Genomic DNA, 72,089 nt, shown 5'->3' on the forward strand with positions numbered 1-72,089 from the left:
TGTTTTCAGGCTGTTTATACTCCCAACTGTGTCATAAAGTATCTAATCTTGATTAAGTGACATTTTTCACATAATTTGTTTTGTTGTTTCTAGTATGCTTTTTATATACTTTGAAACAGTCATGTTTATAAATTTAATTGAGGAATTTTGGAGTTGTGCACACATAAAAGTCCACATTTCCTTAAGACCAGTTCAGACCAAGATTTCTGAATGCGTCTGTGCAGTCTCATTCATATCCTCATCCTTGCTATGGCACTGGAAAACTGGTATATGGAAATGTCTTAAACTTTGTTTTTATGGGTGCTGGTTGAAACTTTAATGGATGTGAAGCTTTCAAAATTATGTTAATATATGCCAAAATTTGGTCCCTGGGTTCTCTGGGCCTTTCCATAACAATTACTCAATCATGTTCAATACCCTCACAACTTATTTACGACCTTTGCATCCTTTTGTGGATCACAGGAATATCATGACAATATTGGTGATTTGGATGGACCAGAAGAGAAGGAGCGAGCCCAGGCAAAGATTCAGAAGTTCATTTCAGCCTTTTGATTTCTTTAGGCCATAGAAACTTTTGTAAACTGGGGTACTTCAAGTGGGGGGTTACGAGGGACCTGTTTATTTCATTGTAAAACGTCCCCCCTCTTAAAATCAAGGTTCTTTATAGGCTACCCTTCATTGGATCTACCCATGAAGTGCCTGGTAAAATAGGGAAAGCAACAATTTTTTGGTTAAGCGTATATTTTTAGTTGGTTGAGGCAAAAATCGTGGACCTTATATATGACTCTTGAATTGTCAGTGATAGGATAAAATTTAAAAGGCACTGCACATTCAATGGAAATGAAATTATAGTTGAATTGTAGAATGCAGGCAACGAAAGAAATGGTCTCAAGGTTGATATAAAGTATAATATTGGGTCAAACTTGGGTTATCTTTTTTCAGGTGTTACATAAACAGTTATATCGAGATCTAACATTCCTTAGGTTATACAAAATAGTTAAGATCGCTCCTGAGGCATTGCTAATTTTCTAGATGGGTGAAATAATTCTTCTTTGAAGCTTGTTTTGTTTTGGTTTTTTTTTTTTTTTTTTTAACAGAATTCTTCTTTGAAGTTGGTCAGAGTGGAAATCTCAAAAGGTTGTTTGTCTTCTGTTGTGAACTCTCAAAGTTTGTATATTTTACCTAGTAGGTATGTATAATGTATAATGTTTGGAAGTTCAAATTTTACCTAAATTATTTCAATTCTTAAAATTTTTATGTAGTAAATTGATCAACGGTCAATATCATAATGTATGATTTTCTTGTGCTTTATCATGATAGTTATGATCAAATGATGTATATGGTTCAAGAGTCCGAATTTGATAAAGATAGGGTGTAAAACTCATATTTCACAACATCCGATAAGGGATTCTGACATAAGATTAAATTCAATAAGGACGGGGTATAAATCCTTTGGTTTGTGCCAGCTAATACATGCCACATCAGACTTTTACTTAAATTCATTTTAAAGTCAATACATCCTAGCACACCTAATATAATAACATCTAAAAAAAAAAAAAAAAAAAAAAAAAAACTCTACTTCTTGGTTTTAGACCAAATGTGAAGAGTCCCTAAGATATCATCTCCCTCAGCTCCTTTGTCTCCTGCCACAAACCTTGGCGGACCTTCATTTGCCACCGCATTACCATGCCGGACCTCCGTTTGCTGCCACATTACCTTGCCGAACCTCCATCCTCTACCACATCAATTTGCCAAAGTCGTTGAAACATTGAAACCTTAATAAGTGACTTCAAGATTTGTTTACTAGGTGATTTGTTCTTTTTCTCCATATTGATGGGTTTTGCTATATTTTGATTGATTTGGTATGAGCTTTGCTATATTTTGATATCTTGATGGTATGGGTATTATTGCTATTTTGAAATATTGATAGATATGGGTTTTGCACAGTAACATAAAATTTTGCCATTCTGAATTTTTTTGTTGCTGTTAACATAGAAACGAATCTGAATTTTAGTTGCTGTTAACATAGAATTTTTTTTTTTAATTTAATTTTATTCTCTTTTTGTTATTTGTCTCTTTAAAGTAGAAAGTATCTGATGCAATAACAAATGCATCAGCAGCAATTAAGTGTCCAGTAGCATCAATTTGAAGTTCCAATGTGTAATTGAATAGGCTTAATGATGTAATTCAATTAGTATCAGTTTGTACCAAGAAATAAGAAACAGTTACAGTCACGTAAAATAACAAATGAATCAGGAACAATTAAGTGTCTAGTAGCATTAATCAATTTGTAAGGGACCAAGTCAGTTTTAATAGGTACATTGAATAAGAGTGCCTCCTATATGGTTTATTGTTTTTCCATTTGTGTCTCGTGTTTTTGAGTTTTATCCATTAATTGTTAGAGCAAGTATTCTACAGTATATCAGGTAAATTACTTTTCTTTTTTCTTTGATAATTTTATTATGAGCCTAAAAGTAAAAGTTTCTAATTACATTTTGGTTTTGTAATAAAACTGGTTTGAGAAATTGGGGAAGTTTATTATGTTTTAGATTTTGGTTTTGTAATTGAATAAATCTTGAACGTCTCTACAATTGTTCTTATGAATTTTTCTTCTCTTTTGTTTTTTCTACGTTCTATTGAAAATAAATATTTACTCAAATTGCAAATATGAGTGCGAACAATGAAGAACCTAAAATAATCTCTCTTTGTGATGATTTGGTAGAAGACATAGTGTATGTTGAGCCGGAAATAGTAGAAGATCAAGACAATGTAGGTTTGCCTAAGAATGATTTGAATCAATCTTTTGCATCTAAATGGCCTTCGGAACCATGTCTTGATATGGTATTCAATGACTCAAAAGATGCTCATGCATGTTATAATGCATATGCAAGGTGAAAGGGTTTTAGCATTTGAATAAATCATAAACGGTTGTTTAAAGAAGATAAATCATTGGTTGGAGTGGAATATGTTTGCTGGAGGGAAGGGTTTCGTCATAAAAGTTGTTAAGATAAAGAAAGAAAAGGTCCACAACATGCAAAAACTAGAGTGGGATGCAAAGCTATGATGAGTTTAAAGAAAAAAAAAAAGGAAACATGGATTGCAAGTAAGTTTGTGAACAATCATAATCATGAACTTCATCTTACTCCTAAAAGTACAAGTTTGCTTCGTGGACATAGAGTGATATCACGTGCCAAAAAAAATCTTATAGATATACTCAATGAGTTAGGTGAACCTACAGGAAAGATAATGTTAGTGTTGAGTAAAGAATCTAATGGTGACTATAATGTTGGTTGTGTTGCAATTGATGTTCAAAATTATTTGGGTAATAAAAGAAGAAATTTACTTCAAAATGGAGATGCACAAAGAATGTATAGCCATTTTACTGAGTGTCAATTAAAAAAATCCAAGTTTTTTATATGCAATTCAAGTTGATGAACATGGGCACATGAGAAATTCTTTTTTGGCAGATGCTAGGTCAAGAATTGCATACGAACATTTTGGACATATCGTTACTTTTGACGCTACTTACTTAACAAATTGCTATGGGATGCCTTTTGTTCCTTTTATTGGGGTTAACCACTATCACCAATCTATCATGTTTAGATGTTCATTCAAGTACAATGATAAGTGACTCTGTGCATCAATATGAGAAAGCCTTAAATGCGCATTATCTGAAAGAGAAATAGCAAGATGTATAAAGACAAAAAACTACAATGCCAATTTTGAAAACATGTTACAAGATGGAAGGAGAGGTACTAAAAATTTATACAAGAAAGATGTTTATGAAATTTCAAGAAGAAGTATTTTGTAAACAAAAAAACAAGGCATCCAAATATCGCGAAGGAGGAAAGAAAGTATATAAAGTGGTACCTCATGGGAAAAAAGTCCAATTTATGAAGTGTTGAAATTTCTAAGAAAAAAGGCTATTTGTACATGCCATATGTTTGAATTTGTTGGAATTCTTTGTAGTCACATACTTATTGTTTTTGTGAAAAACTCTCTTGTGGACTTTCTTCCCCCGAATTATATTTTAGAAAGATGGAAAATCAAGGCCAAGAATCATATTATACATGACATATCTAATAAAGAAATATGAACATCTTGACTTAGCTCTATAGAAGGTTCATGTGAAGCTTTTAGTCATGCGCGATGTTGATGATTTTGTAAGTTCTGATAATACTATACTAAACAGCAAGTATTATCAAAACTTCCAAGTGCCTTACAATACCCTTCATATGTTCTATCTAAGGGGGTACGTGTACATCGATATTTTCTAAGAAAAAAGGCTATTTGTACATGCCAAATGTTTGAATTTGTTGGAATTCTTTGTAGTCACATACTTACTGTTTTTGTGAAAAAATCTCTTGTGGACTTTCTTGCCCCGCATTATATTTTAGAAAGATGGAAAATCAAGGCCAAGAATCACATTATACATGACATATCTAGTAAAGAAATATGAACATCTTGACTTAGCTCTATAGAAGGTTCATGTGAAGCTTTTAGCCATGCGCAATGTTGATGATTTTGTAAGTTCTGATAATACTATACTAAACAGCAAGTATTATCAAAACTTCCAAGTGCCTTACAATACCCTTCATATGTTCTATCTAAGGGGGTACGTGTCCGTCTGTATTGGTTGATATAGCATGTCCTTATTGAATTTAATCTCAAACTAAATACATCTTACCGTACTAAATAACATCTCAATAAACTCTATGTTGAGTTAAATTTGCATATGGATATTAAAATTGATTGGATATAGTTGTGTCTATTCTTTAATATGTGCGATGATATTGTGGCATATTGAGATTGGAGTATTAAACTTGAGTTTTATATTACATCCTTATAGAATTTAATCAACATATATCTTAAAGTCAAAGATCAAAAGAATAAGAATTGTAAGTTAACCTTGTTTGTATCTTATGATGTAAATAAAAATAGTGTAACACAACACCCTAAGGATAGTTGTGGTAAATCATTGGTCTATGCCATTTTGATCAAGCAATTAATTTTGATAAACCAAATCTTTTTTAACAATAAAATAATATATAAAAATAAAAAATAAAAAATAAAAACGTGTCTCAGTGCGCTTAAAGTGTGCATCATTAAATGAGTTTTTTTTTTTTGGCCTAGCGAAGCGTTGAGAGGTTGGGGCTTTGAGCTTAGGTGCGCCTTAGGCACGCTTTTAACAACATTGAATAGGTCTCATACAAGCTACAATTCTTTCACTGGATTCAATAAAACATCAGGAAAAGGGACTATCACAAGAGCTGAAGGCCATAAGGGGAAAGAAATGCCCAGCAAAGTACTAAAATTGGTATTGGAAACCATTCATACAACCAGTCTAAGAAGTATGGGTATGACCATCTTCTGCAGCAGTTTCAAAGGTTTCACCAGCAACAAGCTCCGGGACTTCATCATCGTCTTCTTCTTGCGTTGCTTGTGCACCAGCAGGTGGTTGCTGCTTCTGAAACTGCTCCGCAAGCTTCCTTAGGTTGTCCAAGTTATCTGGCCCTAAAAATTGAAACCGTATATGTCAGTGCAAGTTAGTCAACTGGATTGAGATAACAAAACACAACAAATTCATTTCCAGAACGCCCATAGAATTAGTTTCTGTCAAGACTACTAGGAAAAAGTAATTTCCAGCTAAATAATGTCCCGCAGCCATATAATCTAATAAAATTAATATAACTCCTTGGGTTAAAATAGCCTGATTTCCATAATCAATCAATCAAAGATCAGCACTGGAATATTTATTTTATATTACTCTTACTTAAGCTGTTAATACTCTTCATTTGAATCACATAAGCATAGATTATGACATTTCCCATTTAGAAGCTCCAACAACATGAATTTGATATAGTTTTCTGTGTTCACACTGTTTGACATCAGCAGAGGTAGAGCTACTGAGGTCAACAAAGATCAAAGAGAGCTTGCAATCAATGACACTCAAAATAATATTTAAACTACTTTGCTCAATAATAACAGCCCACAAGTGGGCTATGAATCCTTCAGGCAGAATAGTTTGGGACCTTCTCAAGCAAAGATGTTGGGGGGGGGGGGGGGGTGATGGGGACACTACACGCATGAACTTTCCAAGGGTCATTTTCTTGGCTCATAAAAACATTGTATGTTAAGATAATTCACAATCAAAGGTATACATAAAATATTTCGCCCAAGGAAAAAAGCAAATCAATAATTAGGCCAACCAGATGTATATTTCATTTCCTCTCTCTCTCTCATTCATTAGGGCAAGGGAATTTCTTTCCCTTTTTCAAATGTTACTGGTTTGGGTTGCATGTTGTGCGCGTGCAAGCGTGTGTGTTTCTCAGGGGGGCTAGACAAACATACAAAGAAGAAAGAAATCTGCTCGCTCAGGAAAGAGAGTCAAATAGAAATAATGTCATTTGATCAGAGTCAAGTAGGAAAAAAAAAGACCACTTAAATATTTGCTTTTGTACAGCCTTAAGATTTGCATTTCATGTAGCATTCAAACAAGGAGATCAGAAATGGACCAAATTTAAACGAGGCTATAATTCTACATAATAAACCTTCTGAACTCTAGATAGCAGCATTTAGCCTTAAGAGCATACATACATAAATCTTGCATAAAAAGGTCAAATTCAGATTTGAGTAGCTTTTTACTGAAGCCAGGATTCAAACCTGATTCAAACCCACATGAAAGCCATTGCACACATTTGAACAAATCCTCCAGCAATTTCTTGTAGGATTTTGAAATGAAAACCATAAAATCTCATTGTTTAAAAATCGAGAGTCAAGCTGAAGATTTTATCATTTGGATTCACCATCTTTGATTTTTTAAATTCAGAAAGAAGATTATGAAATTGGATCTTGGGGATTTTGACTTCACTGGAAATGGATAACAGACAATAAAGTTCCTGCCCTGGCTTTTCATGCTTTTCTCTGTTGCAATTGTTCCTTCATGTAGTGGATGTCAATGCCCTGGTTTCATATTTTTCTCTATTGCAACTAGCATCTAATTACCAAATTGTCATGTCAAAACTTCCACCACAGGCAATGGGTGCATGCGTAGCTTACTAATCCAAATGAACAGAAAATTTGGATTGACTAGTCTACTATATACAAACCAATTAGATATTCAAGGCACATTTGAGAAATATTTAACATCAGTTAACTAGTAAGACAAAAAGCCTCAGGTTAGCAAGCCAAAGAAGCAATTTGTTTGTACTGGGGTCTCAAAATACAGGTAGCTGACAAATACTAATATGGAACTATTAGAACAAAAAAATTATGATTTAAATGTAAGGAAAATAAACATAATAGCATCATACCTAGTTGGTTGATGATCCCTGGGAGAATATCTTGCAATTCTGAAACACAAGTTCAAGTCTTAGCTCTTTTCCACTGAAAATTATTAAAGAAATAATGTGCAGCAGAGAAAAATCAGTGGCAAAAGTGCAATGCCCCTTTAAAAGATCTGATTTAAGGCTTACTATATGACACGAATGAAAATCTGGGAATGCTAAGCATAAAGTTAGAAGAACCTCAGCAATATTACAGCATTTAAATACTATTTCAGCAACTCATGTAGACCACATCTTGAAAGACATAAAGATACAGAAAAAGCCACCCAAAAAAATGCAGACAAGCATTCTAGCAGATATAAATGGTAGAAGAAGAGAATGAGAAAATACTTTTTATTTGAGGAGAACCGCTAACAACCCAAGTGTTGGCAGCAATGGAAGCTTGAACTGGGATACAAGATAATAAAAATTATTAGTCATTGGTTGCCAAATAGGAAATCAATTACAAAAACATCGGTGGTATAAAAAGCTTAGGCTACACAATCCTAAAGCCATATTTAGGTTAGGAAGTTAACCTTTGGGATTAATAAACTGGATGACTGCATCATCCTTGAAAATGTTAACTTCTTCAATAGCTGGGATAGCGTTCACCCCAATCCTCTTCAAGGTACTCTGAAGCCTTTTATCATCAGTGGTCGTGGCTCTGTGAATAGCCTTCTTTTTTCTAAGTACAAAAGCACACAAGACAGTGGCGCATCAAACTCAACTAAACTTTGACACGTTAAACAAAAGTAACAAACAAATACACTATGTAGTTTTTGTGAATAAAAGTACAACATGATTAATCTTTATGATATCAAATTTTGAATCAGAAGAATGAAGCTTGGAGAATCTCTTCTGAATGTTTATCAAATTAAATCCTAGTGGTTTACAATCTAAAAAAAATTATAGAATAGTTTTCATTCCAGAAAAAGTTAATGTTTAAATCATATATAATCATATCCCACATTTGTGCCAATGAGCTCTGACTTAATTAACACCATAACAAATAGTTGGTATTGAATCAAATAAAAAGGAAATAATAAATATTTGTTTTTATAAAATGAGCAGCTCTTTCTAGTAAGAAAGAAACTTTTTTTTAGTTGATTAAGCTACAAAATAAAATTTGACATATTTTATTAAACAAGAAAGACTGTCAAACCTTCTCATGCTTCCTTTTCCACCAGTACGAACGGCACCAGCCATTTTCATGAGCCTCTCCCTATCCATCTGAGCAGGGAAAAACACTGAATCAATGACAACCCTCTTTCATATAGGTTGTGTTTGGATAATTGAATTTAGATTTGGATTTGAATTTAAAAGTGAGGGATTTGAAATGCCTTAATTTCAAACTTATCAATATAGAGGTATGTATAATGGATTTCTAAAATTTTATGGGTTTAGAAGTTATTTCAAATTCTAGGATTTAAGGTTTAAAACCCTTGACAGATTTTTCAAATCCAAATCTTCGATCCTTTTTAAACTATCCAAACAAGGTATTTGGATTTCAATCTCCCAAATCCAAATCCATGTGGCCAATCCTGCCATCCCAACACACGTCTCAGATATGAATCCAAGTCCAACAAAATTGTGAATGAAAGTAAATGAAGGATAAGGGTTTTCAAATAAATGAAGCTTCTTTTCAACCCAATAAATTAAAGAAAAAAAAAATTTAACCAAAACCCTAGCACTTTCTAGATTCTGTACCCTGTTAGCCTGCTGAGAAATTTTCAAAGAGCCATTCTTTTTCTTATATTGCTGGAAAAGAAAAACATAGAAGAAGAAGAAGGAAAAAAGAAAAAAAAAGAGTAATAGCAATTTGGGCTAAAATTTCTGTATAAAATGAAACCACTTAACACGGTGAAGAGACAAAACAAAGAAATGTTAATAAAAGAATCAAACTAAGACAGAAATCTTAATACAGAAACAACATTAAAAAAAAAAAAAAAGTACCTTTGCTTTGGTAATAATATATGAAAGGTAGAATAGGAAACGAGTAGCAGCAGAACCCAGCGGCAGTACAGAGGCAAGAGAAAGAGAGCTCTATCGGCTTGACAGACGAAGATTTAGATAGGGGATAAATATGCCCTTCTCTTCTTGAATGCCCAATTCCTTTTTTACCCTTTCTCTCTCCAATAAACATTAGGACCCTAATTCGTTTTTGGCCAAAAGAGTCTAAGGCCCTGTTTGGATTAGCCCTGTTTTGAGTCATATGGCTCAGTTCTCATGATTCAAACTACTGAGAATTGTGTGAGACCCACTGAAAACTGAGTATTTGGCTTGATTTCCTCTCCCTGTTTTCATCACTCGAACTCAATTTGGATTGAGTGAGAGTGATGAAAACCGGAAAAAAGAAAATGTTGTTTTCTGTTTCTTAAACTCAAACTCAGTGGCAATTTCGTAAAATGGAAGACCTCGTGGAGCCCACAGCTTTTGTATTGTCCCATCACTACTTGATCTCTCTCCAACCTGTTCTTCTCTGTCACTTCTCCTTCTTCATTTTTTTTTTCTTTTACCCATAGCTCTCCTTCTCTTTTTTGTGTGGCATCAAAGAGAGAGCAAGACCAGAGATCGGAAACTTCGTCGGCAATAGGGGATTCAAGAAACAACGTCGAACTGAGCCCAGGCCAAATCGTGAGACACGCAGACCTTGAGATTGGAAGCTTCGCCGGCCTCGAGACACGCGGACCTCGAGATCGAACTGAGCCTAGACCAGATCTTTTACTTCTTTCTTTTTCTTTCCTTTTTTTTTTTCTTTCTCTTTTGTCTCTTTTCTTCTTCAAGGTGGGTTTTTGCTCTTAGTTTCTTCTCTCTTTTCTTTTTTCTTTTCTTTTCTTTCTTTGTTCTTCACTCTAGTTTCTTCTTTTAGCCACTTTTTTTTTTTTTTCTTCAAGCGATGATGGTAGAGATGGCTGAGTTTGGGTCTCCGATCTAAGGATTTGGGTTTGGGTTTTTTTGTTGTGGTTGTGGTGGTTTGAGACTTGGATTTTTTGGTGGAGGTTGTGGTTTTGGTTGAGGGCTGTTGGTAGGTTTGGATTTTTGATTCATTTAGATTTTTTGGTGGAGGTTGTGGTTGTGTTGAAGGCTGCTGGTAGTGGTGGTTGTGGTTGTGGATTTTTGGGTTCGCCGTTGGTGGTCATGGTGGAGCTGGGTTAATGGTGGTGGATGAAGGGTTTGTCGTTGATGGTGGTGGAGCTGGGTTTCGGTGAAGTTGGGTTTGAAGAGCAAAAAAGAAAAGGGACGTGGGTAGCAACCGTATTCTTCTGTGCAGTGTCAATGGGTGGGTCCATCATTTTGGCAAAAAGTAAAGTTAAAAACTGAGATACATGACTGAGTTTTGTGACCAAACAAAAGTGTTGGATTTTTTGAGTGACAGTGGAGTTTGAGATATGAGTTTATGGGTTTTGAGTTTGAGTTATGAAAACTGAGACACCTCTAAACCAAACGGGCCCTAAATCACCACAATAATATGGAAATGTTGGTACTGAATGTGTTGGATTGTTCATGAATTCCAAATCTGTTGGGTTTATTTGGTGGTGGAGTGAGGGTGGTTGGAGGGTGGTGGTTGGATATAACCCACGTATCAATTTCTTTAGCCAGAAACAAAACTTGAACAAAGGCCATAACTTTATTGTGTAACTAGGAAAAGGGGAAAACTAAGCTCAAGGGGAAAAAGTATTTAAAAAGAAAGCTATTGTACATCCGTAGCTTTATTGAGGAGAAAAAGGGATTTATAGGTGATGCGCAAATTGGAGTCTTCACTTCTTCTTCTTGTTTCTGTTTTGTGGGTTTGGTTTTCTTTGATTTGGATAGTTTTTTTATCGCACCTGCACTTTTGTTGTGTTCTTGGATTTATTTTTGGGTGGTAGCGTGACAGTGGTTTGGATTTGAAAATAGAGAGACGGTGGTTCAGACCAGGCAACGGTAGTTAGCTATGACCGGTGATGTTGATGGGGCCAGCGCCGGTGGTTGTAGTGGTGGCCTGGTGGGGATGGGCAGGGGTTTTATTTATTATTTATTTTAAGTAATTGAAATTAGGAAAGGTTTAATGGTATGAGACAATTAAATATGTTGTCATGTGGCATATTTTTATTAGTGGAGTATAAAGTAGAGTAGAAAAAATGAGACAAAAGATTTGGACTCTTGGCCAAAATGCCATTACTCCATATATTTTGGTCTCTATTAAAGCATTCACATAAAACCTCTCAAATGCTAAAAATCCTATTTTTTAGCATTTTTGAGATAAAAATACCACTCTATCAAACTGGCTAAATCTTAAAATTTTAAGATTCAAGGTATAGTGCAATCTCATATTTGAGACCGCACTGTAGCTACAATTGTAAAACAAAAATTATTTTTTATTCACCTCAGGCTCTTTCTCTTTCCTCTCTCCACTTCTTTCTTCTCTCTTCTCTCTCTGTGCTTCGCCGATGTGGTTCGCCGATGAATGTGCTCTGCCGATGGTCGTGGGTCGTGGTCTGATGTGCTCCGGCGATTTTGTGGGTCTGGGTTCATGGGTCTGGGTTCGTGGGTCTGCGTTCTGTGGAGCAAGTACTTCGAGGTTGGCGGCTACGATTGCAGGCTCCTCGTGTATCCGAAAGAAGACTTGCAAGCTTTGCCAGGGTACATCTCAATCTACCTCCAAATCATGGACCTGAGAGGCACTTCTTCATCGAAATGGGTTTGCTTCGCTAGCTATCGCCTCACAATCGCGAATGTTCACAACGATTCGAAGACTATTTACCATGATTCCTGGCACAGATTTGGGGTGGTGGGTTTTGGCTGGGGTTAAGATCGGGGTGGTGGGTTTTGGTTGGGGTTGAGAACGAGGTGGGTGGGTGGGTGGTGACTGAGGTGGGTTGCTGTGGCTGAGGTGTGGGTCTTGGGTTTGTGGGTTTTGTTCACCGCTCTATCCTCCGCCTCCCTCTCTTCCTCTCACGATGAAGCTTCTCTCTCTCAAGTTTAGTTTAGTTTTTGTTGTTGTTGTTGTTGTTGTTGTTTTTTTTTTTTTTTTTTTTTTTGGTTGGCTGTGGGGTTGATTTTTGGATGGACCAGTGAGTTGGCCATGGGTTTGGGTTTGCTGTTGAATGTTGATGGTTTATGGTGGTGGTGGCTGACAATGGCTAGTCATTGAGAAGAAAGTGGTGGAAAGAGAGAGAAAGTGGTAAAATAAAATAATATTATTTAAATGAAGCTGTAAAAAAAAATAGAATGTTTGATGGTAGGTGGATTGTAAAATGATATGTTAAAATTGATAAAGTAAGATTTTGGAGTGGTAAATGCTAAAATATTTAGCATTCTTGATGAGCATGCTCTTAGATCCCTACACTTTAGTAGCAATCAAATTAGTCTTTTTTACTTTTATTTTGCAGTCAAGTTGAACCATGTTATTTTTAATTTACATTCATTTTGGGTCCAAATCTAGGTTTGTTTTAGTTGCTAAGTTGATATTTGTGTTTACCAGAGTTGGAGATTAGCATATTTGATTTGTGTTTTGTGTTTGGTTGCCAAGAAAGTGCAAGAAAAGCTATGATTTGTTAGTATGGACTAAATTGACAGCAAGTTAAAAATAATAGGGACCAAAGTTGAATTTTCACCTACATTTTTGTAGGCTATAAGCATGCTTTTGGTTGTGATTGAGTAGCATAACTTTGATAGATTGTATACGCTTAGTCTCTTTAGAATGACATATGCTTGATTGGACATGTTGTAAATATGGCTTTGCCTTTGCTTGAGCAAGTTAGTAGATGTGTTGCTTGGTTGTCATTTCATTGTGGACAAGTTTTGGCTAAGCACGTGTCTTGCTGTCTGCACACCATTTTTTTTAGTGCTATATTGACAAACATTTTTGTCTCGCCGCTTAATAGTCGACTTATACTCAACATGTGTTAGGTCACTACATCATTAATTTCAAGAAGCTCCCATATATAAGTTGTGTTTTCGCACATTGCAAGTCATGGTGCACTTTTTTGTCATTGTTTCTTAGGGGCTGATTGTGTTCTCACAAATAGTGACTTAAATAAAGCTTGTTTGCCATAATCTTTTGAATAGATCACGTTTATGTTAGGATTAATGCCCTAAAATCCTATTGTATAATGTTGTGCATGACATTATGTTATCATATAATCCTTAAGATGCATTGTATATGATTTATGTGATTTAGTCACAGAAGATGTAAATCACAAGTTCTTTGTAAACTTAAAATCTTAGTTTTTAGTCAATGATGAAATTGAACATTTTATTTGCGAAGACTATAACATGTCAACTAAGATGATTTGTCTTGATCATGAAAGTGGAGATTTTTACTTGATATGTTAATATATTTTTAAGGGTCTGTTTGAGATCTGCTTATTTTGCTGAAACTGAAAACTTTTTACTAAAAGTATTGTAAATAAAAGTAAAAGTTAGTTAAAATAGTATAGTGGGACCCATGAATAGTGCCAAAAAGTGTAGTGGTGTCCATAAATAGTAGCAAAAATAAGTTAAATTGTAAAATAAGTTGGCTTTTTAATTTGGAGCCAAACGCAGATTAAATGTATAAGACATATTGAATTGGATCGCTATGAATTTATTATTCTATTAATGACTATCAAATAAATAATAAATTTCACGACTTTTATTTACATAAACTCTCAATCTTGATAGAATAATGAATCTGATCATGAAATGTAGGTTGCTTTGATATATCAGGAGTGAAATCTAATCTAACATCAAAACCTCGGTATGTTGGGCAACCACACGTAGTGTTGAAGGAACACATATTCTCAAGATGGAATTTATAATATCTTTTCAGAGTTATAAAATATTCACTTGCGATAAGTTTAATGGGTTTGGTTATTTAGAGTATTAGGCCTAACCACTTTAGTAAAGAGTTACTAAAGTTTATATTTTATGAAATTGGATTTCATATATATATATATATATATATTAATAACTTAATGATTAAACCGGGTACTCAAGGATCAAGAGGTAGTAATCTTCAAAGTGATAGTTATATATTATGACTTTGTATTACTACGAATATTTTTATGAAGGGGTTAAATGTTTAGATAATAAAATCTTGGAATATAATTTATTAATAAGACCTAGAGTACAATTATATTTTATATGGTGGTATTAAATATAATTAATGATTTTTCTAAAATATATATATAATTAATGGTAATTTTAAGCTTGTTAAAAGTTGACAGATAAGTCCAAAGTTCATTGGAATTAGAGTTTTATTTGTTCTTTTTGGTCCCAACCCAAACCACACACTAAAGCCCAATTGGGCTAGCCCAAAAGGCTAACCAAATTAGATAATCAGTTATTTATTTAATAAGAGTTATTAAATAAAATAACTGCAAGTGTAGTAAAATATATACGTATGATTAAAAAAAAGAAACATATAGATTTCTTAAGAGACTTTTCTCTTATTCTCTTGGACAAGTACGTATAGAACTAATTGAGAGACCACACATATTGGGCATATGTGGAATTGGGGTGAAGATTGAAAGTATTCCCAAGTTCAATTTTAGTTTGTTTTTTAATTTCACTACATCAAGGTACACCTTCCTATTCTTTGTTTCTAAAATATTGATATTCCATGTTATCTCACATGAATGAAGTAGATCCGTTTATTTCCGCTGCATGTTTTTGTATAAGATGCAAAACTGTGTTTTCCAATAGTTCATGCATACAACGACTCAAAGAATGCATAGGTTTACTATTTTCTTAAGGATAAGTTTTATCCTCGCGTATAGCGAATTACCATATGGCAATGAGTTAAGGGTTTGTTGGCTTCTTTGGCACTCTGGGAGGTTTATGCTCTGGCATTCCCATCTTTTTGAGGGTTGGCTATGTCTTCGCATGTAGTGGATCACCATGCTTAAATCATAAGATATTGTATTGATTTTCCTACCACTTTGTAATGCTTGCCATTAAAAAGACATTGGCTTTCCCTAGCTTGTTGAAGGCATTACACTCTCGCAAGTAGGGTATTGCCATATATGAATAATATGACGTCTCATCGGCTTCTTAGAAAACAAAAAGTTGTAGCCAAACTCACTTTAGTTGGCAATGAAGCTTCCATAAAATCGATATTTTTAAAGCCCTTTGGTCTGTTTAATTTAGTTTTATTGTTTCAATTGCCTTCAAGATTGATTATCCAATATTTTTTTGTCATAACCCAACGAAACCATTTCACCCCACTTACCAAGAGTCAAAACTAGACAAAATATCAATTTTATCCTTAGAATTTGACTTACTTTAAGAATAAATACTTTAGACTCTGCTCCTACACATGCATTAAGGTTACACTTTTGTACAACGTTTTCAGTCTTACACCACTTAGCAATCTATTGAGTGTTGTTTTTGTAAAATTTTAAGATTATGAAGGACGGAATTATCATCACTTAGGTTCTGACTAGGTCTGGTAATACATCATCTTACCTTGCTCTCTATCTTGCCTAGTAAGTCTTCCTTTTAGCTTCTTAACTTTGCCTATTGCAATTACATGACACCATATTTTTCCTCTTTTTTTTTTTTTTTTCTTTTTTTTTCTTTCTAATTTCAATTTTGTGAACCACCTATTATTCACACAGTCGATGGCTCCACTATGTCTATTCTTAGTATAGGCACCATCTCTACTTCCAATCTTTTGATTACTGAGGTGTTACATGTGCCCAATCTCTTATACAAATTAGTTTTGTGGGCAATAAGCTAAATTTGGTTATTGAATCACCTTTTATTTCTCTAGTTATGTTGTGCAAGATCTAGGGACATGGCAAGAGCTTGGGATTGACCGTAGAATTGGACACATCAAATTTTTAGCCTCTGACTTCTTTTTGTCGGTATTCATCTTCTCCAATCTTACTAGTACTTTGGCATTCTTGACTTAGGCATGCACCCTGCTCCTAGCATGGTTTTGAAACCTAGATTAATCAAAGAATTGAAAAATGGAGAGGTCAAGGTTTTTGAGGTGGACCAATGTCGAATCAAGGCTTACCACGATAACGTTATAATTAATTTAATAGTTATATTAGTTATCTTCTTGGGAGGGCTAACTATTATTGAAAAATATGGCTAAATAAACAAGTTTTGATTAAACAATATAAACCCTAAAAAAATTAGCAATGACAAAAATAAATTGATAGAGTTAGAAAGATCTCACAAACTATAGAATCACGCAAATTGCATTGTTCTTAAAAGTTGATTCATGTCATCTGGAGTAGAACTCAGTGCATTAGGCTTTCTTGACCAATCCCCTAGGATTAGACTATAGCAAATATTTTTGAGATGGATGCACACCCAATCAAGAAGAACTAAAGAACATCCTTCTTATTTTGCCTTTCCTTACACCCAAAACAAGTGTATAAAGTTTTGTGGGAGAAGAGAAGAAAACAGAGGAGTTGTGGAGTGCAGCTAGAAAAGGAAGATGAGAAAAAGAAATGAGGGCTAAAGGGTTTTATAAGCCAAAGGAAATGAGAGATTAGGGCTGGCCCCAACAGTTACTATGCATGCCCAACAGGCTAAGCTAAAAAGGTTAGAAGGAAAAGAAAGGAAAATGATACAATCCAATAAGGGTAGAATTAAGCATAAACCCAACCCAATCCCAACTCTAAAACCTAGCCCATTATCTTTGAAGTTACCACTTAAAGTGGATAGTGGCTTATAAACACATAACATGGTTCACTTCTAACCAATGTGGGACACTAAGCACAATGCTAAGTGTTTGAAACGCAACCCATCACTCCAACAACTATCACTCCGCATTTAATTCTCTAACCAACTATCATTCCTTCATTAAATGAAGTTGATAGCCCTCATATTGTAGAACATCGAAAAGGGATCCTAAACCATTCCTTAGCCGTTTAAGGAATGGTTTGCTGTCAGGTTCCCCATTCATAGAGAAGTGATCACCCCCCCCCCCCCTTCTTTCAAAAGCCTATAAATACCCCAAACCTATTAAATAGCCTCAAACCTAGCTTCAATATGTAAAATCTGTCATGATAATTATTGTTGGTGCTATTTTGATGAGAACATACTATCTATTAAAGCTTTAGGCTTTGGCCACGGGGAATGTCCTTTACTAGGGCAAGAGTGAATAAGGGGCGTATCCAATCTATCCAAACAAAGCTCACAATCTTAGTCTTTTTCCTAGGGTCTGCAATAGTGTTGCTTCTCAAAATTCTTTACTTCAACTTTGGCATAGCAGACTTGGTCATCCTAATCACCAAGTTCTTAGCTTAGCTTTATCTTCTTTACTTCCATTTGCAAATAAATGAACCAATATTTCACAGTCTTGCACTCATTGTTTACATGGTGAGATGCATAGATTACCATTTGGTACTTCTAAATTTGTTGCAAATTCTCCTTTTGAACTTGTTCATTCAGATTTGTGGGGGCCTGCTCCAGATTCTGTTAATCAATATAAATATTATGTGATTTTTGTAGATCATTTCACCAAATTTACTTGGTTGTATTTGCTTGCTAATAAATCTGAAGTCTTTACCAAGTTCCAGCATTTTAAATCCATGGTACGTAGAAACACAATTCTCCACCAAAATTAAAACCTTTAGGTCTGATAGAGGAGGAGAGTACACTTCACATCCTTTTAAACAATATCTTCTCTCTAATGGCATAAACCATCAAATTTCTTGTCCCTACACCCCATAACAAAATGGGCTTGTTGAAAGGAAACATAGACATACTATTGAAGCAGCTATTACTCACCTTTCATAGTCCCAAATTCCTAATTCTTACTGGTCTTTTGCTGCTCAAACTGTTGTCAACTTGATTAATTTTTTATCTACTCCTGTGTTACACTCTAATTCCCCTTGGTCTGTTCTTCATCATTCCTCACCAGACCTTTCACAATTGAAAGTGTTTGGTTGTGCTTGCTATCCTTTTCTCAGGCCTTATACAACTCATAAGCTTGATCAAAGAACCACTGAGTGTGTTTTCTTAGGATATTCTACTTGTTCTAAAGGCTATCTATGTCTTGATCATTCTATCAATAAACTCTATACCTCTAGACATGTTGTATTTAATGAGTCCAAATTCCCTTTTCTCTATTTGTCTGCTTTTCCTTCATCTGTTCCCACTCCTGCTAATTCTAATCAATCCTAGTTTTCTAACCTCCTTTATCTCTATTCTACTAATCAACCATCTCTTCTTGGTCCAACACCCACTACTACTGTTTCATCAACTTCTTTAACTTCGCCATCTCTAAAGTCTAATTCCCCATATGTCATTTCTAAGTCTGCCTTGGTTCCTCCTTCACAATCTCATTCTCTACCTGATTCAGCTTTAATTCCTCCACCTCAATTTGCTCCTATTCTTCCTACTACATCATCTTCCAATGTTCAGTCTATCTCTATTCTTAGTACACATTCTATGCAGACTAGGTCTAAGAGTGGCATTACTAAGCCCAAACTGTGCTATAAGGCTATTATTGACTACAATGCCACTGAACCTCCTAATTACAAGATTGCCTCTCAATACCCCAATTGGTGCAAAGCCATGGATGCTAAATTTTCTGCTCTACAAAAGAAAAACACATGGTCTCTTGTTCCATTGCCTCCTGGGGTCAATTTGGTTGGATGTAAGTGGGTATTCAAACTAAAAATGAATCGAGATGGTTCTATAGTCAGGTATAAGGCTAGGCTGGTTGTAAAAGACTTTCACCAACAACCTACAATTGATTACACAGAAACATTCAGTCCTGTGGTGAAACTAGCTACTATCAAGCTTGTTCTTTCCTTGGCTGTGAGTTTTCATTGGCCTCTTAGGCAGCTGGATGTCTCTAATGCTTTTTTACATGGATTTCTAAAGGAGGATGTCTATATGCAGTAGCCATAGGGTTATGTTGAGCTCTCAACATGTCTGCAAACTCCATAAATCTCTCTATGGACTTAAGCAGGCACCTCGGGCCTGGTTTGATCGATTCACCTATCATTTGTTCCATCTGGGCTTCACAACTTCCTATGCAGACCCTTCTTTATTTGTACTTCATACTTCCAAGGTCACTATTTTCCTCCTCTATGCGGATGACACCATTATCACTAGCAACATCCTCTTTCATATTTCTCATTTGGTGTCTCAACTTCAAGTTGGTTTCTCTTTCTGTGCTTTTCTATTATCTGATATAAAAGCTTTCAAAACCTACATTCTTAATCTAAAGAAAAGAATTTGCATCCACACAATCACTAGAACAAAAGGAGATATTTATTTGATTATTTGATTTAAGCTTCAAAGGTTCTCTTGTCAACCGCCATTCGGTTGAGGAGAAACCTAAAAAGTATGATTGTTTCTTGTTTTTCAAGAAAGCAATTGAGCCAATTGTTCATTCAACCACTAGTAATTGTACTCAGCTAGAGATTCTGAGAGTGAGTTCATATTACAATCTCCACGTATACCCATCTAGAGTAAGGAAATAGTGAATGAGTTTCATTATTACAGTTTCACAAGCCCATGTTCGACACACACACAAGATCCATAGTTGCTTAAGAATTTCAGATATCCATAGTTTAGCGACCTGAGATTTGAGAGATAGAGACAGTGGCTTTAGATATGGGGGTGGCAGTTGAAATTGACTTTTCTTCACCGACCTTCTTATCAGAATGAACGTAGGCTGGCTTAGTAGATGGGGTATGCTCCAGTGACCCCTTGCTTTTGAGCAAAACAACAACTTCAGACATTGAAGGCCTTAGAGAAGCTGATGACTGTGTGCACATTAGAGCGATCTCTACAGTTCTCTTCACTTCTTCTATTTTATAGTCTTCTGGGTCTAAGGTTTCGTCCACCAACTCCGAATGCTTATTATTCTCGTACAGTTTCCATGCCTATAATTGCACCATAAAATAGGGACCCATAAACATAAATCACATGTGAAATTAACTTTGGTTGTTTTCATACCACGTACTAAGAATTTCAGGATAAGTATATGTACTTAGTTGAATTTTTGTTCATATAAGGAGAATGTGCATAATGCAAGCAAAGGATTGCTAGGTAGTCTAACTAGTAAGAAGTGTTTCACACATCATATTATATTATATCATATTATATCATATCATATTATATCATATTATATATAATAAAAGTTGGGCTTAGATGTCGTGGTTGCGCCAAGTGGCGGCACCAAATTGTAGAAATTTTCTTAAATTTTTAGATTTTAATAATAGATATATGCATATTTTTTAGATAAATATGACAAATCAGGTAACGAAAGAAAGTAGTATTTAATTTACAACTATAACAGTTATGTCTATCTAAAATATTATCAACAAACCCTAAAATCAAAAAATAGATATATATCTTTTTGCCCTTATCTTTTTCTCCTATAATTTCTAAGTTGATAAAAATTTTAACTTTTATGAATTATCAATAATTTTTACTCTCCTTTCCGTCTCCAAGTTTATCAACAACTTTAGATTAGATCATAAAGAATTATTTGATGGAGGCTTATCAACCTGAAATGCTAAAATCATATTTATCTCCAAGAATAATTCAATGAAGGCTAATCAATTTGAAATGTTAAAATCATAAATATCTCCAAATATATCTAGAACTCTTCTATTGCTAGAATTATTCTGAAACTAGAAAACCAAGTTATCTATTTCTATTTAGAAAACTAACGGAGGTTTTTGCATTAGAAGTAGAAATCTATTTCGCCCAAGAGGAGCAAGAAGCACATTGCTTTTTCAAGCGGTCAAACCAACGAATCAATTGGGCCTCTTGGACACATGATACAGAACATCTTTCATGGCTTGCCATGGTTTCAATCTTAGAAAACAATAAGGTGGCACATGAACTTGCCTAGCTTCAGTCATCTATTATATGTATTTTATAATAAAAGTTGGGCTTAGATGTCGTGGTTGCGTCAAGTGGCACCAAATTGTCGAAATTTTCTTAAATTTTTAGATTTTAAGAATAGATATATGCATATTTTTTAGATAAATATGACAAATCAGGTAACGAAAGAAAGTAGTATTTAATTTACAACTATAACAGTTATGTCTATCTAAAATATTATCAACAAACCCTAAAATCAAAAAATAGATATATATTTTTTTGCCCTTATCTTTTTCTCCTATAATTTCTAAGTTGATAAAAATTTTAACTTTTATGAATTATCAATAATTTTTACTCTCCTTTCCGTCTCCAAGTTTATCAACAACTTTAGATTAGATCATAAAGAATTATTTGATGGAGGCTTATCAACCTGAAATGCTAAAATCATATTTATCTCCAAGAATAATTCAATGAAGTCTAATCAATCTGAAATGTTAAAATCATAAATATCTCCAAATATATCTAGAACTCTTCTATTGCTAGAATTATTCTGAAACTAGAAAACCAAGTTATCTATTTCTATTTAGAAAACTAACGGAGGTTTTTGCATTAGAAGTAGAAATCTATCTCGCCCAAGAGGAGCAAGAAGCACATTGCTTTTTCAAGCGGTCAAACCAACGAATCAATTGGGCCTCTTGGACACATGATACAAAACATCTTTCATGGCTTGCCATGGTTTCAATCTTAGAAAACAATCAGGTGGCACATGAACTTGCCTAGCTTCAGTCATCTATTATATGTATTTTGTTGCAGTTTTTTCAAAGCCTTTTGTACTCTACCTAATCTTTTGAAGTTTGTGCATATATTGTTGATTTTTTTCTCTTGGTCACTTCTTTTATACTCTTTATATGGATCCCATGCAAGCATGCATAAAATTAAAGTTTAATTTTGTGGTTAGAAGCTTTAGATTTATTTTCTTTATGTGGTGCTCATTACAAGGAATTTTTTTTTTTTTTTTTTAATTCCAGCTATTAAATCAATTCTAAAAGTTTACCCTAATGCTTTGACAATGTTTTAGATAGACACAAATTTTAATTGTTATTATCAACTTTTTTATATATGCACTGTGAGGTCCTATAAAACATATCACAGATGGGGCACATCAGTGAAGATGCAAAGATGGTTGTAACAAGTTTGATAGATTGGAGTCTTCAACACAGATTCTTGCACAGTATTCACAACACTTGGATTGTTTTAGAGCTTAATTAAAAGATATAATAGATTGTATTGCCCATAATGTTAACTAGGAAGCTACTACATTTATTTTAACGGTCTACTATTCTCTTTGTAGTTTAAGTTTTATTCTCTATTGTTTAGCATATTGTATCTCTTCGTAGTTAAAGCTTTATCATCCCTTTGAAAAAACTTATTTAGGTGAACTAGATAGCAAATATCATACTAAGCAGGTTTTTTTTTTTTTTTTTTTTTGGTGCTACTTATTTTGTTTTGTAAATAATTACACAAAGAGGTTGAGATCAAATAATAGAGATTATTGTTCACAGGCCAAAAATGGCCTACTATTGAAAGGTATAACTTATTTTCAATGCTATATTTTCAATTGTGGATGAAAACTTATTACCAATGTCTTAACTCTTAGTTTTTCTCAACCAAAAAAAAAAAAACTTGAAGTATATATCTATATATATATACACACACATCCTCTTTGTTTATTATAATTTTTTGCTAGGGTGAAAATCACTCAAGTTTTGGTGTCTTCTCCCATGCTTTCAAGGACAAAAATTAAATTCTCATGTAAGTCTCTTCTTCAAATTCTTAAATGTTTATTAATTTAAATTGTTCTTAATTATTGAATTAATGCTTCCACTTAAATATGCTTTCAATCATTTTTTGGATAGTTTTTAATTACTAAATTTAAGGTTTTTCCATTTAAATATTACTTGAGCCTTAAATTTTAGGTATCTCCTTTCATATTAGTTACAAGCTATCTACCATCTTCCATTCGATTATTATATATATATATATATATATGCCTTTTATAATACATTAGTCTTACACAATATACATTCATTATATAACTTAAAAGTAAAATAATCATTTATTTTTATTATCTATTTTATAGTTTACATATGAATTTTGATTAAACCATGCATCGCACGGGCATAATACTAGTTATTGAATTAAATTCAATAATCTATATCTTAATTTTTATTTATTTATTTATTTATTTATTTTTATAACGAGTAACAGGTACTGTATATTCCATGCAACGAGATTTCATCGTTTTACATGTCTAGAATTTCTTTTATCCATTCCATACAACTAGATCATTATTTTTACAAGCATATGCTGGGCTATTGAATGATGATGATGGGGTTATTTAGTTAATTGAAAATCTCCTTGAAAGCTCCCAAATGACAAAAAATTCCATCGAAACCTAGAAAGCAACCAAAATATTCTTAAACCTTCAAATTATTAAAATACTAAAATCTTCAAAATGACCAAAATTCTCCTAGAACTTCTAAGATGACTAAAATACTTTGAAAGCTACAAAATGATCAAAATACCCCTAAAATTTCAAAAATGACCAAATACCCTTAAAACCTTCAAAATGACTAAATTACAATTAAAACCTCAAATATAATCAAAATATCCCCTAAATATTTAAATGAAGAATATATCCACGAAGCTCTAAAACTACTTTTGAAACCTTTCAAATGACCAACATAACACTAAAACCTTCAAAATGACCAATATACTTTCAAAATATCAAAAGTGACCAAGATACCACCCTAAAACCTCAAAGAAAATAACAAGAATACCCTTTGAAATATCAAAATTGATCAAAATACCTAAAAACCTCTAAATATGACCAAAATATCCTAAAACATCCAAAATCATTAAAATTTCCTCCCAAAATTTCTAAAATGCTAAAATGTAATACTAACCCTCTAACTTTCTTCACATTTCATTTTAGTCCTTTAACTTTGCTATCATTCATTTTAGTCCCCTAAGTTTCAAATTTATTCAATTAAGGCCTTTCTGATAACCTTTGTTAAAATTTTTTGAAAAAAAAAATCTGAAAAATAATTTTTAATCATTAATAGATTTTTTTTTAATTCAAAAAATTTGAAAAAAATTTAAAAAATTGAAAAATTAACCACAACATATAACATGGAGAAGTCTTAATTGAATAAATTTGAAAGTTAGAGAATTGAAATGAACAAAAGTAAAGTTAGAGGACTAAAATGAAATCTAATGATATTTAGAGGGTTAGTTTTGCATTTTAGTCTTTCTAAAATGATCAAAATATCCAAAATAACAAAAATGCACCTTAAAGGTCACTAAATCCGGAACACCTATAGATAATTCTTAGTACACTAAAGAGCGTACTGCCTCTTCAAAAACCATAATTCCATAAATAATACAAAAATGTCTACAACGAAAAAGCTTAAATGAAAATCCAAGTGAAACATCTAACAATCTTTTGCATCTTTGAACGGAAATGACTTAATTTTATATCAAAATACTATATGATGTTTACAACAAGTGCAATTGAGAAATATTCACACAGAATCCAGGAAAAAAAGATAGTTGCATGATAGGAATTAAATATATCAAAGATAGTTTATATATTTATATATATATATATATATATGTATGTATATATGTACGTATGTATGAAAATAATACATTGCATTTTAAGCCAATTCAACCAGTCAAAACTCAATTTGGTAATAAAGGATTTTGTATAAAGACTTTTCTTCCATCTTTCAATTTGATTATGATTTTCAGATTTTCGGTCATTTTGGAGCTAGCTTTCAGGGTTATTTTGTTTATTTAAGAGATTTCAGGAGTAATTTGGTTATTTTGGAGGTCTAGGAGGATTTTTGTCATTTTCGATGATATTTTAGACGTTTATGTGGGGAGGGGTATTTTGATTATTTTGGAGGTTTTGAGGATATTTTTCTATTTTTTGAGGTTTTTGAGTATTTCAATCATTTTGGAGTTTCAAGGGTATTTTGTTATTTACAAGTTATGGTGAGATATTTTGGTCATTCTGGAGATTTCATAAAGATGGGGCGGGGGGAAGAAGATTTTGGTCATCTTGGAGGTTTTACGAGTTTATAGACTATTTGGGTCATTTTTGAAAATACAAATGGGGTCATTTGGTTAGTTGGGAGGTTTTACAATTTTTGTAATTACAAATGTGAATATAATAATTGGGTTATGAGTGGGTTGAGTGGTGTCTAAAATAAATTAGTTGTGTGAATAATAGGTATTAATTATTAGTTCAAATAAATAATAAATGGATAAATGAACAATTATTATATTATATGTCCATTCCGTTTATGACCCCATCTAAAAAATGTCCAACCCACCCCTTTGGCATCCATACAAGATCAATGGAAGAAAATAAAGAATCTAGTACTAATAAGTATTTTGAATATTCGGTAGATTGTATCAAAAAATATTCGGTAGATCAATAAAGGTATTTTCTTAACTTTGTTAGGGCCAATTTTTTTCATCGTTTATCGGAATGACATGTTGTAAGTGGTAGACAATTACTTATACTTTTTTTTTTTTTTTTTTGTGAAAGCATAATCACTTTTACTAAGACCAACTATTAACATTATTTCTATTTTTTATTATTCACAACTTGTCACTTTAGTATATTACCCCCAAAAAAAAGTAAAAAAATTGTGTAATTAGACTTATTCATATTTACTTGGTTTGTTGTTAAGATATTGGGCATAGTAGACCATTTTGATAAGAAAACTTACACGTTCAAGGAGGTATTCACCGTCAAGATCATTCCTGACATCGTTGCTTTTTCGGCCACAAATAATTTCAAGAATAACAATACCAAAGCTGTAAATATCTGCCTTCTCTGATAACTGACCATGGATTGCATACTCGGGTGCCGTGTATCCTCTGAAGAATTAATTAGATCAAATTATCTCTCATTTGTGTATCCTCTGAAGGATTAATTAGATCAAATTAGCTCTCATTTGCTTGAACATATCTTGCAATAAAGACATTCTGTTTTAACATCATCATCATTATTATTATTATTATTATTATTATTATTATTATTATTATTTAGATAGTTCAACCTATGGTATCTGTTCTTGATGATAGTTATTTATCATTAGATCAAGTTACTAATCAGTTTTTAGTGTAGGCGAGAATAAACTATCATTTATATTATTGATGACACATGTTTGTATTACTTGTGCAACGAAACCATTCCAATATATTTATATAAACACACCCGTCTAGATTTTATATTCAAATTAATACAGCTCAATTATTTGTATTTAATTTTTATTTTAATGTCTTCTAAAAAAAACTTATATTTTAATGGTGAATCCGGGATGCATATATATGAGCAAAAATAGAACACCTATTTTTATAGAAAAAAATTATTTTATATCCTTTGATCAATTGCTTGTAAAAGAACCTTAACCTAAAATTATCAAAAAATTGTAATCATAGTTGTCAGTATCGTACGATACGCGATACGTATCGTACGATACGTATTGTATCACATCGTGTATAAAAATTTCTGTATCGTATCAGCATATTATAAGTGCTCATGAATTGTACGATACAGTGTATGTATTATATAAATCGTATCATATCGTAAAATCGTAAATATCGTACAATACATAAACAAATGCTTTAAAATGAGATTTTTTTGTTAAAATTTGTACTTTTATTTGAATCTAACAAGTTGTTAGACTTGTTTTTAACAAAAAAAATTATTAGTTTACTTAGTTTACCCTACTAAAATAACATGTTCATAAGTTTTTTTTGCTCTCTTTCCTACAATTAGATTATATAGTACACACTTACCCTTCACTTTAATATTTACAAATTTATTTTATATACTATGAATAAAATATTAATTGAAAATATAAATTTTTATTTTTATCATTATTGTTATAAGTCCAAGAAACTAGAATGCCAAAAAAAAATTTATAAAAATATTATTAAAATAAAAAGCACAAGAAGAAATAGTAAATGTTAATGACAAATGGCGATGAAGAAAATTTTAATGAAGAAATAAGTTTGCAAAATTATAAACAGATGATAGCATTGACTTAGATGGGGTTGATTAGGCAATTTGATAAATATGATGAAAATAAATTATTATTTTTGGGTCATTTGTAATATATTATCACTTTTGAATTTAAGAAATTTGAATGCGTATGTTATAAACATATGCTAGTTTGATTTATTTAATTAGCTTGTTAAATATTATTACATAAGTGATGAATAAATTAGTCTTTAGTTGAATATATTCAAAATTTATAATGAATATACTTTTTATATATGTATATATATATATATATATATATATAATTTTTTATAAATTTTATAAAGTATTTGTATATCTTACGATATACGATACACGATACAGAAAAATTAAAAATCGATTCACGATACGATTCACATTTTAACAACTATGATTGTAATAATAAAAAAATGTCTCCTACATAGGTGAAAATGAGTAAAGCCTCGTCAAGATTGATATAAAGGGAATATTGTTATTCCTATATATATAGCGTATAAATTAGCTATTTTCATTTATTTATTCTTAATTAAATAGAATTTAAATATGTTATTTTGAAAAAAGAAAAAAGAAAACCATCATTTCTACATTTTTTTTTTTTTTTTGAGAAAAAGGTAAGGAATCATTTCTACATTACTTAAGTACTGATTCTCTACATTTTTTGCAATATGCACTCTCAAGCAAATTCACTCACTATCTTTTGCAAACTGTGTCAAGCCAGAGTTTCCTGTGCTTCTATTAATCATTAATATTGTTTCTTGTGCTCGGGCTGAAACCCAAGGGAAAAAAAAGAGAGGATCTCTTTTTCATTTGATATAGATATATTTTACGTCATTTATGGCTCAAACCAAATTTTACAAATGTAAAGATGTACCGACTAATAATATGTCGTTTAAGACAAATGACATATTAGTCATTTGGCATTTAAGACAAATTTATAGAGTATAGACTCACATGTGAAATTTCAAATCTATTACATTTAAATTTTAAGTGACGTAAATGTTTGTATATCTATTAGATTTATAAAGTTTAATCTAAACCATGAAATAAATCCATTTTAAATTATAAGAGAATTCTTGTCTTATGGATTGATAGGGGCCTAAACATGTTTAAGATTTTTCTAGATAAATAAAAAAAAAATAAGAAAAAAAAAAGAGAGAGAGAGATTATTAAGGAGGTCATTAAATTATATAAATCAGACTTTTGGGACCTAACACATGTAATATGACTTATTGACCTTGTGCTGGCAATATATTGAAATTTACTTTGAAAATTTTGAGTCAAGTAATTTTCATAAATGAGTAAAATGTGCCTCTTAATATTATGTGCCTGTGGTGGCAAGCCTCTTGGCTTCTGACAAAACTTAATGTATTTTGTAATAGAATTATTAACTCTTAATATTATGCAATTAACATGGTTAACCAAAAAAAAAAGTTTCTCTTTCAAGCTTGAAATGACAAGAATAAATTTTTTTTATCGGGAGAAGACAAGAATATGGTACCCCTAGGATTGCAAGGTTTTTTTTTTTTTTTTTTTTTTACAAATTTCCTTAACTACCTTGTTCTTTGAATCACCCTCTCATATGACATCTTTAGAAAGCTGACTAGATGACTAGCTAACTGTTTAAGAGATGAATGAGTTTTGAAATTCAAAAGAGCTGATGTTTTGAGAAGATCCTATAGCTTTTAGAATTGTTGATTTTTTGTTTTCTACCTAAGAAGGGCTAGGTATTTGCCTCTTTCTTGTAGAAGTTTCAACTTAGAACATGTTTGGTAAACTGTAATAAACGCTGTAATATAATAGTTATTCTTATGATTTAGTTATTTTTTAGTTTGGTTATATTTTTATTACAAAGAATAGTCATTTCTTATGAATAGTTATTCTTCAAAATGAGGAATAACTATTTCTCTTTAAAATGTTGTATTAGTTATTCCTTAGTAAGTACAATAATTTCAAAACTTAATATATTTCAAAATAAACAAACTTTCCATACACATCTAACAGTTATAAAAATAAAAAATCATAAAAAATAATACATATCTCTCTTAAATTTGAAAATAACAATTTTTAAAGAGATATAATTGTATGAGTAAGATATTTCCTAAAATAAATGTTAAGTTTCATTCTAATGTTATAACTCATAACCAAACTAATGAATATGTTTAATTATTACATTACAACACATTTTATTACTAATAATAAAGATTATAATTCCTGTCATAATCTTCATTCAGTGTACCAAATGTACGCTTAATATGTTAAATTGAATATATATATTTAAAAGTTTATGTTTTAATTAGTTGAGAGACAAAGATTTGAACCCTAGATTTTGTTGAAAATACTAAGATGTGTCAATTAAGTTATAAGGTTTTTTACAAATTAACCCCGCCTTTTGTATTTTTTAATTAAGCATCTTTTCTTTATCATAATGTTTAAGGAAATCTCACTCTTACGTGACACCTCCTTTCAAATTTTATGCAAGTAATGCACAAACCATGCAAAGTAGTCAAGTACAATGACAAACTCCAAAGAAGGATGATTTTTACTAGTTTGACATACAATGTTCCGGCAAATTTCTTGCTGAGATGACTTTGATCCTCAGGTAGAAGCCTTGCTAACCCAAAGTCTGCAATCTTGGGCTGGAGATCATCGTCAAGAAGAATGTTGCTGGTTTTGATATCTCTATGTATTATACACACATGGAATTCCTCGTGTAGGTAGGCAAGTCCCCTAGCTGTGCCCAAGATTATATCATTCCGTTGTTTCCAGTCAAGGGAGCCTTGTTTTTCACCTATATCCCAATAGTAAGTTTTAATTAAATAAGATCTAAGCCTACTTTTAAACTAAGTTAAATGCATGTATTTCAAAGTAGTTTTCAATTATAAGCGATTAAGCTTTATTAAGATTGAAGAGATGAGTGTAGGTTACCAAATAAGAACTTATCTAGGCTACTATTTGCCATGTATTCATAGACGAGAAGTCGTTCTGGTCCTTTGCTGCAACACCCAAGAAGACGGATCATATTCCGGTGATGAACATTACTTATAAGCTTCACTTCACTCTCGAAATCTGCCTTTACTTTGGGGGATTTTCCTATAGCTAGTTTCTTGACAGCAACTATCTTCCCATTATTTAGAGTACCCTAGTCATTGATACACAAAATAAAGGCATGGCAAATTAGTCCACCATACAACAAGAGGATTATAATGCTATAATAACTGTACATGGAAATTTGATAATATGACATTGGAAAAATGAGACATATACATGACACCAATGCCTGTTATATAACAATACCATAATTGATAATTTGATTGAAATTAGAAAACAAAATTGGGGCTATACTTGTTGAAATCATTGGAACAACGTGATGAAACATATGATGTTTTTTAAACTCTGATTACTTTATTTTTACCTTGTATACATCACCGAAACCTCCTTCTCCAAGTTTGTTTCCTTCACTGAAATTTCTTGTTGCAGATTTCACATCTTTGTACTTGTAATTCACTGGGCCCCGCAGTTCAGTTGCCCCTAATATGTCACCTTTATGGAGGAAAGCAATTATGGTCGTTTCATTTATGAAGAAAATTCATATATAAATATTGATGTATCTATATCGGATTAGACAAAAACATTATTTGAAAAAAAATAATAATAATGTCTTGAATTTTATAGTTTTTTTTTTTTTTTTTAATTTAAAAAAGAAGCAAACACAAGACATCATAATTCAAATATCATTGTAAAAAACCTAGGTGGTATTACCTCTAAGATCTTCCTTGGGCCTTCTTGATAGTTTAAGCAAGGCAAACAAAGTTATAATGAAAAGAGCACCTACACCTCCAACTACTCCTCCAATAATGGCTTTCTTCTTATTACTTGAACCTCCTGCGTATAATAAATTTAAATATTTAAAATTTGCAAATGCCATTTTGGTCCAACAACATGACAATTTTGATACAGCGTCTATTTATATAGCACTTAAGCTAGGCAAAGATTTCACACAAAACTCACCATTTTCGAAGAAGAGATCAATGTTCGTAGTTTGGTTATCAGCAAAGAAAGGCGTATCTGAGTACCTCATGAAACATCCAGCATCTATTGCCCTACCATATACACCAGGAAGACAAACTTTTATATTGTTGGATGCTGGTTTCAGGCAATCTTGACAACCACTCTCACTAGCAGTCTCAATACATTGTGCTACACCATACACTGTTACTTTTTCCCCACTATCACCAACTATTTCCTTCTTGCTTGCAGCAAAGAAACCATTAATCTTAGGGGTTGCTACTTGGAGATCTTGTAACAATTCTTCCACGGCTGTAATAAAGGTAGTAGGTTGCGATGCAGTCCGATTCTCACAAAGCCCTTGATTACCCGGCAAAGTGGTTTGATCATAGAAGTTATTGCTCTCATACCTAAATAACATAAAAATAAAGTTTGCAACATATGAAACCTCCATTAATACAACAAATATTTTAGTTACTACCCATAAGTGATGGAAGGTTATAAGTTGTGAGAGCCTCCCATTAAAATTTTGAATAGACTGATTTAATTACCAAGTATAAGAGGTCTAGGTTGTTGTACTTATTATATAAAATATCAAACAAAATACTTCTTTTTTTAATGAATATCGAACAAAATATTTAATAGTCCTATTGTAAAGCTTTTTCATTGGATTGAAAATGATGATACCGTAATATCACCAGTGAGCTATACGGTTCACGCTCGCTTAAGCTAACAACCTGCAAGAAGAAAGAAGTGATCTCGCCATGGGCACCAGTGTGGTGTCGACCAAATACCCTCCGACGGTCAAGTTAGAATTGTTCTCAACTCTAGAGTGCTAGAGAGGGTAAATTATGCGTACCTTGATTTGCGAGGGTATTGAGACTTTTATAGTAATAGGTTGACCTCTCCTCCTTGATGCGGAAGTCTTTTCTTTATAAGAATCCTCTTGAGTAATCCCAAACGTGATGGACAAGACATTTCCTTGTAAAGGGGATTAACGCGCGTATCTTCCGGAATGCTCTTTGCGCTAGGTTTCTGATTTCCTTGGAGACTCTACGTGTGCGACAAGGATACGGAACTGCTTTAGGCCCCTGGGCTCTACAGTTGTCGGCCCATGGGCTCGGATTCGTCAGGCCCAATATGGTGAAAGCCCATTGTGCTAGATTTTGTCCCTTCAGCTGCCCCCTTCACCCTACGGGTCCGTCACACCTCATATGGCCGGACCCTTAGGGTGACGGTTTGGCTTGATTTGGGGTTGACGGTCAAAGAACATTTTAGGACGGAGGTTTAGAATATCTGAAGTTAACGGTTCCTCAAGAGGAGACGGATTGCGACTATTCGATGACAGGTTGTCAATCATTTATGAGCATGCCATGTGTCACTTCTTGATTGGATTTTCTATCGGATCGAAGCGTCGCTTAGTCTTCCGTGCACTTCAGGTATATATATATCACTTCTCAATCCTCATTTCTTCATTTTACAGCCAAAACAACTTGTCAGAGTGCCACCGTCATCTTTGTAAGAGAAATCCGTCGACCATACAAACCCGCCGACCATACAACCGTCGACCTCCAGTTACTTCAAAGAACGGTGAGTATCGCTATTCTCATTTTCAAGTCTTGTATTTGACAATTATATTTAGTTAGATCTACACAACCGTCAATACTCTTAGACCCGTCAGTCTTAGGTTTTACCGTCGACTGTAGAAAATGTCTAGTGCGTCAAGTAATCAATCAATGGTTCGTGACGGGACGGAATATGAGGAAGTATACCCGTCTGGTTATAAAGACCAAGAGAGTCCTGGCGAAGAGAGGAGTCTGTCTGCCTCTTCCTCGTCCTCAATAAATGAGGATATGGAGATGATCGAAGTAGAAGAAACGTCTGATGACGGCGAGGATCAACCGTCGGGACCCGTCGTCTGTGCTGATGGACTTAGGGAGTTCATCATGCTACCAGAGTGGACGATTCATAAGTTCAAATTCGTCATTAAGGAGAAACACTTCAGCACCTTTAGAGTTAATTTTCAAATTCCAGACTACATTCCTATCCGTCTACCCTACGTATCAGAGAAATGCTATTACGATGGGGTAGAAGGTGTCGGAGTGTATGAACAGATGCTAAAGGCGGGACTTAGGTTTCCACTAAGTACCTTGCATAGAGAGCTTTTAAACTATCTGGGTTTGTCTGTCAACCAGATATCCCCTAATGCCTGGAGGGTCTTCATAGCCATGGAGATTCTCTACGGTGCAATGACAGACGGTGCATAGAGGCTGACGGTACATGAATTCCTTCATTGCTACCGTCCAGACGAGATTGATAAGTCAAGGGGAATTTATAGCTTTGCCAGTAGGAGCTCGTTGCTGAAGGTCATTTTTGAAACACCGGACTCAAATAGAGACTGGAAGAGTCAGTATTTCTTCCTAGAGGGTGACGGGTGGATGAACCGTCCAGGAGAGACGAAGTTTATGCCCGTCGACACAACTTGGGGGGTTTTACATTCATCTCGTATGCATCCGTCATATTTGCTTTAATATTTTACATTCATCATCTATAGTCGTTTTCTTTTAACCGTCTATTTCCTTTGCAGGTAGACGGCGCCCCCAGGTCAATGTTGAAGAGTTTAGCTTCCTAGAAAGAATTTTTCAAAAGACGAAGTCGGAAGAACAGACTTGGGTGAAGCTGGTAAATCTGAGAACAATCCATTGGTATTGTGACGGTCCCGAGCCTACCCGTGAGGCCATTAAATACGACGAAAGAGTTCACAGACGTAAGTCCGTCATCTTTTACTTCGTTTAAATATTTTTATCCTTATGTAGATAATTTCATCCGTCCTGTATTACAAAGATGGGCGACGCAAAGAGGAGGGCACTGATAAAATCACAAGCCGCTAGGCAAAAGGAGACAGGCGAGATTATGGTTCCTAAGGGGACGGTGTCGTCGACAAAGAGGAAACAGTCATCCAAGTCTGATCGTCCACCTAAGCAACAGAAAATCCCTTTGGAACCCATCGTAGGGTTGATGGCAGAGGGTGTGAAGACCGTCACCCCCTCAAAACACAGGTCTGGCAAGGGCTTAATGAAGGCCCCGTCCACTAGCCAGGAGAAGCCTCCTCCTTTTCTCCGCGACGACTCCAAATTCCCCTTGGAGAGACTTTCATCAATCATTTCCTCGGAGGACTACGAGGACCTTGGCAATCACTCGACGGAGGCAATGGGGGAGACGGGTCTTTTTGTCGTTGCACAGGTAACTTTTATCCGTCGACTTGAGTCCGTCTATCTTGCTTGGCCTTTTGTTTTAACCCATTTTAACTTGTTTATTTCAGTCCTTGGTTATGATGAAGGGCCTAATGGATCGGTGTCTGAACCGTGAGGCTGCTCTGGAACGTGTTCGAGCAAAGGCAGAGCAGACGGAGGATGAACTCGGTCAACTTCATAAGTGGAAGTCTACAATGGAGAAGAAGTTTGACCTGTTAGAGCAAGCGAGAAAAGAGCTGGAGCAGAGGACGGAGGAAGCTGGGAAGGCCTTGGAAGCCAAAGACAAGGAAGTCAAGGACTTGAAGGAAAAGCTCCGTCAAGCCAAGGAGGATGCGGTCCGTGAATACCGAGACTCCGACGCTTTGCTGAGAGAGCTGGGGGGTTCGTTCCTTCAAGGCTTTGATGATGCACTTCGTCAGCTTAAAAAAGCCTACCCTGAACTGGATTTATCAATGATAAACGTCAATGATCAAGATCAGACGTTTGCTTTGCCCATCGCTTCAGAGAATATAGACGACCTCTTTGGTGACGATGCGGTTCAGGGTGACGGAGAATCAGTCCCATCAAAGGATGTCCAAGATGCCGACCCAAAAAAATTAGATTGATATTACCTGTCTCTTTTGTATTTCATTTTGAGAACAATCCGTCCTTTTTTTGTATTAAACAATTGCCCCCTGGGCTTTTTATCCGTTATTAATGCTTTACTTTATTTTTATGCTTTCTATTACTGTTTGGAACTTTCTTAAATATCCGTCCTCCCTATGTAGTGGAGATTAATAAAATACTCGTCTATCCGAGAGTATTTCTAGCCAACGTTCAATCCGTCCACTTTGTGGAGTTTAATTAAATTTCAGTATTGATTGATCCGTCCACTCTGTGGACCTATAAAAAGTCTTCACCCTTGGGTGATCCGTCCTCCTTGAGGACTAGTATGTCATCCTTTGGGTGGTCCGTCCACTTTGTGGACTATGTTATTTTTCCATTATGCGGATCCGTCCGCTTTGTGGACGATTATTTCACCCTTTTGGTGATCCGTCTGTTTTGTGAACTCGTAATTTATTGCAACGTCTTGGTGATCTGTCCACTTTGTGGACTTTGTAGGTTAGATCACCGTTTAGGTGATCCATCCACCTTATGGACAATTATTTCACTATCTTAATGATCCGTCCACTTTGTGGGCAGTTATTTCACCCTTTGGGTGATCCGTCCACTTTGTGGACTTGTAAATTAATTCACCGTTTTGGTGATCCGTCCACTTTGTGGGTAGTTAGTTCACCCTTTGGGTGATCCGTCCACTTTATGGACTTGTAAATTAGTTCATCGTTTTGGTGATCCGTCCACTTTGTGGGCAGTTATTTCACGCTTTGGGTGATCCGTCCATTTTGTGGATTTGTTGCCTGTATAGGATATCCATTCGTAATAAACATCCATGTGGAAAATCAAATTTGTATCTGAATATTCTTCTTTAAAGAAAATGTGTTTGTAGAAAAAGTACCTGCCCCCTTGGGCTAAAAAAGGCACAAAAAGATTATAGCAAAAGTGAAAGAAACAACTAGTAAATTGTAGCTAAAAGAATATAATAAAATAAACTTGGAAATTGTCGGTTCCCCAAAATTTCTCTACTGGTAGTATTTCCGAAGATGCTCCGTGTTCCAAAGATGCTGCAACTTTTGTCCGTCCATCGTCTCGAGGTGGTAGGTGCCCTTCCTTTGCCATGACACGATCCTGTAGGGTCCTTCCCAGTTGGGGCCGAGTTTTCCTTGTGAAGGATCTCTAGTGGCACCCATTACTTTCCGTAGTACAAGGTCCCCGACCTGGAAGCCCCTGTGCCTCACTTTGTTGTTGTAGTGTTTCGCCATGAGATTCTAATAAAGCGCCAACCTCTATTCTGCTGCCACTTTAACTTCGTCCACTAGATCGAGCTGGAGGCGCATAGCTTCTTCGTTCTTATTTTCGTCGTAGCTCTCCACCCGGTAGCTCGTGAGACCCACTTCTGTGGGAATGACAGCTTCGGTTCCATATGCAAGTCGGAATGGTATTTCTCCAGTGGGAGTTTTTGCTGTGGTTCTGTATGCCCATAGGACGCTGGGTAGTTCGTCCGGCCAGATGCCTTTTGCCCCCTCAAGACGGGTCTTGATTATTTTGAGCAGGGACCAGTTTGTGACCTCAACTTGCTCGTTCGCCTGTGGGTGTGCGGGTGACGAGTAGTGATTCTTGATCCCTAGCTCTGAGCAGAAATCTCTGAATGCACTGTTGTCGAATTGCTTACCGTTGTCAGAAACCAGTACCCTGGGTATCCCGTATCTGCATACGATGTTTCTCTAGACAAAACTCCTTATGTTTTTCTCCGTGATTGTGGCTAAAGCTTCTGCCTCGACCCACTTAGTGAAGTAGTCTATGCCGACGACCAAGAATTTCAGTTGTCGGATAGCCATCGGGAATGGGCCCATGATATCAAGTCCCTATTGTGCAAACGGCCAGGGTGCCGTCATAGGTGTCAGTTTTTCGGAGGGCTGCTTGATGAGATTGCTGAACTTCTGGTATTTGTCGCAAGATTGGACATAGACTTGCGCATCCTTCATCATTGTAGGCTAGTAGTATCCTACTAGGATCAATTTGTGTACCAGTGATCGTGCGCCCGAGTGGTTCCCGCAGATATCCTTGTGTACTTCTCTCATCACGTAATCTGCTTCCTCTTGGCACAAACACCTCAGGTACGGTCGGGAGAAACTCCTTTTATATAGGACGTCCTTTATCAGCACGAACCGTGATGCCTGGACCTTCAGTTTTCTTGCGACGCCCTTTTCCTCTAGTAACACTCCAACCCTTAGGTAAGAGATTAATGGCGTGGTCCAGTTATATTCAGAGTTTACAACCTGCATATTTGTTCCGTCATCAATAAGTGAGGATATTTGGACAAACGATAATACCTGTTCGGGAACCAGCATGAATTCGGCTGATGCAGCTTTTGCTAGGTGGTCAGCCCTTCCGTTCTCTTCTCTTGGGATCTGAATGAATTCGACTTCGAGGTTGTTGGTTCGGTACTTCACTTCTTATAGATACCACTTCATTCTATCGTTCTTGCATTCGTAGTCGCCATTGATCTGACTTGTTACCACTTATGAATCGCAGTGGGTAATTATGTTTTTTGCTCCCGCGGCCTTTGCAAGGTCTAGACCTGCGACCAAGGCTTCATACTCTGCCTCGTTGTTGATTGTTGGGAAATCCAGTTAGATCATACATTGTATCGTGTCCCCCTGCGGAGTTTGAATCATTACTCCGGCTCCTCCGGCTCGTCTGTTTGAGGATCTGTTTGTGTAGATACTCCATTGTTCCTTCTCTTCTACCAACTGGTCCTCCCCGAGTGTGAACTTGGCGATGAAGTCAGCTACTGCCTGCCCTTTTATGGCCGTCCACGGGCAGTACTGGATGTCGAATTCGCTTAGCTCTATTGCCCACAAGGCCATTCTTCCTGCTGCTTCTGGGCTATTCATGGCTTTTCTCAGCGGCTTGTCCGTTAAGACAATGATTGTATGCGCCTGGAAGTATGGCTTAAGTCTCCGCGCAGCGATTACTAACGCGAAAGCCAACTTCTCCATCTGAGGGTACCTCTCTTCTGCTCCACGAAGTGCGCGGCTAGTAAAGTAGACGGGTTTCTGTATCTCGTCCTCCTCCCTCACCAAGGCTGCGCTTACTGCAGCACGTGAGACTGCCAAATAAAGGTAGAGTTGCTCACCTTGTACGGACGGACTGAGCAGTGGTGGAGATGAGAGATACGTCTTTAAGTCGTTGAAAGCCATTTGGCATTCATCCGTCCACTCAAATAACTTTCTCAGAGTGCGGAAGAATGGCAAACACCTGTTCATCACCCTTGAGACGAACCTGTTTAGAGTTGCGATCTTTCCATTTAGACTTTGGACCTCCTTGACAGTCCTTGGTAGTTCCAACTCCATTATCGCCCATACCTTCTCCAGGTTGACCTCTATTCCTCTTTGGGATACCATGTAACCCAAGAATTTTCCCGCCGTTACTCCGAATGCACACTTGTTTGGATTCAGCTTCATGTTGAACGATCAAAGTGTATCGAATGTTTCTCTGAGATCGTCTAGGTGATGTTCTTCGTGCATGCTTTTAACCAACATGTTGTCAACATAAACCTGAACGTTTCTGCCGATCTGATGTGCAAACATCTTGTTCATTAGCCTTTGGTATGTTGCTCCAGTATTTTTAAGTCCAAAAGGCATCACCTTGTAGCAGAATAATCCCTGGCTTGTGACGAAAGAGGTCTTCTCCTGATCAAATTCGCCCATCTAGATCTGGTTGTAGCTAGAGAAGGCGTCCATGAAGCTTAGGAGCTGGTGTCTTGCAATCGAATCCACAAGGGTATCTATCCGTGGGAGCGGGTAGCTGTCTTTGGGGCAAGCCTTGTTGAGGTCTGTGAAGTGTACGCACATCCTCCAGCTTCCATTGGCCTTTTTAACCATAACAACGTTCGCCAGCCAATCAGGGTAGTATACTTCTCGTATGAAACCTGCCTCCAGTAACTTCCGAACTTCCTCGGCTATGGCCTTATCCTACTCTTGGGCGAAGACTCGTTTCTTTTGCCGGACTGGAGGGAAGGAGGGCGACACATTCAACCTATGAACCATGACCGAGGGGTCGATTCCCAGTATATCTTCATGATTCCAGGCGAAGACGTTTTGGTTATTTCTTAGGAAAGTCGTGATCGTCTGGCGTACTGGCCAACTGGCTAGTGTGCTAATTTTAGTCATTCGTTTAGGCCGTGTGTCGTCAAGTCTTACTTCTTCTAGCTCTTCATCCGGCTTTGCTAATGCTCGCTGCTTCCCGATACACATCGTCTGCTGCTGATCCTCCATCTCTAACATGGCGATATAGCATTCTCGTGCTGCTACTTGGTTTCCCCGCAGTTCTCCTACCCCATATTCCGTCAGGAATTTGATCATTAGGTGGTATGTTGAAGTTACCGCCTTCCAGGAATTGAGAGTGGGTCGCCCGAGTATGGCGTTGTAGGCGGACGAGTAGTCGACTACGAGAAACGTTATCTCCTTAGTGATCTGCTGAGGATAGTCACCCACCGTCACAGCTAGCGTTATTGCGCCCAAAGGGAACACCTTTGTACCCCAAAATCCTATGAGTGGGGCGTTTGTTGGGGACAATCGTTCCCTGTCAATCCTTATCTGCTAGAATGCTGGATAGTACAAAATGTCTACTGAGCTGCCGTTTTCAACGAGGACCCGGTGCATGTTATAATCCCCAATCTGCAGGCTGACTATTAGCGCGTCGTCATAAGGATGGTGAAGTCTCCGAGCGTCATCCTCTGAAAAGTTTATGACGGGGTTATCTATTCGCGGCATCTTTGGTACGGATCCCGTGAGTTGGATGCTATGGACCATCCTGAGGTAGGTTTTGTGGGCTTTCTTGAAAGATCCGGCTGCAGCTGTGCCCCCTACGATCATTCGTATGTCTCCTATGGGTGGTTTAGGACGCTCATTCTCCTATGGGTGGTTTAGGACGCTCATTCTCCCGTCGTGGAGCCTGTTCCTCTGGAGTATCAGCTCTTTCCCTGCTGATGAACCTCTGTAGTTTCCCCTGCCTGATTAGGGCCTCAATCTGTTGCTTCAGGTCATAGCAGTTAGCTGTGTCGTGCCCATGGCCCCGGTGAAAGCGACAATACTTGTCTCTCGGTCTTTTGTTGGGGTCTCCTTTTAACTTTCCAGGGAAGGTCAATGCTCCTTCATCTTTGATTTGCATCAATACTTGGTCGATCGGGGCGGTTAACGGGGTGAAATTGGTGAATCTTCCAGTGGGTGGTCTGGAGCGCTTTTCATCATGTTGATCCCCGGTTTTAGCGACCTTTCGCCCCCTATCTTGTCTCGTGTCCTCCTGCCTTTCCCTCTTCTTAGGCCTTTCCTCACGGGCCAGCAGCACATCTTCTGCATTCATGTACTTGGTAGCCCTGTAGAGAACGTCCATCATGGTTTTTGGGTCATTCTTGTATAAGGAAAACAAGAACTTACCCTTCTGTAGCCCGCTAGTGAACGCGGCTACGAGTATCTTATCGTCAACTTCGTCAATCGAAAGGGCTTCTTTTTTGAAACAAGTTATGTAGGCTCGTAGCGTCTCGTCTTCTCGCTGCTTAATGTTCATTAAGCACGCGGTGGACTTTTTGTATCGATGTCCGCCTATGAAGTGTAAGGTGAACAGGGCGCTCAACTCCTTGAAAGTATTGATGGAGTTTGGTGTCAACCTACTAAACCAAACCCTCGCAGGCCCCTTCAGTGTGGTTAGGAACGCCTTACATATGATCTCTTCTAGTACACCCTGAAGGTGCATCAGGGTCTTGAAGGTCTCTAGATGGTCAAGTGGGTCCTTGAACCCGTCGTAACTTTCGATCTGAGGCATCTGGAACTTTGGTGGCAGGGGGAATGAGTTGATGGACGCGGTGAATGGTGAGTCGGTTCTGTTCACTAAATCGTCGAGATCAGAAGATACTCGCCCCTTGAGGGCGTTCATCATGACCTTCATTTGCTCCTTCATCGCCTGCATCTCTGCGATGATAGGCGGGGGGGCAAAATCCATGAGATACGGAAGGCTCACGTTTTGCCGCTCCGATCGGCTTGGGGTGTTGCTACCCTCTAGCTTCTCCTGCTCCCTTCGCTCGGCACTGTTACCTTCCTAGTTTTGCTCCTGAAGGTTAGGTCTTGCATCCCTTTGACGTAGCTGCTCCTCCAGATTATGGTTCTGCTTTGTGAGTCATTTTACCGCCATCATGAGAGTCTGGACCTGCCTTTCTAATGTAGTAGATCTCGGTAGCTCGTCTTCTTGAGCATTGTTGGTGGTAGCCATCGAGCGAGTGAGTACCATGCGACTCTTATATCCGGGAGGTGATAATCTGGCTTAAATTCTTCGCGTTTCCCCACAGACAGTGCCAATTGATAATGCCGTAATATCACCAGTGAGCTACATGGTCCACGCTCGCTTAAGCTAACAACCTGCAAGAAGAAAGAAGTGATCTCGCCGTGGGCACCGGTGTGGTGTCGACCAAATACCCTCCGACGGTCAAGTTAGAATTGTTCTCAACTCTAGAGTGCTAGAGATGGTAAATTATGCGTACCTTGATTTGCGAGGGTATTGAGGCTTTTATAGTAGTAGGTTGACCTCTCCTCCTTGATGCGGAAGTCTTTTCCTTATAGGAATCCTCTTGAGTAATCCCAAACGTGATGGACAAGACATTTCCTTGTAGAGGGGATTAACGCGCGTATCTTCCGGAATGCTCTTTGCGCTAGGTTTCTGATTTCCTTGGAGACTTTACGTGTGCGACAAGGATACGGAACTGCTCTAGGCCCCTGGGCTCTACTGTTGCTGGCCCATGGGCTCGGATCCGTCAGGCCCAATATGGTGAAAGCCCACTATGCTAGATTTTGTCCCTTCAAAAAATACATGATATAACAAGCAAGATGGTTATGTTTCGTTTTGTTTTTTTGTTTTTGTTTTTCGTTTATTTACATACATACAGACATATGCTAACATCATCGACACACACACGCCAGTGAGGAAGTGCCAGATGGCTAGAAATTGTTCAACTTTAATATTTTTAGATAGCATTTGCTTCCATGCACGTGGGAATTTCGCAGTTAGAGTCCAACCTATGAGGAAATGTGCCGGGTTTAGATTTTTTTTTTCTTCTTTTTCTTGTTGGTTTTGAAAATCCTTAATAGTGCTCTAAGGATTTGTCTTCTAGCTAGATCATTAAACCTTTGCATTTATACCAAAGTATTTAATTCATTTTGTGTTAATGAGTAGGTGCATTTATTCTATTCACTAATTATTTTTGTCCAAGGATTTTATATCTTCTCTCTCTCGTATAAGTATGTTAAAGATCAATAACTATGTCATTAATAAATTATTTAAATTACAAGTTTTTATAACTTAAAATTATGCATAAAATATAAACTTATAGATCATATAGTAAATAATATCTGATTGGTACAAAATTTAAAATATGTATCCAACAGTTAGATTTTCAAAATATATAGCAATATTAATTTTTTTAAAGGAAGTTGTAGTCTAAGGCTACAATCAATTTTATAGTCAAACTTTTTCCTTATAAATTTTAAAACTTGAGGCTTACAAAGATGGACAAAGTTTAGTTACAAGATTGGTTATAACCTAAGGCTACATTAATCTTACTCAATAAAATAAACATTATTACATATTTGTAAATCTAACCGTTGAATTGCATGTTCTTTGCAAGTATGGAGGATATAAAAAGAACATGTAATCCAATGGTGAATTTGTCAAAATTCACCTCCAATAAAAAGATATTGAGTAAGGTAGCCTTCGGCTACAACTAAATTTTTTCCTACAAAGATATATCATCAATCAAAAAAAGCAATTAAAAAATGCATTTAATAAGTTGTCAACATCTACAAATTATATTAAATAATTACATCAAATATAACTTGAACCCATCACCTAATAAATTTTTATTGGATTAACAGTTTCAAAATTTCTATGATTGTTACATATATTTGTAAGCCTCATGTACTTAAAGTTGCATTTTTTCTAGCATTACTCAATTGTTTGAAACTTCTTAAAAGTAGAGGAAAAATGTTTGGGGGCCTTTATATAGAAGGGGGCACTAAGCGCCCGAGTCGTGTCTGACCTTTGACCATGTCACGAGTTAGAGATTTTATTGTCTACTATTTTTATTTATTTAAATAAGCTTATAATATATTATATAACCAGAGTATCACCACAAAAAAGACCTAACTTTTGTAGTAGTAACCTGGGTTTATAAGGACTGAAACTTTAACACACACAATCGATGTGGGATAAACATCCCTATATTTGTTTTTTTTCAGAAACATTAATACTTATTAAAACATACAAACACGATAGTAATATATAGAATTTTTTAGACAAACTTATAATATATTATCCGCTTCTTTGGCATACTGTTTATGACCATTGAAGATGTGGTCTGCTACTTTGGCATATTGTTTATGACTGTTGAAGATGTGGTCTAAAGGGGCATCGCTAGGAAATTAATGACACGAGAGATATATGCATGGCTTGGTCATGCCCACTACATGTGAGTGAGAGATTTTAGAAGTTGGCAAAGCTTGGGCATGACCTCACCCCTTGGAATAGATTTCGCAAGATGTAGAAACAAATAGGAAGAAAAAAGAAATCTCTATCTCCATATCACTACGAGATAGAAAATAGGTGCGCTGTCAGCAAAGTGAAACAACATACGAACCAGAGCACAATCACAGTGGTGTTACCTGAGGAAACAGCCATCATAGATGACACGGGCACCGTTGGCAGCAGAGCAGTTGCGAATTTTCGACCCAGCGGTGGTGAAGCAAGCAACACAGTCAGCATTAGACAGGTACTTTCTGCACTGCACCATGGCATAGACAGGTTCCGAACCCTTCACTTACTGTGCAGTCGCAAAGTATTTGTTGTTGTTCAGCTGTGCTCTTAGGTCCGAGAACGTTGCGTTTAGATTGTTGTAGAAATTTGACACGCGGGACACGTTGTATTGGCTGCACCCACTATTTAACAGATTGATCTGTGAGTTTGCTACAGCCAATCTCAACCACCATAGCCACCACGTAAAGGTAATTTTCAAGACCATATCCATCTTTCTATGTGGGTTCATCTTCAACCTTAGTAGTAAATATGGAACTTGTGGAATTTTGTCTTACGAATGTATGTAAGAGAAGATTATGCAGTATGTGGATGAGAAACAAAGAAAATGAAAAGATGCTTAAAGGACGAGAACCGGAAGAAGTCCTTAATTATTAGTTTAGTTGGAATGCATATTGCATCTAGCCAAGTGAGGCAGCACATAGAGGGTATGTATAAATTGAACTCCTAACTGGGTGGCTCTTCCACCATACCACTAAGGCAATTGTCTAATTGGTTAAAGCCCTAAGTGGAAGCCCCGCAATTTTTATTATTAATCGTGGGTGTCTAATTTGAACACCTAACCATTTTCTCAATTTTGTCGGTCCAAGCGACTCGATATAATTTGGAGTCTAAGGGTCTATTTGGTTGGAGAGATTTTAGGGAGGATGAAAAATTTAGGAGAGAAAAGTAGAGATAAAATATTTTTAGTGAGCGTTCGGTTGGAGGACAGAGAGGAAAAAAAATTAATAGGACTCGGGTGTTTTCTCCCAGGGCCACCAAAAACATTTCTCTCCAAAATGAGAAGAAAACTGAATGGAAAATGCTCATGAAAATTAGCTAACCAAAATACTCTCGTGCAAATGGGTTCTTTCTTCTTTGCCTCTCATCTTTTTTTTTTCTTTGATTTTTGTGTCTCTATATTTATAAGTATTATTCTATTTACTTCAGTTTTTTATTTTACTTTTTTTCTTCTTCTTCAGTCTGTTACGGTTCATTCTTTTTCTTTGTTCTTTTTTTTTTCTTCTTCTTTGGTTTGGATCTTTTCCAATACTTCTCATTCATTTTTTTTTTTCTTTTAATATATAATTTGAAGTGTCCATACACAATTTCTTAATAAAAAAATGTATTACTTGTTATTTTACTAATAGATATATAATTGTAAATTTATACCAACTTTATTTTCCATCCTTTCATTTTTTTTTTTCAACCTAACAAATGAGTTTTTCATCTCTCCACTTATCTATCTTCTCAACCAAACACAAATAAGAGAAAACTAAATATCTTCTATCCTCCCACTTTTCTATCCCTTCCCAATCTTCCATCCTCCTACTTAATTTTCAACCCCTCTAACCAAATAGGCCCTAAGAGTATTCTCATTGGATAATGTAAAATCCATCTAAATGCAAAATGTGTGATATTATATTGTTCACAAAAATACATATAAACATCTCATATCTAGTGGGGCATTTTGCACAGATTTTTTATGTATATTTAAATAATCACTATGACTTTGTGTAGAGTTTTTATTCCTTTTTTAATCTCTCTCCTCTACTGTTTGACTCTCTCTCTCCCACAGTAGCATTAAAGTAAGATTAATTATTTTAATGTGATGCATTATAAAATAAAGAATGAGATGTATGGTGTGTTGTAAAAGTAGTTATATATGTAAAATAGATAAATGGGTCTTTTAGTGAGTGGTTATGTAAAATAGATAAAGAGGTCTTTTAGTGAGGATTTTTTTTTTTTTTTTTTTTTTTTTTTTTTGCATAAGTGGATGGGAATGCTTTAAGACAATAAATTTAAGTAAGACATTTTATATTTAAATATCAATTAACTAAATTTATGTAATACTAACCAAATTAATGTTAATTTGGTAAGTTAAATAAATAATTTGATGAATCAATACTAACCAAACTAAAGTTAATTTCATATAGAGAATCAAATATTATGGTTCTAACATTAAATTTAACAAAAAGAAATAAAAAGTAATTTAGAAATGATGTTCACTTTATCTTGATTAAGACAATGTGTCATTATAAATTTTTGTTTTTGTGTTAAAAAGGGGATAGAGATTATTAGTATGTTGTTTAAGTGGTCAATCATATTCTAACCACATCATATTATTTTTTTTTTTTTTTTTTTTTTTTTTTTTTTTTTTTTGTGATTAGTAACACATCTATTTGTAAGATCCATATGATAAAATTTGTAGTATTCCTAACATCACTTTACAATTTTGAGCCTTTTTACCATGAGATGGGGTTTTTTTATATATAAAAGGGGTAGCAGTTTTTTATTTTATTTTATTGGGGACCTTAGAACTAGGCCTTAAGCCACCATTTTGCAGTCCTCACAACCTATACACACCAATTTTAAATCTAGAACCTCATAAATCTCATGAAACGTTGGATGCAAAACGAGCATTCAAAAAGTTTAGAGTGCAAATCATAATATGAAATATAATTTAGGGTAGTAAAGTGTAATTTTTTTTTTTTTTTTTTTTTTTTTAAGTTTAAAATTAAGGTACTTGATCATATTAGTTGACATATAATACAATCCATTTACTAGATTAAATTCAAAATTTCGTTTTGTATATTTCTTTCTAATTTCCTTCAAAATTAGGGTTACAACTCCATGTAGTTCTTTCTTTTTCAAGGGAAGTGACTATTCCAATGGATAGATAAGATTTTAGGTATTTAGAGCATTCATATTAAGAATGCTAACTAAAAATCTATAATAGCAATCAACCCACTAAAAAAGCACTACATCAAAGAAGATAAAGTTAAAAAAAAATTTAGTCTTAGCTACATGGGCTATTATTTCTAGCAGCTCACTGTAGGCTGTAGCCGAATGTTAAAGCAAAAAAGAAATTTTTATTCCCCCCATACACGCGTGAATGTTTTGATAAAGTATTTTATTGTGTTGAATATATTATTTTATTATGTTGAATGCTAATGCTAAAAAAATCATTGATGTTGGGTGTTTTGTAAAGTGAGTTGTTAAAATAGATAAAAAAAAGTAAATTTTTAAGTTGCTAAAAGCTATATCTTTTGAGAACCTTGATGTGAATGCTCTTTAAAATAGTAGGAAAAATTGGATAGGGTGCCAAAAGAGATCCAATTTTTTTTTTTTTTAATACAAGATGTATATATATGTGTTAAACTTCCTCCTAAAGTGACCATCATGCCAAGAGTATTTTTATTTTTATATAAAATAAAATTGTAAATAAAGGGGCAATTTTTATTTTTATTTTGTTAACCAAAAGTATCTAGAAACTTTGAGTACCTAATTGGCCCTCAATATGTATGTAGCTCCTCATCCCATACACACTAAATAATTATATGAAGAAATTCTTTGTAGGTGGCTCCAAGATGCTAGTTACATTCCAGTGTAAGTGTAAGCAAATAGATAATAAGGAATTGAATAGAAAGAATCAATTTAGAATTTTCTTTTTATTTTTTTGTTTTGGAGTTTAATCAAAGAGAATAAAAAGGTCATTTGTTCGTTTGAGAGTTTAAGTAGAAGGAGAATGAAATGGTTTTGAGAGAACACACATTCCTTTCTTCTTCCCTCAAAACTCTAATTTTTCGTTCTTCCCAAAATTATGAAGATTTGGAAGTAACGGAACAAAATTTAATTAATTTTTGACCAAAAGTCTCTAATGCCCAAAATATTTTTTTTTAATCCAATATTATCACTTGTTTAGTGCTTCGCTTGCCACTAGCAATATTATCTTCTTCATTTTTGGGTAAACAAAGGGTCTTTCATTAACTAGGAAGCATAAACAGAGTCATGAGGACAAAGCCTCACATAGGGGGCAAAAACAACAAAGTCTTGAATAAGATTTGGTTCTTTCCTTGCCATCGCATCTACACACTAATTTGCCTCATGGAAACAGTGGGTCACCTTGTCTTGCAAAAAATGTCTCAGTGGATTCTTGCAATCCGTCATAAGAGTAGCATGATCTAGATTGCCGCTAAAAGGTTCAAACACTCAATCAAAAAAAACAATAGCATCAATTTCAATTTCTACAGCCATAAAATTAGATTTAAACACATTGAAAACCTATCCCTTAGAGCATTAGCATCTCGGTTTTTATAAAATCTACTACTTTACCATCTAAAAAGTTACTTTTATCTATTATACCATATCATTTTACAATACACCCAATACCTCAAATCCTATTCCATTTACCACTTCATTTATTTACCAATACATCCAATAGCCCAAAGTTCTTCATCCACACTGGTTGTCACCCCTATGTATCGGGTAAAGCCCCTAATCCACCACCCTATATGATCTCTGATCACCTCAACTACTAGTTAAGCTAGGATTCCCTAGTGTGGAATCATCAGTGTTGAGCTTGTGCCATCCATCTTCCGAATTGTACCATTTTACTTTAATTGTTTACTTACTCTTTACCTCTCGAATTTGAGCAGCACAGTATTGGAACTCCATGGCTTGGTACTTCACTTCTTTGATCAAGTTATGGTTTACAGAAGCATTTTTAAACCCCACTTTGTTCTATGGAGCCAAAGGCTCCAGATTGTGAAAGGAAAAAATAATTACCGGGAAATGTTGGACTCAAGGCAGCCCGGGTTTGGTTCTAGAATTTTCCTTTAAAGATAAATTTAAACTATTAGAGGAAAATTTTTACAAAAAAAAAAAAAAAAAAAAAAGAATTCAAAGATGACCATAGAAATTCCACAATCTTGGTAGCAAATAAAGAAAGTAGTTGCTCCAAAAATTTCTAGAAAAGGCCTGTGCTAGAAGGGGCAAACGCTAGAAGCCTAGGTCGGACCAGCCTAATTAGGTCGAGGTCCATCAAACCAACAAGACAACTTGGCTAAATACATTGCATTTGATTGATCAAAAGGAAAGTCATGTCTAGTCCTTGTTGGGCCATTGCTTGACCACACAATCTAGCCTGACTCACTCCATGCGATTAATAGCAACCTAGCCACATTCAACTCTTCTATGAGCGCACACTTGGCCATACTTTGACACAATTTGCACAATTGCCAATGTGTGATTGGATTATATCACTACCACATGAGTCGCCTACCAATGGAACTTAGTGAAAAGTAATTCAATCACTAAGAGTCAACTCAATTGATGATAAGTAGAGACTAAGCATGGGCCTAGTTGTAGAAGCATCTAGATTGGATGACCACCAAGCAAACCCAGCCACCTAGAAAGGCGCGTTCACAGAAGCTCATTATCTCTCACATCAACATCAATTACGCTAGATATCTCCTCCCTCTTTCTATATGGAGTGATGTTATAGAGACACAAAAAAAAAATTATAACATTTTTCACAATAGATGAGTTAACAAATTTTTACTAATTTTTATTTGAACTCACCACTTACTTTCTTACAAACTATAAACAATTTACCCCATCAACCGAGTGCAAAATTGTGTCTATAGACTTTCCCTTTTATATGGTAGTTTGAGGCAAGTTAATCCAATTTTTCATGATTAATAACTTTTATAGAGTCCTGACACAAGATTGATTTTTAAAAAGAAGAAGAAAGAGACTCAATCAATGGTGTTAAGGGGATAAAATAGCGCTTTCTTTTAGGTTTGGCTTACCTTCAGTACCTTTTTAACTAAAATCTCCTTTTTGTTTTAATGAGAAACTATTACATCATCCACTAACTAAATAAAAGGTGAAAATTAAAATTCACTACCACTTACCATTATGTATTTAAAACAAAACGAGACTTTCAATTAAAAAAGTACTCGAGGGAAGCCAAATCCCTTTCTTTTTATCTTTATTTTGACTAATAGATACCAATTTTCTCTAACTGTTAGATTTATATGTATAATTTGGGGTGAGCTAAAGTAACATGAATTGAATTTCATAACCTGAAGTTCCATGTTCGACACACATAAGATAGAACAAAATTAAAGGAAACTATCAAACTTTATACATAGAAGTCACTCAAGAATTTCATATATTATTTAGATTAGCGAGCAGAGAGTTGAGAGATAGAGGCAGTGGCATTAGATGCGGAGGATCCGGTTGAAGTGGATGTGTCTCCACGGACTTTTCTATCAGTATCAACGAAGCCTGGCTTAGTAGGTGGCCTATTCTCCATTGATCCCTTGCTTTTAATCAAAACAACAACTTCAGACATTGAAGGCCTTACAGAAGCTGGTGACTGTGTGCACATCAGAGCGATCTCTACCATTTTTTTCACTTCTTCTACTGTATATTCTTCTGGGTTTAAGGTTTCTTCCACCAACTCTGAATGCTTGTTATTCTCATACAATTTCCATGCCTATAATTGCACCATAAATAAGAAGAAACCCATAATGAGCTAGAAAAATGTAAGCAGTTTTTTTTTTTTTTTTTTTTTTTTGCCAAGATACAAATTCTACTCTAGTTTAATCAAAGTATACTCCTAGAGACTTGAATCTCGGCCCTTCGCCCCCATACCCCACAAACACTTATACTTATAGAGTAACCATCGCACCAAGAGTGTGCGGTAGTGTAAACAATGTTTTTAAGAACTAGACAATGTCTCTTATCCATTAAGTGATTGGGGGTTAATATAAGCACTATATTTAATACATAAATGACATGGAAAATTAAATTTGGTTCTTCTTATCTTAATAATTGAAACATAAATGATATGTGAAATTAGCTTCATCTTCTTTCTTTCTTTTTTCATACCTCTAAGAATTTTAGGATAAGCAGCAGAAGGCCAACTAAGTATTTCTAGATAGCCTAACAAGCATTTCCCTATTACTAGACATGGCAAAACAGGTCAGAATTTTCTGACCCGACTCGACCCGAAAAATCCTGACCCGAACCCGATTTTTTTGACCCGAAGCAAAAATGAGTTGACCCGTGACCCGACCCGTGTTTTTTGTGGGTCAACCCGACCCGAACTTAAACCATTTTCTTAAAACTTTTTTTTTTGGGTAAAAAAAAAATAGTGAAATTAAGACAATATTGGTTTAATTGATTATTGTAAGTTTTAAGGAAACAATTGATACATTTACATAACTGCATGCTAATTAATCGAAAAATAAATTGTTGAGCATTCTGTAATGAGTAAAGATTTTTAGATATTAAATAGCAAAGTACATGCCAAGATAATCTAGTTACAGTAGAGTTAAAAATAGATTTAAAATTGTAGATATGTGTGAGACACATTCACAAATGTGAAAATAGTAAAGCCAAAGTATCAAATTAACATAAATTATGAATGCTTAGATCTATTTTTTTAACAATTTATGTTTAAAATAAACGGCTTTTCAAAATAAATTATGATATTTTCTAGAGTGTATGTTGCTTAACAATGATATGATCTTCATAAAAGAGACTAGGTATAAATAAGTAAGCAATCAAATTTTAATTTATATCTCAAATTGAAATAGAGTGTCAACTATAATTGATAATAGATTATAAAATTAATTTTCAAAATTTTAACTTTCTTATATGTTTTTATTCTTTATCAAATGAGTTATCCAATAATTCATTTGTAACTTTTTTTTTTTTGAAATATTGATATTGTGTAAAAATAAAACTTGTATATTTGTTTTACTTATCTCTGTGTTGTTTTGTTTTAGATAGCAATGTTAGGATTTGTATAATTTTAAAATTATTGAATAAGTATTAATAAGTTTAGCTAAGTTTATTCTTGATATAAGTGATATATTCAAAATAATGCATTTTACAACAAGTAATATGTTACATAACTTTCCAAATGGCAAATACATATTATTTTCTTTATAAAAAAATAATAAAATAAAATAAAATAAATTTCATATGAAAAATATGGGTCAACCCGACCCGACCAGCAACCCGATTGACCCGAACCCCTTTTTAACCCGCTTAAAATGACCCTTTTTGACCCGTGACCCGATTGACCCGCAACCCGATTGACCCGACCCGCCCGTTTTGCCATGTCTACCTATCACACACTTGCAAGTTGTATCTAGATCAAATGAAGAAAATGAAGAACCTAGTAACTAAAACTACTTGTGTTTTTGGAGATGCAGTAGATATATGTTTCCTGCGTTTGTTGTTAAGTTTGAGAATAGTAAACCATATTGATTTGGGAAATTACCCGTTCAAGGAGGTATTCGCCATCAAAAACATGCTGGACCTCGCTGGTTTTTCGGCCACATATAATTTCAAGTACAACAACCCCAAAACTATAAGTATCTACCTTCTCTGATAGCTGACCATGGATTGCATACTCGGGTGCCGTATATCCTCTGAGGGGTAGATCAAATTAGTTATCCATAATAGTAAGAACAAAAAAGAACTATTCAGCTAAAAAATAAAGAATAAAAAAGAACTAATTAGTGATAATCCTCTTGGCATATAGATCCTATTTGCTTAGCACATATCTTGCAATAAGGACATTGTGTTTTAACAACCTTATATATATAAATATATATATATATATATATTTATAATTTAAAAAAAAAAAAAACTGTGATTGGATGTCATCCTATCAAATTTGACGAAACTTCAGCCATTTTTGTATTCATTATAGTGAGATTATTTGCAAAGGGAAACCATTCAAATAAATAAATAATGCCCAATTACTATTTCTTTTACTTAAATTTGAATGGTGAATAAGGGTGCAGATAAATATGAGCAGAAATAGTCTAATTTTTTTTTTTTTTTTTTTTTATCACAAGTACTACTATGTAAAATCTTTGGATTTTTTCTCTCTATACCTATCCTAAAAGTGCAACATGTGAATCAATAGATAATATTTTCATCTGTATGAATATATATATATATATATATATATATATTTATATATATATGTAAATAAAGGAGAAAACAAATTGTGCGACTTTAGATAGATTAAAATGATAGAAAATAATGGGTTTAGCTTACCTTTTATACTTTTTAAAAAGAAATTTATTTTTATTTTAATGAGAAACGGTCACATCACTTACTAACTATATAAAATGTGGAAATTAAAACCCGGCCACTACCACTTGCAATTATATATTTAAAACAAAAGGACATGTCCAATTAAAAAAGTACTAGAAATAAGTCAAACCCAAAAATAATATATATGGTCAACCCTAATTAGTCTATTAAAGATTCACTATCCAAACATTTTAGGAGTAAGCCTTGGTTGTTGTAATTATGTTATTAGGATAAGAATTTTACCATAATCTTAAACTATTTTTAAAGAATTCAACATAGGTGAAATCGAGTAAAGTTTGGTCAAGATTTATATGGTAAAGCTTGGTTGATGGACAAAGGATGATTTTTATTAGGTTTTTTTTTTTTTTTTTGAGGAAATGATTTTTACTAGTTTAATTAACTTACAATGTTCCAGCAAATTTGGTGCTGAGATGAGTTTTATCCTCGGGTAGAAGCCTTGCTAACCCAAAATCTGCAATCTTGGGTTGGAGATCATCATCTAAGAGAATGTTGCCGGTTTTTATATCTCTATGAATTATACATACATGGAATTCCTCATGTAGATAGGCAAGTCCCCTGGCTGTACCCAAAATTATATCAATCCGTTGTTTCCAATTGAGAGAGCCTCGTCTTTCACCTATTTCCCAATAGCATGTATAAATTAAATATAAGTTTTACAAACAAGTCAATAACTGTTTGCATCATTGATATTAAATTTGGAATTTGCTTCAACTTCAATTTTTTTTTAAGTCTTATATAATTGAGTGAACAATTTATTGAACTTCAAAGCAAAAGTTTATAATAACTTGCATGCATTTAGAAAAGCTTCAAGAATAGAAAACGTACTCTACTTACTAATAGCATACACCAATATTTCTTCCCCAGGATAATTAAAACAAAAAGACCATAGCTTCATCTTGACATTGTCATGATTCCATTTAGTTGTTGCTTTACATTGTCCTTTAGCTTTAACTTCCTTTTGAATCTATCCTTTAATTATATTTGAACATCCCTTTCCATTTTCCACCACTATTTTCTTACCACTTCTCTCAACATTTCAATAATATTTCTTACTAGTTTCAATGTCAAATGAGGATGGCCCCAAAATCAAACAAGTTTCAAGTTTGTATATATATCCATAGTTTCAAGATCAAAAATGAAACTATTGCGGTCTAGAAATCTACTTTCACATGCTTCCTCCATTTTAGCACAACAAAACCATCTCAATTCTCTTTAACCTCCCACCAATCCAGGGCAATTGTGGTCTAGAAAATCAAAGCCTTCTAGTCTCAAGAGGGATTGAAAGTTCCCAAAACAAAGATTGAAGAACGAAGAAATCAAACCATCCAAAATTTGTTACTAAAGAGAACTAATTCTCTTTTACATGAAATAATAAATTAGCCTTTTTTTGGAGTTAATTAAATGCATGCATGTGAATTTAACATAGTTTCCAATTATAAATGATCAAGCTTTCTTAAGATTAAAGAGATGAATTTAACTTACCAAATAAGAATCTATCTAGGCTACTATTTGCCATGTATTCATAGACAAGAATTTGCTCTGGTCCTTTGCTACAACACCCAAGAAGACGGATCAGATTTCGATGATGAACATTGCTTATAAGCTTCACTTCACTCTCAAAATCGGCCTTTGCCCTAGAAGATTGGCCTATAGCTAGTTTCTTAACAGCAACCATCTTCCCATTTTTCAGAGTACCCTAGTCAATGTTGCAAAGACAAAGAAATGAAAATTAGCCCACCACAAAACAAGATGATGATAAATGCGAGGGTGAATTGAATATGGAAATTTGATTGCAACAAACGACAATGAAAAAAATGAGTCATATAGAGCGGGCAACGATTCTTTAAGTTTCTTGACTTTTACCTTGTATACATCACCAAAGCCTCCTTCTCCAAGTTTGTTTTCTTCACTGAAATTTTTTGTTGCAGATTTTAAATCATTGTATTTGTAATTCACTGGGCCTCGTAGTTCAGTTGCCCCTAAAATGTCACCTGTTATGGAGGAAAGCAATTATGTTCCTTTCATTTATGTTGAAAAACTCATACAAATATTGATGTATCTAAAGTTACTTATTCAAAATAAATATATATATATATATATATATATATTTGAAAAGGAAAAATGAAAAATAATGTAACAACATTTATAATTTCTTGTCCTCGCAAATAAAACATAAAAAATCATAATTTAAATTTTATTGAAAACCTTGGTGTTATTACCTCTACGAACTTCCTTGGACCTTCTTATCATTATAAAGAAGACAAACAAAGCTATAATGAGAAGAGCACCTCCACCTCCAACTACTCCTCCAATGATGGCATTCTTGTTGCTTGAACCTCCTATTATTAAAGATCAAGCATCATTAATTTCAATACTTCAAAATATGCAAATTCCACTATAGTTCAACATTATGAAAAAATTTGATGCAGTGACTAGCTATATAGCAATACATTTAGAAAAAAAAAGATCTCCATCAAAACTCACCATTGCCTAAGAAGGAACTGATATCAGTAGTTTGGTTATCAGCAAAGAAGGGTTTATCTGAGTACCTCAAAAAACATCCAGCATCAACTGCCCTACCATCTATATTAGTAACACAAACTTGTATACTGTTGGATGCGACATTCAAGCAATTCTGACAACCACTCTCGGTAGTTGTTTCAACACACTGTGCCACAACATACACTGTTGCATTACCACTACTATCAACCACTTCTCTCTTACTCGCAGCAAAGAAACCATTAATCCTAGGTGTTGCTACTTGGAGATCTTTTAACAATCCGTCCACAGCTGTACTAAAAGCATGAGGTTGTGATGCAGTCCGATTCCCACAAATCCCTTGATTACCAGGCAGAGTGGTTTGGTCAAAGAAGCTATTGCTCTCATACCTAAAGACAAAAAATGTAAATAAAGTATCTAACATGAAACTTCCATTAATGAAACAAATGGTTTTAGTTACTACCTAAAAGAGATGGGAGATTATAAGCTTATAAAAATTTTTGAATATGTTGATTTGGCTACCAAATATAAGAGTCCTAGCTAAGTTGTTATCACTTATTACAACATCAAACAAATTACTTAACATTCTATTGTAAATTTTTATGGTTAAATTGAAAGTACATGATGTAACAAGTATGACTGTTAATGTTTCATTTATATATATACACACACTCATATCTATCCACACATTGTTCAAGCGTTTGGTCACATGGCAAGCACCCATGCACAAAATGCCAAATAAAACATAACAAAACTTGCAATGAGTAAGACTTAGGTTTGTGCATAAATAAATGTGTTTTGATTCTTTCTCATCCAATAATTTTCATGCTATTTCGCATCATATTCATTTTTCTTTTTTATAATCATGTTTAAAATGTAGATATCTCATATTGTGAAACATTTCACATGAAGAAATGTGAAACTCTCTGAATAAACCCAAAAAACAAACCCAACAAGAAAAATATTGGCTTTGGGTCTCATGCCATTTTTTCTTCTTTTATTATTAGATTTCCGACCCACGTATTTGACTCCTAGACTTCGGACCCAAATATTTGACTCCGCACAACAGAACCTAAAGGAGCCACCAGACAAGGTTACCCAAACCTAAGCTAGGCCAGATGACTTGCACCCCAAGTCAGGCTAAATGATCTACCAAACTGGACTACCCATACACCAAATTCGGGCTAAATGACCTGTAAATGGCCTACAATTATTTGGGGCAAATGACCCGTAATTGTTTTTGGCAGTGACCTATGAAACTTGGGCTAGACGACATGTGACCCATTTGGGTCAAATAACCCATTTATTTTCTTGGGTTCTATAATGGTTGGCTGCACACAGCACACTCATGAGAATTGGACCCCACAAGGACTCTTATCTCAGAAGTCATAAAGTGGGCTTCTCCCAAAAAAAACAAAAAAAAAAAGTCATAAAGTGGGAAAACACCCAACAAGTTGACGCTATGTCTATTCGATTTATTTTTTGCTGAATTATGTCTATTCGAATTTGTCACCTTTGTGACGTGCTTCCTAATCTTTGAAATTTTGCTATTGTGAGAATTTTATTTGTCAGGTTGAATATCTAAGAGTTAGATCTTTTTAAATATATAATATTGTAATTATTCTTTAAAAAATTTTATCACCTCTTTTTATGTGTGTATTAAAAATATTTAGTATTCTAAAAGAAAAAAAAATCGTTATTTTTCACTAATCATGTAAAAATAATAAGAATTTTAGAAAAAAAAAAAACAAAAAACTGCAAGTATATAGATTAAACTGAAGCATTTGAAAAATTTTAAAGTATAAGGAGAAAATATGTTGTTTATAGCAAATAAAAGGAGTGCAGAATGCAGACAAAAATAAACATCATTTTCACTGTTCAGTAAATCTTAATTTGGACCCTTCCATCAAGTAACAACCTGATTTGGGAAAATGAAGGAGACGTACTAAAAAATTGAATTTGTATGGTAGAGTAGCGTTTTCAACTTATCCGCCGAATATATAGAACCATTTGGTATATGTGTTTAAACATATGTTTTTATTTTTTAAACAACATTTCACGTGTCTTCACACACTTTTTCACTCACATGTATTTCCAAAAAATACAAACAATTATTAGAATAACATTACCAAATCAGTCCTGAATAATAATACTATGGTCTATTTGAAATCCAGTCCTTAGTTGAATCAATATAGAATTTTTTTTTTTTTTTTGGGGGGTGGGGGGGTAGTTGAATTAATATTCAATTATATATATATATATATATATTATATACGTATTCTGGCATATTAGAGATGGCATGTGTTTAGAGATGTTTTTTTACACAGATTTATTTTACATAATTATTATAATCGTTAGGTTTAAAAAAAAAAAAAATTATTAGAACTGTTGTTATCTTATTCTACTATCATGTTTTATATTAAGATTTTTTTTCACTCTTTTTACTCACAATTCTAATCTCATTATTATATAGTGTGATTATATTTTCAAAAACCTTGATAAGAAATTTTTGTGATGGATCAAAAGCTAGTCCTACACTCTGACTCCCTTAAAATTATGGTTGACCAAAAAAAGAAAAAGCATAAAAGCAGCTAGCATGGTGGTGGTACGTACCTGAGGAAGCAGCCATCATAGATGACACGGGCACCGTTGGCGGCAGAGCAATTGCGGATTTGAGACACGGCGGCGGTGAAGCAAGCTAGACAGTCAGCATTAGACAGGTAGTTCCTGCACTGCACCAAGGCATAGGCTGATTCCGAACCTACCACTTGCTGTGCAGTTGCAAAGTATTTGTTGTTGTTCAGCTGTGTTCTGAGGTCTAAGAACGTTGCGTTTAGATTGGTGTAGAAGTTGGACACATCCGACACATTGTATTGGCTGCAACCACTGTTTAGCAGATTGATTTGTGGGTCTGCTACACCCAATCTCAACCACCATAACCACCATGTAAAGGTCAATTTCAAGACCATGTCCATATTTCTATGTGGGTTATTCATAAGATCAGACACATTAATTGAGGATTGGTTACGGAACTTTTGAGCTTTTGTATGATATATATACATATATATATATATATATATAGGACTAAACCTATGTGAATGAACTTATGTCCATCTTTCCTATGAGCTTTCAAAGCTGCAAAGGGTAACAAGTAGCATGTTTCATACTCCTTGTTGATGCTATAAACTTGTTTTATAGTCCTAACATGGTAATCTATCTTAAAAGTCTTTTTCAAAGACTATGAAGATGACTTATAGACCTGATTTGTGGGTATTTTTGGTATGTTTCAATCTCCTAATTTTAGATCTATATCTGATAACTAGTACAACTCACTATTGAGAATTCCATATATATATATATAAAAGATTATGCAGTATGTGGATGAGAAATAAAAAATAATGATAATTGGTAAGGCTGGCCCTGAACATTGCCCCCCAAGTAGAAGGGACCCCAAAATTTTGAACTCTATGCTCTCCGGGTATGATTTTATTCTGTCTCTTTCTTATATGATTTTTCCTCTGCAGATCCAGATGGTGCCGTGATTTTGTGGGTGGAATCTTATAGTCTTATCAAATAAGACTTGTGGGTGGACTGGAGTTTTATGACTCTTACCTCTGGCTGGGGCCGTGGGCCTCGGAGTTTTGTCTTTTAAATCTTGCTTCCTTTATTTATTTATTTATTTTTTTTTTTGTTTTTTTGGTTATAGGTACTTAATAAGATCGGTTTTGTTTTTTGTTTTTTTTTTTTGGTTATAGGTACTTAATAGGATCGGTTTTTTTTTTTTTTTTTTTTTTTTTTTTTGGGGTGGAGTCTTATCAAATAAGTCAATAAGACTTATGTGTGGGTGAAGTTGTACTTCTGTCTAGGCTTTCGATTTTTTTATTTTTATTGTGTTTTTATATTTATGCATGTTGAGAACTTGAGATTGCTAGATACTTCTTGTTCGGTAAAACTAGAGCTACAATAGTATTTTTTTTTGGGTAAATTACAAATTTAGTTCCTGTTTTTTACACCATATTTTAATTTGGTTAATAACCTTTCAATTGTGTCAATTTGATCATTAACTTTTTCAGCATCATGTCAAATTAATCCCGATCATTATCTCATAGATGAAAAAAAGCTGATGTGTCAAGCATAATAATAAAAAATTATTTTTTATACTACGTCAACTACCATTTGGAATGTCATATCAGCATAACCTTAAAAAAAATTGTGACTAACCTCACGTCCAAAATTAAATGATAATTAAAAATTTATTTAACATTTAAACATATCACATCAGTATTTAAATGAAAAAAATTCAAATAACCAAAATTTTCATATTCTTTATACTTTCTTTTAATTTTTCCTGCACTTTACTAATAATCAAACATGTCTACATTAAAATAAAATAAAAAATCTAAAAGAAAAACTAGAGAAGGCAAACCTCCTATATGAAAACGTCAACAAAAGCTTGGAGCCTGAACCTAAATCAAAGAAAGAAAAAAACCTATTCTTCAAAGATCACCCAACCAATACATTAGCTTCCCTACAAACCCAGTTGAAAATACATACACTGAAAGCCTCTGCTAGATTAAAAACTATAGCTCTAGCTTGAATTCCTCAATGAACAACTCTGACCCAGCCCCTGAATAGCCTCTATGCAAGCTTTAGAATCACTTTCAACAATTACTCTCACTAAGTTTTGGGCTAGATCTCTCAAATCGACCCAAACCCAAATCACTCTCTCTTTCTCTATCACTCTAAAATTGACCCAAACCCAGATCTGCTGCCACCACATTCCAAGAAGCTTTTAAATCTCCCATGGCGGACTCGTTGGAGATCGACACATATGGAATGCTCAATTTCGACTTGGACTATGATTGAGTTGTAACTTGTTTGTTTTGGATTTTTTTTTTAAGAATCTTAAGCTTCCTTGAAACTTGCTGGGTTTAGGGGTTTCAACCACCAAATGTGTTACTCAAAATGGGTTGTAGTTGGCTTGAGGAGATTGGGTGAGGAAATTGGGTTGGCTATATGGATTTGATTGGGTTTCAACCACATAAATTGGTGTTTTCATTTCAAATCAATCTACGATCCTTTTTTTTTTTTTTTTAGAGTAGTGGGTTTGATTATGAATGTGAATGTTTGAATATGTTTTCATTTCAATATGTGAAGGTTATATTTAAATCAACTCAATCAAAATTTGAAAGTGTTGATTTTTGTAGGATTTGATTTCGGAGTGTGTTTGGATGCCAAGAAATATTGAAAGGAAAAAAACGCAGATTAATATTTTCTTTCTTTTTCTTTATAAATTGATGAAGGAAGATTAATATTTTATTTAATTATAATGCTAATGTGGCAATCTAGATGGAAGTCTATGTGGCAAAAAAATCATTTTTTATTTTTGGTTGTTAGCCACGTCAGCATTTTCTATCCATCATTTAACAGTAAGGACCATTTTGACACAGTACCAAAAGGTTAAGGACTAAATTGACACAATTAAAAGGTTAGGGACCAAATTGAGATATAGTGTAAAGAATAAGGACCAATTTTGTAATTTACCTTACTTTTTTATATACATCAGGTTCTATTGCTTTACGCTAGAAAGTTATTTTTTATTTTAGTCATTATAAATATATTATAGATGGTGTTTATTTTATTTTTAAATATTGTTTTATTAGAAATGTTACTTAGAAAATATGCATCTGGATATGAAAACTTTTAAAAAAAAATAATTAATTGAGTCTAAAAAAGGATCAATTAATTTGTTATTAGTAATCAACAAAATGCAATACAAAATTTTGATGAAAATATCACAAATGAGCAAAAAATTAACCAAAAAGAGTTAGAAGATAATGAAACTATAAAAAAGTTAGATTCATTTTCAAATACATGCATTGCTTATGAAATTGTACTAACATTACATGTTACAGTTACTTTTGCAAAAAGAAGTTTTTCAAAATCAAAATTAATAAAATCATATCTAAGATCGACAATGTCCCAAAAAAGATTAAGTGGATTAGCTATATTATCAATTGAAAATGAGATGCTAGAAGAACTTGAATAAAAAAATTTAATTAGTCAATCTGCATCTCAAAAGGTAAGAAAAACAGATTTTAAAATAAAATATATTATAATATAAAAATATTAAATAAATATTAATTTAATTAATAAATAAATATATTTTTTTTAAAAGCCCAATCTTAGTTCTCGCCTAAGGCCCCAGAATGTCTAGGGCCAGCGCTAGTAATTGGAAAACAAAAATGCTCAAAGGACGTGACAGTACTCATGTGTGCACGAGCTAGTCCTAATTGATGTGTCTGAACTTTGAATCTGCTTTAAAAGTAGTCGCTTTGACTATGAATGAGATGGATATGAAAATTGAAAACACTATAGCGAAATAATTTTTAAATGTATGAATAGTGTCATGGGACCCAGTTTTAAAATTAGATTTGCATTTTTCTGTACTTGCAAGACCCATGAGCAATGCACAGGACCCAACTAAAAAAACGTAAACACGCAGTCTGCCGCTTTCCAAACCCAATCGAAGTAATCGCTTCGACAATCGACCATCAATTGTTTTCATAAACAGAGGAAACTTCCAAGACCATGAATTTTTTTTTTTTTTTTTTGGTAAACAAGACTTTGGACCAACCATAAATTATTAGTTTAGGTGGGAACTTGGGATGCTTTCTTTTTTATAAGCCAAGAATGTATTAACCCCTTGTGATGAATTAACCAATTAATTAGCCTAATTAATTAATTAATTCAATTTGCATGCAATGGAGTGGTAGTACAAACAAATCACCAAATAACTAAATGCAGCGGAAATTAAATTAACATAGTGATTTGTTTACGAATGGGAAAAACCTACAAGGCAAAAACCCCACCGGATGATTTTAAGGTCATCACTCTCAAGAATTCATTATTATCACAAAAGCAGTTACAAGTAAAGAAATCTCAGTGCCTTATACCAACTTACAGTTGAACCCTTACCCCAATACCCAATTGGACTTGTTCTGTAGTGACAATCTTTCATTTTAATGCACGGCTCCCAATACGTGATTAACAAATTCGATGCACGGATCCCAGTACGCGACTTACTCACCAACTTGAGAAAAATGTTGGCTGCAAAGTTTTTCAGTTCATCACACATGAAGGTCACAAAACTCCTTGATTACAAAACTCTACGGTGTACAAACACAGCAGCTTCTTGAATATGAAGATGAACTAGGGCATATGTCTCTGGTTCACAATATGCTTGTGAAAAACTTTTGCATTAAGTTGTATCAGCTATAACGGCCCTTAAAACAATCCCTATATATGTTTAAGGTTGTGAGAAAAGAAAGCTCAAATATCTATTCACGGATTGGATTGAAATTAGCTCTGAAAAACTGAGTTTCATAAACCTCGATAAATAGCTTATCTGTCGAGTTAGCTGTAGAGCTTTAAAATCCAGCACTTCTTCACTTATTTTTTGGACAGACTTGCATGATTTTAACACTTGAACTTGAAACCTCGTTCCTTGAAGCATTAAACACATTCTAGATCTACCCAATTACAAGTAAAGTGCGTTTTGTCAAAGAATTAGCCAATTTCATATAACATATGTTCCTAACATTGAATCACATATGTCCTAACACACTTTTTCTTTGGAAAATGTTAATGTTACAACTATTTTATAATTTTTTTTATTAACTTTTAAAGTAGTGCATTGATTATTGGTGGTCCCAGATGAGAACCAATAAAAATTGGTCACATTAACAATTTGTATAAATATTGTAAAATAATTTATAGTCGTAGCATTACTTTGTTAAATGACAAACTCAACAACTAAGTCACGATTTCTCAATGAAAAGTGAACGTGTGTATGCAGGGACAGAACTCTGCCTTGACTTTGGGGGCAATGGCTCCCCTGAAATTTTAATTTTTTTTAAAATTATATATATATATATATATATATGAAATTTTAAATAAAAAATAAAATATTTATTCTTGACCTTCCTAAAAATTATAATTCGTCACAAAAGCCAATAAAGACCATAGGCATCTCATTCCTTGTGACTCTGCACTATGTGATCAAATGTATCCATGTGGTTTGTGTACTATATTGTATATTTTTATTTATTTATTTATTTATTATGATATTGATATGACACTAATCACTTTTAGAATATTGTCAAATTAGTTTACAAACTTTTAGTATAATTAGTAATTGTTTAATCATTTTTCTTGTCGATATTTTATTAATACTAATTTTTTTATCAAAAAAAAAAAAAAATAGTTATACTTTGGCAGCTAAATGTGAAATTTTTTTTTTTTTTCTTTTTTGTTTTAACCAGCTGGGATGGATGTTCCCTCTAACCAATTGAGTTATTGTTACATTAAAGGATATAAATTGAACTCCATATACAACTTGGTGAAAAAAGAAAAAGATAATACGGCACCAGTCACAACCTTTACCAAACTTTGTCTGGCTTGCAGGGGGGTTTTCCAAGTTGATAACGCCCACAAAGTTTGAATTCAAAATTATTAACTCCCTTTTCCTTCCGCCGTATACGAGGGGAGGTTGAAGTCAAAGTTTTTAATTTCCTTCTCCCACCCTTTGACTACTCTTGGTTTCTCAGTTGCCTAATTATTAACTCCCTTCTCCTTCAGCCGTCTACGAGGTCAAAGTTTTTAATTTCCTTCTCCCACTCTTTGACTACTCTTGGTATCTCAGTTGCCTAATTATTAACTCCCTTCTCCTTCCGCCGTCTACGAGGGGAGGTTGAAGTCAAAGTTTTTAATTTCCTTCTCCCACCCTTTGACTACTCTTGGTATCTCAGTTGCCCACCAATTAGGCAACTCTTCCCTCTCTTTATTAATAGTAACATACACTTTGTTATAATTGTCCTCTATACTATAACATATTGGGGAAAAAATTGAAGAATTTATGACAATGACAAATAAGTAACACATAAAACAGTCTAACAAAGTTTGTAAAAAAAATATGCAGAGGCATTATTGTTTCGTTATTTCTCAGTGCCGGCTTTGGCTCCTAGAGTTTTGTTAATGTTATCTTTGTGGAGATTGAGTTGTAGCCTCTACTCAGAGAAATTATACCGTTCTCTAGTGGACCACGTCACTTGTCCATCATTCCATTAAAAGGCTCTCATTTGTTTAAAATTGCTGAGTCAGTAATTAGTTTTTGTTTAAAAAAATTTTCTAACTCAGCAATTTTAAACAAGTAAAAGTCTTTTAGTGAAATGGTGGACCACGTCACTTATCCACCATGAGGACCTTATAATTCCTCCTCTACTTGCCCTGTTGGGCTGTACCTGCTCAGTTTCTTTTGCAATAATAAATTCCTCTCATTCATTTAAAATATAAAAATAAAAGATAATACTTTTAGCATGATAGTCACTCTATAAGTATTTACAAGGTGGGGTTTAAGGGTCAGAATTCAAGTTTCTAGAATGGAGCATTATACACATATACACTTAATTTATGTTAGAATAAAATTTCTATTTTATATAAAATAAAAATAAAAAGTTGCACATTTTAAGGAATATTTATAGTAAATACCTTATCATTTAACGAAGTTTGTCTTGTAAAGGGTATTGTTCCTAGCAAAAATATTCACTTTTCAAATCCCCCCACTCTTAACTATCAAATTATTATTATCACGTACCCTTAACGTGATAGTCACTCCACAAATATTAAGTGTTTGTGGAGTGTGAGAGGCAAGAACCGGGGTTCAAATTTCTAAGAAGGAGTTTCACACACATATACACTTAAATTAGGTTAGAGTAGAATTTTTATATTATATCAAAAAAATATCAAATTATTAAAAAAATATAATAATAATAATAATAATAATTCAGTCGGTCTCAATAGGACATTTTATCAAATTATAAATAATAATAATAATAAATTGATTTTTTTCTCAATAGGACATCTTTAAAGTGTTTTTGGAAAGCAATTTTAAGGAGGCAATATAAGGGTGCGTTTGTTTTGGGTGAAAAGGGTTTCAGAAAATCATTTTACACCCCTCTATGTGTTTGGTAAGCTTAGAAAATTTGGTCAAACAGAAATCAGTTTTCGTGTTGACCGTAAAATAACCTTGTTTTGGCGTAAAACGATTTCAGCTTTTATTTTACCTTCAAACCAATTACACTTCTCACACTCTCTTGAAGCTCCTCACAAACACACTCCAAGCTTAGAAAAGACTGAGCTCCACAGAGCAAGACACGCCAAACGGTGAGCCTCCACAGACCAAGCTCCAGTCCAACGACCCACACTCCGCCGATCCACCCACGGTGAGTTTCCTTCATTGTTTGAACAAAAAATGTCCAACAACCTCACCATTTTAGTCCGATCCACCGTAAAATCAGTCTGATCTACCCTTCTGTCCAATCCACCCCCTATTTCACTCTAATCCACCCTCCATTTCACTCCGACCAACCCTTCAGTCCGATCCACCCCCTATTTCAGTCCGATCCACCCTTTATTTCAGTCTGATCCACCCTTTATGTCCGATAAACCCTCCATTTTAACCCGACAACCTCACCTCACCTCCGATTCACACAACTCCGACCCACCCTCTACAAAAGCCTCCACATCCCCTCAAACCCATCTAGCCAAAATCCACCCTCAAACCCATAAACAACCCAACCTCGCCTCACTATCTCGGATCCGATATATATATATATATATATATTTATTTATTTATTTATTTATTTATTTATTTATTTATTTACTTTTTTTAATTATCCATTTTTTATTTAATTATTGATTTAAGAATTTAACTTTTGTTGATGTTACAATTATACAGAAATAGAATGCAATGTGATTTGTTGGTGTAAATATTGATTGTGATGGTATTATGTTGTGTACGTTGTTGATGTTACAATTATACAGAAATATATGTGCATAAAAATTTTGGTACTCGTTATCAATGTGGTTTGGATGTTTTCTGTTTGTGGCTGTTTTTATATACTATGTAATCAATAGCATGCTTGTTTATGTACCTCTTAGATCACAGTGTTTGTGATTTTTTAGATGAAGAAAAAAACAAAGCCGCAATTCTTGCCTCAGTTGCATCTGTCCTCCTTGTGGGGGTTGCATTGGTAAGGAAATTGCGGCATAGACGACTGCCTAGGGCACCTTATGTTAATCATGCAGCCAAGAGAGAGCATTACATAAATAGTATTCTGCATGGAAGTGAGAGATTTTGTGTGAGTCAAATTAGGATGAAGCCTATAGCTTTCCACCACTTATGTCACATCCTCACTGAGGGGGAGCACGTATGCCCGACTATTCACATGTTCTTGTAGGAGCAAGTGCTAATTTTCTTACACATTATTGGTTATAATGTGAGGTTCCGTGTAATTGGTAGTTGGTACTATAGATCGACAGAGACTGTTCATAGATACTTCAAGGTCGTCCTTAGGGGGTGTTGAAATTATATAGAGCTCTAATAAGACTGCCTAGCGAAGATACACCCCTAGAGATAAGGGATAGCAGAAGGTTCTACCCATATTTTAAGGTAAATATTGCGACTTGTGTATTTTTGTAAATTGTGAAGATTTGTGTAATTTTAAACCATTATGTCTGTCGAAAATTAGGATTGTGTTGGAGTAATAGATGGTACACATATTTGTGCATCTGTGCCACCTGAAATACAAGGAAGGTTTTGTGGTCGCAAAGATGGAACCACGCAAAATGTGTTAGCTGCCATTAGTTTTGACTTAAAGTTCACTTATGTATTGGCTGGATGGAAAGGCAGTGCTCATGATTCACATGTCTTAAATGATGCATTTGCTAGGCCAAGGGGATTTTCAATTCCCAAAGGTATTATAGGATTACTTCACCTTTTTGGTTTATTAGTTTAATAAATATTGTACGTTTTCCTAAGCATAGCAGTGATTTGGTTTTATTGTTGAATATATATATAGGTAAATATTATCTTGGTGATGCTGGGTATGGTAATAAAAATGGAATTTTGTCACCTTATCGGAGTGTGCGATATCATTGAAAGAGTTTAGTGATCGTCCTCCTGAGAATGAGCAAGAATTGTTCAACCTCCGACACTCTTCATTGAGAACTACCATTGAGCGAGGGTTTGGAGTGTTGAAGAAACGTTTTTGAGTGTTGGATGCAGAACCATTTTGGTCTTTTGAAACCCAAGTGAAAGTAGTGTTAGCATGTTGTGTGATTCATAATCACATTATGGGGGTTGATCCTACTGACTATATTATGGAAGCTGCAATGAACCAAGTAGAGTCAAGTCGCTCCCAACAAGAAACACAGTCACGTCGAGACTCCATTGAAAACAGTAGAGTTTGGAATGCTAAGAGAGATGAGATATGCAAAGCTATGTGGTTTGATTATACCAGGAGTGGAGAGTAGTACTTTATTTAGATTTCTATGATTGTAATATGTGCTATATTTTTCTTTTCTGTAAGGACAATGTATTTACTATAGACTTCTGCTGGTGTAAGGAAAAAGTATTTTCAGCATTACATTATTATTTCCAATAGTTGTTTCGTTCTGTTGTGCACATCTATAAGCATGGTTGTATGTGTGTTTGAATTGTTGTTCATATTTTGAGCGTAATTACTAAATGCTACTCTCACTATTAAATGCTACTCTCACTATACAATTTTCATATGTAGTAATGTCGAAAGGAAAAGAGAAGGTTGGTGGCACTAAGCACTTTAGGTGGCTGCCCCCCATGCACATAACTATGCTTACGCTACTTGCCAAGGAGTCCGCGAAGGGCAACAAGCCCTCTAACACTTTTTAGGACCGACTCCTTTGCTCTTGTAGCCAAGGATATTTATGCTCAATTTGGGGTCGAGTGCCACCCCTCGTATGTAGAGAATCGGCTGCGGACTCTAATGACAATGTGGAAGGAAATTCAAGAACCTCGAAAGAAGAGTGGCTTCGGCTGGGACAATAACTTATAAATGATAACATGCGATATGAAGACATATCAAGAAGAAGTCATGGTATGGCTTCCAACTATATTTTTTTAATATAAATGATAATATATGTTTTTGCCTTTCATAATTTATGAATTGAGAACAAGACAAGGTTGCTCAAGTACCCTCTTTATATGAAACTTATAGTGTCATTTTTTTAGGATTCCATTGCTTGTACAAATTTTCAAATGTAACTTTCATCTGTGGATCTATTGTAAAATCTGGTCTTAGCATTTGTGCATTGTATTTTCTGTTGTACTTATCTTCAAAATCATGGGTTATGTCTCCTATTTCCTAACAGCTTTTTGTTTGTTTATCATTGATCTAAATCATCTAATGGCATCTATATTGAATTGAATATTGAATTTATGAGTGAAGTGATTATTGCATTGTTATTATACATTCCTTTCTTCCTTACAGGCGCATTGTAAGCATGCGGAGTATTTGAACAAAAAGATAGAGATGTATGATGAATTGTCCATTGTAGCCGGGAAGGATATGGCCACAGGTAGCTTTGCTAAGTCATATGTTGATATTGACACAGAGCAAAACAATGTGGAGAGCACTGAGATGGTTGCTAACAATAAGGAGGAAGGTGTGGTGGACAAAGGGAAGAATGCGGTGGAATCATCCACCACTGGGTCCACCATTTTGAAGTCCTGCAAAAGAGGCCGTGCACCTCCCTCTGATGATAGTGTTCTGATTGATCTGTCTGATCAGCTGAAGGAAATTACAGTAGCTTTGAAAGAAATCAATCGGGGGCCTGTTGATTACATAGGTCTTTACTCTGAGGTGATGGCTATGGTGGCGGATGAGTATAGCGAAGACATGCTTGCAATTGCCTTCGACCATCTCTGTGAAAATAAGAAGGCAGCACGGAGATTTCTAGCGAAGAATGCAAAGCTGAGGAAGTTTTGGATGGATAGATTTTTGTTCACACACCTCTAACTTGTCTGTTTAGGGCCGACTGTGATGTTAGCTTTAGGTGTTAGCAGAAGGTTGCAGTACTAGTATTCACCCATCATTATATTATATATGTGACACAATTGTATTCTCGGTAAGCAGGCTACGTATTAATTTCTAACCTTGGACATATGCTAATGGTACATATATTTTTTGTGCACTGTTATGCTATAAGTGATAACAGTTACGTACCTTGATTGTAGGATGTGTAGTCTTTTGTATTATTAGGACAATACAATTGCCCAAGTTATGTATGTGTACTATTCAGATACCACGTGTAGGTATCATTTTTGTACACCATGAAGGTATAATGTCAATGGTGAAAATACATTGTGGCTGTTTTGATATAAATATTATGGGTATGTTTGGATGATTATTTTTTATGTTGAAGAGGATGATTATTTTTGTACTTTTACAGGTTTGTCTAGGCAATGCAGGTGTTTCTTTTATAAAGCTCAAGTTGATAAATGTTGGTGAGGTCTTAAGTGTGTTGTTGGGCAGTGAGCAGTGTATTTGGAAGCAAATTTTGCTGCAAACTCTTCCACCACAAGTTTATAGCAAATTTTTTGTAATGGGTACACAATGGAATGTAGTGTGTGTCTATGTAGGTTTGAAGCTGAAGAGGAAGTGAGTGAACTATCTTACAAGCATTTTAGGTATCATTTTTGTACACCATGGAGGTGAAATGCCAATGGTGAAAGTACATTGTGGCTGTTTTGATATAAATATTATAGGTATATTTGGATGATTATTTTTTATGTTGAAGTGGATGATTATTTTTGTACTGTTACAGGTTTGTCTAGGCAATGCAAGTGTTTCTTTTATAAAGCCCAAGTTGATAAATGTTGGTGAGGTCTTAAGTGTGTTGTTGGGCAGTGAGCAGTGTATTTGGAAGCAAATTTTGCTACAAACTCTTCCACCACAAGTTTATAGCAAAATTTTTGTAATGGGTGCACAATGGAATGTTGTGTGTGTCTATGTAGGTTTGAAGCTGAAGAGGAAATGAGTGAACTATCTTACAAGCATTTTAGGTATCATTTTTGTACACCATGGAGGTGTAATGCCAATGGTGAAAGTACATTGTGGCTGTTTTGATATAAATATTATGGGTATATTTGGATGATTATTTTTTATGTTGAAGTGGATGATTATTTTTGTACTGTTACAGGTTTGTCTAGGCAATGCAGGTGTTTCTTTTATAAAGCCGTAGTTGATAAATGTTAGTGAGGTCTTAAGTGTGTTGTTGGGCAGTGAGTAGTGTATTTGGAAGCAAATTTTGCTACAAACTCTTCCACCACAAGTTTATAGAAAAATTTTTGTAATGGGTGCACAATGGAATGTTGTGTGTGTCTATGTAGGTTTGAAGTTGAAGAGGAAGTGAGTGAACTATCTTACAAGCATTTTTTTTCCACAAAGGTTGCTAGGCATTTCATATTTTCCGTGAAATGTTTGAAGAAACCAAACATGGGAATTGATTTTTTGTAAAACGAATTCCATTTTCTGTAAAATGTTTGACCGAACCAAACATGGGAATTGATTTTTCGTAAAATGAATTCCGAGGCAGCCAAACATTGGAATTCCTTTTCTGCCCTATTTTCCATGGTGCAACCAAACAACCTAAATAGATTTTCCTTATGGGAAAACAATTTCCCCTAAAATGATTTTACGCTCAGAATTGAATTTCCGTTCAACCAAACACAGCCTAACTTCATCAGTAAATATTGCTTAAACTTTGCGAGGGATATCAAAAACTTACCCAAAACATTTTTGATTTCACATCACTCTCGTAATTCATTTTGCTTGGGACCCACTACAATACAAAAATCATCGTGTAAAATTTTCTATGTTAAATTACGTGATTCTCTAGATTTTTTTTTTTTTTTTTTAAAATAGGAACCGGTAAGAAGTGATTCTCTGGACTTTCCAATGTTCTTATCATCTAAAAAGTTAAAAATCATACTTGTTCATTGGAAATATCAATATCCTCTATTCCGTGGGCAATTTATTTAGAATATAATGTTGACTAGTTAGGTCAAATGGTTAACCAGTCAACAAAATATATGCAACAAAAAAAAAAAAATTAAAATTAAAATTTTACTCACGCATTTAATTCAAGGGTGCCGCTTTTGTCTAGTAAAAGTTGCCACTGGCCCCGTTAGATTGCGGACATGTGTCCACTCTTGAACACATGTTCGTATCCTAACGTGTCCAGTGGCAACTGCCACTGGACACAAGCCCTTCCCTTAATTCAATAATACATTTATTGTTGGGAAATTTAGATCTCGGTTGATAGAATTAACAAGTTTTAAACCCAAGTTGTTAATTAGATTTATTATGAATAAAACTTGTAAAAACAAACAAACATCAATATCATATCAAAATCATGCAGTGGAAAAGAATAAATAAGACAAGATATGATGACCCAAGAAAACCAATGAAACAAACTAGTTTCACAGTAAAAAACCTAGGGGTAAACCTTCAAGAAAAGTAATTCACTATAGTAAATATGATGACCCAAGAAAACCAATGAAACAAACTAGTTTCACAGTAAAAAACCTAGGGGTAAACCTTCCCGAAAAGTAATTCACTATAGTAAAGAGAAGTTTCTGATCTAGTATAAAACCTTTGTCCCTAGACTCTACAATCCCCGTAAATGAACTCACAGCAGAAACCTTCTACTGCTTCAAAACCTTTGAACTCTTCAATATATGAACACCACCCTTTGATGTACAAATCTCAATACGTGACTATCCAATTGCACGGATCCCAGTACGCGACTTAATCACCAACTAGAAGAAGATTGTTGGCTACAAATTTCTTCACTTCATCAACAATGAAGATCAAGAAGCACTTG

At 34.5% G+C, this 72,089-nt stretch overlaps 4 protein-coding genes and 1 long non-coding RNA gene across 5 annotated transcripts in view; 1 reads left to right on the forward strand and 4 right to left on the reverse strand.

Moving 5' to 3' along the window:
• LOC115975882 (beta-catenin-like protein 1) overlaps positions 1-869 on the forward strand; it is a 7,231-nt gene extending 6,362 nt beyond the window's left edge. The window contains exon 8 of the mRNA XM_031096920.1: positions 463-869. Coding sequence (XP_030952780.1) covers positions 463-552 — 90 coding nt within the window. The 3' untranslated portion in view covers positions 553-869. The remainder of the gene's footprint in view (positions 1-462) is intronic.
• A 4,195-nt stretch (positions 870-5,064) lies between these two features.
• Positions 5,065-9,427, reverse strand: LOC115975883 (nascent polypeptide-associated complex subunit beta-like). Its single transcript, XM_031096922.1, has 6 exons — positions 9,279-9,427; positions 8,488-8,555; positions 7,862-8,010; positions 7,677-7,733; positions 7,314-7,352; positions 5,065-5,514 (listed from the first exon to the last, which is right to left on the reverse strand). Exons 2-6 carry the CDS (start codon positions 8,553-8,555, stop codon positions 5,345-5,347), a joined length of 483 nt encoding a protein of 160 aa, XP_030952782.1. The 5' UTR covers positions 9,279-9,427; the 3' UTR covers positions 5,065-5,344.
• A 10,407-nt stretch (positions 9,428-19,834) lies between these two features.
• On the reverse strand, positions 19,835-44,280 carry LOC115957457 (cold-responsive protein kinase 1-like). The gene is made up of 8 exons (XM_031075701.1): positions 43,766-44,280; positions 31,207-31,613; positions 30,958-31,077; positions 30,611-30,738; positions 30,124-30,337; positions 29,755-29,986; positions 25,901-26,051; positions 19,835-20,149 (listed from the first exon to the last, which is right to left on the reverse strand). The coding sequence occupies exons 1-8, from the start codon at positions 43,891-43,893 to the stop codon at positions 19,835-19,837; spliced, it is 1,695 nt and encodes a 564-aa protein (XP_030931561.1). The 5' UTR covers positions 43,894-44,280.
• A 5,449-nt stretch (positions 44,281-49,729) lies between these two features.
• LOC115975884 (cysteine-rich receptor-like protein kinase 2) lies at positions 49,730-58,365 on the reverse strand. Its single transcript, XM_031096924.1, has 8 exons — positions 57,936-58,365; positions 55,308-55,711; positions 55,043-55,162; positions 54,687-54,814; positions 54,306-54,519; positions 53,208-53,439; positions 51,976-52,126; positions 49,730-50,178 (listed from the first exon to the last, which is right to left on the reverse strand). Exons 1-8 carry the CDS (start codon positions 58,316-58,318, stop codon positions 49,864-49,866), a joined length of 1,947 nt encoding a protein of 648 aa, XP_030952784.1. The 5' UTR covers positions 58,319-58,365; the 3' UTR covers positions 49,730-49,863.
• On the reverse strand, positions 50,552-51,969 carry LOC115975886. The gene is made up of 2 exons (XR_004088202.1): positions 51,820-51,969; positions 50,552-50,642 (listed from the first exon to the last, which is right to left on the reverse strand). It is a non-coding gene; the product is annotated as an uncharacterized LOC115975886 (long non-coding RNA).
• Positions 58,366-72,089: the final 13,724 nt, after the last annotated feature.

This window comes from Quercus lobata, chromosome 2 (assembly GCF_001633185.2).
Source record: "Quercus lobata isolate SW786 chromosome 2, ValleyOak3.0 Primary Assembly, whole genome shotgun sequence".
Taxonomy (NCBI): domain Eukaryota; kingdom Viridiplantae; phylum Streptophyta; class Magnoliopsida; order Fagales; family Fagaceae; genus Quercus; species Quercus lobata.

Bases quoted from the DNA above. Each gene is read 5' to 3' on its own strand.
- LOC115975884 (XM_031096924.1), bottom strand. From the start codon at position 58,318: ATGAATAACCCACATAGAAATATGGACATGGTCTTGAAATTGACCTTT. The intron at 54,815-55,042 runs GTAATAACACCA...CCTCCATAACAG, and splicing joins GTCCAAGGAAGTTCGTAGAG to GTGACATTTTAGGGGCAACT. The intron at 53,440-54,305 runs GTAAGTTAAATT...ATTGGGAAATAG, and splicing joins CCTAGATAGATTCTTATTTG to GTGAAAGACGAGGCTCTCTC.
- LOC115957457 (XM_031075701.1), bottom strand. From the start codon at position 43,893: ATGGTGCAGTGCAGAAAGTACCTGTCTAATGCTGACTGTGTTGCTTGC. The intron at 26,052-29,754 runs GTATGTCAAACT...TTAATTCTTCAG, and splicing joins AAGAAATTTGCCGGAACATT to AGGATACACGGCACCCGAGT. The intron at 20,150-25,900 runs GTAAGTTTTCTT...GTGCAATTATAG, and splicing joins GTGAATACCTCCTTGAACGT to GCATGGAAACTGTACGAGAA.
- LOC115975883 (XM_031096922.1), bottom strand. From the start codon at position 8,555: ATGGATAGGGAGAGGCTCATGAAAATGGCTGGTGCCGTTCGTACTGGT. The intron at 7,734-7,861 runs GTTAACTTCCTA...CTTGTATCCCAG, and splicing joins CCAGTTTATTAATCCCAAAG to TTCAAGCTTCCATTGCTGCC. The intron at 7,353-7,676 runs GTATTTTCTCAT...CTTGTGTTTCAG, and splicing joins CGGTTCTCCTCAAATAAAAA to AATTGCAAGATATTCTCCCA.